At 38.9% G+C, this 72,089-nt stretch overlaps 4 protein-coding genes across 4 annotated transcripts; 3 read left to right on the plus strand and 1 right to left on the minus strand.

Annotated features, from left to right (window-relative positions):
• The first annotated feature begins 26,074 nt into the window (after positions 1-26,074).
• On the plus strand, positions 26,075-27,024 carry LOC138873750 (uncharacterized). Its single transcript, XM_070152227.1, has 2 exons — positions 26,075-26,491; positions 26,884-27,024. Exons 1-2 carry the CDS (start codon positions 26,075-26,077, stop codon positions 27,022-27,024), a joined length of 558 nt encoding a protein of 185 aa, XP_070008328.1.
• An 18-nt stretch (positions 27,025-27,042) lies between these two features.
• On the plus strand, positions 27,043-29,364 carry LOC138873751 (uncharacterized). The gene is made up of 3 exons (XM_070152228.1): positions 27,043-27,186; positions 28,874-29,028; positions 29,142-29,364. Exons 1-3 carry the CDS (start codon positions 27,043-27,045, stop codon positions 29,362-29,364), a joined length of 522 nt encoding a protein of 173 aa, XP_070008329.1.
• A 9,232-nt stretch (positions 29,365-38,596) lies between these two features.
• LOC104232639 (stress response protein nst1-like) lies at positions 38,597-45,999 on the plus strand. The gene is made up of 4 exons (XM_009785895.2): positions 38,597-38,736; positions 38,859-40,585; positions 40,919-41,961; positions 45,665-45,999. Exons 2-4 carry the CDS (start codon positions 39,089-39,091, stop codon positions 45,780-45,782), a joined length of 2,658 nt encoding a protein of 885 aa, XP_009784197.1. The 5' UTR covers positions 38,597-38,736; positions 38,859-39,088; the 3' UTR covers positions 45,783-45,999.
• A 2,098-nt stretch (positions 46,000-48,097) lies between these two features.
• Positions 48,098-50,613, minus strand: LOC104232638 (CBL-interacting protein kinase 2-like). Its single transcript, XM_009785894.2, has 2 exons — positions 50,425-50,613; positions 48,098-49,984 (listed from the first exon to the last, which is right to left on the minus strand). The coding sequence occupies exon 2, from the start codon at positions 49,657-49,659 to the stop codon at positions 48,286-48,288; it is 1,374 nt and encodes a 457-aa protein (XP_009784196.1). The 5' UTR covers positions 49,660-49,984; positions 50,425-50,613; the 3' UTR covers positions 48,098-48,285.
• Between the last annotated feature and the right edge of the window lie 21,476 nt (positions 50,614-72,089).

A 72,089-nucleotide genomic window follows, 5' to 3' on the forward strand; every position in this document is an offset into this window, starting at 1 on the left:
TGAGTTTTATGGGTTTAGAGATTCCTTGGAGGTTCTTGTCGAGCCCTTTGCCGGGTTCATACCTACTCCAACTTAGTATACTCTCGATTTTACTATCCCACAATATGTCTTTGTCGATAGCATTGACCTGTTCAATGTGGTGGTAAGTTTCTCCACCTAACTTCCTTCTTCCCTCGATTGCCGGAATGGTCTGGCAATTGTATATAGGGTTGGTACAGTCGTAGTGAATGATCACTTCCTGGTGATTCCATTCGAACTTTACTGCCTGATGCAGCATTGATGCTATGGCCCCAGTAGAATGAATCTATGGCCATCCTAGTAGCAAGTTGTAAGACGCTGGTATATCTATTACCTGGAAATCGACCTCGAACCAGCTTGGTCCCATCTGCAAGCATAGAATAATCTCACCAATGGTGGTCCTTTGAGAACCATTGAAGGCTTTCACATTGATTGCTCCAACCTTTATCTCATGTATCCCTTTACCCAACTTCTTGAGTGTTACCAGCGGACAAATGCTAAGACTGGAATCTCTATCGATCAGGATTCTGGTGATGAAATAATCTTCGCATTGCACAGTGATGTGCAGTGCTTTGTTGTGCCCCATCCCTTCAGGTGGCAGCTCGTCCTAATGAAAGGTGATCTTATGGCTTTTCATAACTTATCCTACCATATTAGCCACTTCCCCGCTATTGATGTTGCTTGGTACGTATGCTTTATTTAGCACCTTCAATAAAGCATTCTTGTGCGCCTCAAAACTTTGCAGCAAAGAGAGAATGGATACTTGTGTTGGCGTCTTGTTTAACTGGTCGATGACTGAATATTCCTTGGCCTGTATTTTCCTTCAAAGGTCATCCAGACCTGTCTCAATGAGGAGTGGCCGATTGGCAGCCTGCTTGCTCGATTCAGCTAGATGTTCAGGGGTATAGACTCTACCAGTTGTTGTCATACCATGTGCTGCGATAGTTTCTTCAATCCTAACCTTGCCTTTCCTTCTTGCCTTGGCTGTATAGTCCCATAGTATAGCATTTGTATAGAATGAGGGAATGGTTGACATCACCACTGGGATCGGCGCGGCTATCCTCACTTCGAGTGGACCATGTGCCTTGGGTGGCAAGACTGCAACCTCAAATGGTATGGGTGCATTTTCCGGAGACACGAATTCAACCTTAATTAGTGCAGGTGTCTTTGCGGGTGGCGCTGCTTCAAACTCAAGAGGTACAAACATATTCACCTCAGCGTCCTCAGACAGTTGGATCTGGACTATGATTGGATTGAGAGTAATTGTCGGTTTCTTTAGGTCATCACCTTCTGCGATCAACCCGATTGATCCCTCGGGATCCCAGCCATCTTCTATTTCAATCATGTGGATACCTCTACCCTTATGGTCTGGCAGAGGGTTGTTGCGGACGTTTGGAGCGGGTTCTTTTGCCATAATGATCTTGTTATCAATAAAAGACTATATTTTGTCTTTCAAGGAACGGCATTCGTCGATGGTGTGCCCTTTCATGCCGGAGTGGTATGCACAGGACTTGTTTGTGTTAACCCACTGAGAAGGATTCTCAGGGGCTGCAACAGGGATAGGGGTGACATAACCAGCAATTGTGAGCCTCTCATACAACTGGTCGATGGGTTCGGCGATGGTTGTATATTATTTTGGAGGTCTGCGATGAAAATTAGATTGGGGTCTAGGGAAATTTTGGCGTGTAGGGGGTGATTGATAGTGGAATGGCTGACCATTATAAGTTTGGTAGACATGAGCGGGTTGGGAGTATCTGGGTGAAGTAGGTTGATATGCAGGAGGTGGAGATGACTGATAAGTTGGTGGCGGAGCTTGGTATGAAGGTGAGGGTGTTTGGTAGTTTGGGGTTGGCTGGTATATGAGTGGAGGTGTTGGGCGAGTTTGGTATTTAGGGGGAGACTTGGTCCTCTATGCAACCATCACTACCCCTACGTCCCTTTTCTTGTATACTCTACCGGACTGTAAAGCCTTATTTGTAGCTTGCAAGGCCTCGAAGTTTGTAACCACACTGCTTTTGATACCTTCTTCAATTCGTTCACCCAGTTTGATAATGTCGGAAAACTTATGGTTCTCGATCATCATCAGCCGTTCATAGTACTGCGGGTCCTGAGTCCGGACAAAGAAATTATTCATTTTCTCCTCTTCTAAGGCGGGTCTGACCTTAGCAGCTTCGAACCTCCAACGAGTAGCATACTCGCGAAATGTCGTTGTGGGCTTCTTCTTCAAATTCTGGATATAGAACATGTCAGGTGCATTCTCTGTATTAAACCTGAATCTATCCATAAAGTCAGATGTCATGCCTAACCAGTATGACCACTTATTAGGATCTTGGCTGATGTACCAAGATAATGTATCTCCTTTCAAACTTCTCATGAAAAGCTTCATGCGGATCCTTTCATCCTTCCCTCACTACTAGAAAATGGGCCTATTGCAACGGACGTTTTTGCAACGGTTCAGAAACTGTTCCTATAGACCAGTTATTGGAACGGTTATAACCGTTGCAATATGACATTGATGATACCAGCACACTTTGGCTATAAAACCGTTGCCATTAATTAGAAACTGTTCCCATAGGATTGTAGTTTTTGCAACGCTTATTATGCTAACTGTGCCAATAAATATATCTATTGCCACGGATCTTGAAAAAAATTCAATGGGAACGGTTGTTATTTCCCCCCTCCCCTAAAATTTTGGCCCCCTAAATTTTCGTAAAACTCGCGCTAGAACCCCTATTTTTATATAATTTCTGTTTGTCTTAATTAATAGACTAGTATATTATTGTTTTATGAAATATAAGTTTCTATACCTAATTAAAAACACATTACAGAATTGAAAGGGACTTCACCCTTAGCCATCCCTCTCAAAAGGAACTTCACCTCAGAACCTCCATCAACCTCCGACTCTGCCATCGTCCCGCCGTCAACCTCCGCAGTAGAACCTCCAACTCTATAACAGCTACGGTCGTCAAAAACCACCTCCTTCTACAGCAGCCAACAACAACCACCATCCCACCGTCAACAAAATCATTCCAGCTCTTCGACTAGTTCTGAGATTTGATTTTCTTTTTTCTTCACCCATAAACTTTATCTCCACCACTAGAAACAACCACCTCTTTCTATTAATCCAAGCTCCGCATTTTCAAATAGTCCCAAAATTCTAGGATTTTTTCTCTACTAAGCTCGACTACCACTTCTTGTTCTCACAGAGCCCTAATTCTAGGTTTTTGCTTGACTCTCGCGAATTTTCTGATTTACATTCTTCTTTTATTTTTTTGCAATTTCTCAATAGTTGATCCATAATTTGCAAATTTCATTAGTGAGGAAGAAATTACAACTGGTAGTTGTAGGATAAATCGCAGTAAGTTTTTTTAAACTCTCTTTATTTAAATTTTAGATAACCACATTCGATAGTTGTGTTTTTGAATGAAGATTTTAGTATTAATGTTCGTTATTATCCGATTCAACTTATTTTTATTTTTGGGAGTATTTGAGCGACATAATGTGATTGAATGGAGATTAAACACACTGGTGCATGTCTTCTTATTATGATTGAAATTGTGGATTTCATTGAAATTATGCTTTGCATTGGTACAATTGATAGGTTTTGATTCTATATTTTGTTAGATATTTCACTGTTTGATGCAGTTGTCTTTATTTAAAAAAATTTCTTGTTCAACTTATTAAACTCACAGCTTTAAAGCTGTGAGTTTTTTCTTCTGAAGCTATTAATATAAGTTAGAGTTCAATTAGGATTTTGTCATACAATAATTCCTCCCTTTTTGTTCTTGATATTATGAGGAAAACAGGAAATTTCATCAATATTTATGTTCATATCCTTAAAATTCATTTCAGAAATAATACACAAATCATATTTTTTGTATTGTGCAGAGAACTGCTTTGGCAGACTTGCGAGTCCCGTAACTCAGCTATATTTTCTGTATAACCTTAGCTTTTGGTGGTTTATTGGAGCTTGAACATCCAAGTTTGTGCAGGTACAATTTGTTTTGCTATGTGAAAATAACTTAATTTTCGATAGTATGAAAATGGCTAGTGATATTTTATTTGTGGCCAATTTCTAATTAGATATTCCTCTGGGAATCTTCTTTTTGTGTCTATAGAGGTATGTTCTTTATTATTTCCTTGGTATTTAACAATCTTTGATATTTTGTGGAGCTTCTGTTTGTGTTCTTTATTTTATCCTTGTTGATTTTTCAATTAGGTCCAGTCCAATCGAATGGAGTTATTTGTTGTTTCATTGGTATTTAACAATCCTTGTTGTTTGTGTCTATAGAAGTAGTTATTTGTGTTTAAAAATTTCCATATGGAAATCAAATTGTAGCAGAATTGTCGCACGAAACTGCTATTCATAAGAGACAAAAAGTACATGTAAATATAAATAGAAAATCAATTGCATCAGACATATATGGATTCCACCATATTAATAGACCTAAAATAATATTTACAAACTTATTTTCAGTATGCATTTTCTCATAAAACTCCAGTACCTTATTACTTGTTTTTTCACAATGAATTGCGTCTTCCTGGTAGGGACAATTCCACTCAGTTCCTAGATGCATTTTCAAATTGCAAGTCAGATTCCACTAAGTTTTATCCTCAAGGCCTCAAAGTCAGAATTTCTTCTCCTCCTTCCTTGTGTTGTCGCCTCTACCACTTCTATCTTTCTCCCAAAGTCAGAATAGTCTAGTAATTTTTACACTTTGCCTATATTCAATTTTAAGAGAACTAGACTTGTTACTTATTCATAATTCAGACAAAATATTTATCCTGAGTAATGCTATAAAGACTCAACATTTCTTGTTTACATGAACTTAATTTCCTTCTCTTTTCCCCCCTAACCTGCTTTTATTGAAGTCTCAATAAACAAATCTCATAGCTCACATAGGCCAAATAGCTGAGCACAAGAACAGCTAGGAAAAGAGAGGCAAAATTCTGAAAATGATTGAAGTTCCATTTACACTTATACTGCTATTGTTATACAAGTAAAGAAAATCCTCAATAACCTTCTCAACATATACAGCTGTGTATATCCACAACATACTAATTGATACTAAATATTTATAGTGATATCACCAAATTCAACATGATTCACAAATCAGAAGTATGGGGACAACATCAAAAACTCTTAAATTATTAATTCTCTAATCTCCAAGAACTATTGACACGATATCTTAGACCGAATTCTCTTGAAGAGTAATGACTTTATTTATCTTATTTTGCAGGTGGAGTGGATCACGAAATGGAAGATGATGGCAATGAAGAACTAGACCTTACTTGAGATGAATTTTGAATTGCTATGATGAAAGTTCTAGGAATCTTTTGTTATCAACATTTTGAAACTTACTCTCTAGAAATGTATTAAACTTATGCACTTGGGGTAACGTTTGCTTTATGAATATTATTAGCTTGATGGATTATTTATATGATTAATAGTTTTATTTTGTGATTTATTTAAATTCTAGTGTTATTATAATTTATTAAATGTATAAATATTTATTTATAACAAGGGCTACAGTTTTGTTTTAACTGAACTGTTACAATAGCCTACCAGAACCGTTGCAATAGGACACAAATAACATTCCATTAGACAATACAAACCATTGCAGTAGGTCCTATAAACTGTTCCTAAATGATCGATAAACCGTTCCAATAGATAGTTAAAATTGTTGCCATACCTTTTTCCTCTATTGTCATAGTAAATCGTAGCAATACAAATAAAATAGTTACAATAGATTAAAGAAACCGTTGGTATATTCATACCTAACAGTAACAATAGATTACATAAGTGTTGTGTTAGATAATATGGTAACGGTTAGGAACCGTTGCATATATAATATAGTAATGGCTTTAAACCGTTCCAATTGGAGAGAATATTCATTCCAACAGAGAAAGGAAAAACCATTGCGATAGACGCGTCTGTAGCAACGGCGATGCAAACCGTTGCAATAACAGTTCCTATAGCTCTATTGGCACGCGGGCTGATGTAACGGGCTGTGAACCGTTCCAATACTCCTATGGCAACGGTTTATCTGTCTATAGGAACAGTTTTCCATGCGTTACCATAGACCAATTTTTCAGTAGTGCCTACTCCAACCAGCTTGTCACAATATATCCTCAGATGGACCCTTGGATCATCCGTACCATCAAACATTTCGAACTTAGGAGGTTTGTACCCCTCGAGTAGTTCGACATCAGGCTGTATGCAAAGATCCTCATAGTTCATCCCCTCAATTCCTTTGCTTCCCTCAACGCCCTGAATCCGGCTGGTCAGTTTCTTAAGTTCCTCGGCTAAGTTCCTGATAAGCAGATCCTTTTCATCGGACTCAGATATGCATGAGATAGGTAGGGTGAGTGTGGCATGGTCTCCACTTAGATAGGAGTGTTATGGTGGCTTGGTGTATGGGTGTGGAAATGGTCGTTTGTAGAGTTCTGAGGTTCTGGGATGAGTAGTGGAGTGTTATTTGGGTATGGCAGGTGTTACATTGGTTCTTCGGTGGAATAGCGTGATGGTGAGAAGCGGGATGATTCTGTTGTTTTGGGATATTTTGAGGAGGTGTAGGGTTTTGAGTGTTGGTGAAGTCAATATATGGGGTGTTGAGGGAAAATGACAAGTTTGCCACATTTCAAACCTGATGAGCTCTTCCTGGAATTTCAATAGTTTCTATTCAAGTTGTGACACATTCTCGTTAGGAACCCGAATACCATGGCCATCAGTAGCCTCTACCCGTTCAGTGGTGTTCTCCTTCCTGATGTTGTTCAAATATTCCATCTTGCCTTTAATGGGACTAAGAGGGGGAGTGGGTGGAAGACCCTTGGATCTTGTGAAATAAAATGATGATGCCAGAGTGCACCAACCAACCTTTGGAGAGGGTAATAATAAAAGAAATAAAACAAAACAAAAGGTAATCAAGTCAGTGAGGATTATGAAAAAGTATTGCAATATTTAAACATAAAGTGCGAGAATGTAAAGCGTGTCCTGGTTTGGGAACCTCTTTGTGCCCGAGGTAGGCCTAGCGACAAATAGACTTGGAGAACTTCGGATGACAATAAATGCTTTATTTCATAATATAAAAATAGATGAATCCCAAAACGATACTAAGATAATAATAAGTCACTACTGGCACTTGGCCTTATTACATTTGGAAAGCGAGTAAACCTAATCTATTTGGCCTCAGAAGGACCTTCCTCAGGTTGAATTCTCTCGTTGATCAAATCCTCCAGTTTGCGTAGATTCACCAGTAAAAATGCCCTTTCCAGGTGTTCTCCTTCATTTCCCTCAGTGTTCTGGCAGTCGGTGACTCTCTTCCTCACTTTTCCTTCAAATTCCAACAGACTGTATTCCAGATATTTCAACTTTCCGCTAGCTTTGGCGGCCCTCTGTTTCCACTAATTGATTTGATCATTCGATGGAAGACTCCTCCACCAGTCTAGCAGAGTGGGGCATGCTAACCATACCGAAACTGGGGACCTCGTGCCTCATTTTCTGCAAAACAAAGGGGTTAGACCCTACCCCCACCGGACTCGACTATTTATACATTTATGATCAGCACATCGACATTTAGTTCTCCAAATAACTACACGGAACGTGATGATGTTCGTTTGGGTTTAGGGAAACCCAATGGACTTTTGGACAAGGCTATCTTAAAGGATCATTACGTGGACAACATAACTGATCCGACTAGGTTTGACCATGATGCATGCACAATTTAACAGAGTAAGGTTTCTATGGGGTTTTAGACTATTATTCTTGAGCGGACAACTCAAGGGGGAAGGCACGAAACCATCGATTGCACCGCTGATCGACTAGTTTTAGCACAAATATGCCTTTCTGAATTTAGGGGGTAATGATATAGGAAGAGCGCAATCACTCACAAAGCATTGCTATAGTATTTGTTTGGCGCGAGTGGAGTATGATGTTGAGCATGATTATGCAATAATTAAAAGCATATTGACATGTATTTGCACGTTAAGAAAGCGATAAATACAACAGTTTCATAATTTAAAGTAGTTATAAAGGAAGGAAACAAAAAGATAGGTCAGTTTTGATTTCGAAGAAGAAATTAAATGCTTAAAGGAATTAAACAAATAATTGCACACAGGGAGGTACAAATGCACAATAACAATCTCAAATGGTAAAAGCCTAAAAATCCCCAGCAAAGTCGCCATGCTGTAGCGCCCCCTTTTTCCTCGCGGAATCGGGTTCATGACATTTGGTTGGGACAACTCTTTCCTTTTGGAAAGGGGTTCTTTCAATTTTGGAGAGTCGTCACCTAACGATTTTAAGGTGCGTTAGGGCTCCTATAAGGTTCATCTACAACTACCTTTTGGAAACCAGAGATAGGGTAAGGGCTTGAAATTATCCTAAGGGGAAGGTGTTAGGCACCTCTCAGGATCCACTAGTGTGGTTCCCGACCAAACAGTTTTTGTGAATTTGTGCAATTAGCAAATAAACAAGTATGGCTCAAATAGTAGGGGATTTGAGTTTAAATACACAAGTGTTTGAAAACAATTAGTAAAAGGAGAAATTTTGAAATGAGTTACAATCTAAAGCATGCTTATGAATGTAAAGGGGGTGTCCTAGGTTTGTTTATAATATGGATCACATCAATGCAATACCCGGTATGACACTCCTCGAAGAGGGGCTACATGTGGTATTAATTTACCGGTCATCATATCCATATCTACCCTTTCTCGCCCCGTAAAGATACTTAAAGCGAAGGTTGGTCTAGACACCAATTGTATGTCGTTACCCATCCCTTCCTATCAGTCTTGAAGGAATTTAGGACTCCTATCCTAAAAGAGGTGGCTCTAGGTAGACCCTCAGGTTTAACGGCAAAATACTAAGCGACAAACAAGAACATATAGGACTGTATTTAGGGGAAAAGACAGAAGCGAGTAGAAGGCTTATGTATACCTCCACAAATAATGCACATAGACAGCATGACTTATACACAATTAAGGTCTGAATTTAAATGCAAGGTATCTAAGTGATAGCATCAGAACCAGATTTATTACATGACTAAGAAAAGAAGTCCGAATCAGGCTTACCTACTGATTTTGACAGGTTGACAGTTAAACAAAGGCAATTCTGGTTTTATTTAAAGTTGATTACCTAAGGCTTGCCTAGGCGTAAAATAGTGTACAGTAGTTATTCAGGATTATTAAAAGACAGTTTGGAAATTATTTTACCCTAAGAGCATGTTGTTCTAGTTGATACGAATGCATAGATTATTACCAGTTATTTTAAATGGGATAATCAAGTGTGAAGCTGTTTTTACCTCTTTTATGATCAGCAGGTTACACTAAGTGTGAATGCAGGTACGAATAAGATCATAAAACATGGTATCTAAGATGCATGTATAAAACTCATGATACAGAATTCCTAGAGCAAGATTTCTGAATGCATATGGCAGGATTGCAAAATTTCCTAAGAGCAGAATTTCTAAATGCACGTGGCAGCGTAGAACATAATAGTAAAGTGCTAATTATTAGCAGATTTTAGCACATGATTTTGTAAAGGTGCACATGCTGAAACAAAAAACATGAGACATAAGGGAATAATTTCTAATGCATGTATGAACCCTAAGCATGGTTTCTATTGCGCAATTAGGAACATAAACCTAATAACATGTTTTCCACCCTTAACAACTATAGCATGCATATTTACCCCATCCCTTTTCATAGCCAATCCCAATACTGGTTTACAACAAATTATTATAGGCTAACATGAAATGAATTACATAAGTAGAAATGAAAATAGGAAGTTATACTATAGGAAGCCTGATTAGGACTTCCTCTCTGAGTTATATAATCAATTACCTCGAGTGCCAAGATTGTTCCATAGCCTTTCTCATATTAGGGTGTGTCAGAGTTCCCTAAGGACCTCAAGGGATCCCGGGTAGTGCTCACATCCAGATTGTATAACCAAGACAGAGTAAGTACTGTGTGGAAGGGCCAGATTTTGTGTGTCCAAGTTCAGAGGGAGCTCAAGGGTCCCAAATCAAGGCTCATACAAAAAGGGCAGAACCTAGTCATCTAAGAGTATATGTGAGAGTGCTTGACATAGATTTAAAAGAGTTGAGTTGGAAAACAGTTTGAACAACATGTTTGAAATAAGCTTGCAAAACAGCAGAAGAGTTTGCCTTAGGGAAAATCAGTTTTGAAAGGAAGAGGGAATAGGAGTAACAACAACTTAGAACAAACCAGCACACACAAGTCAAATTCAAAGAATAGGATCATTTCAACATTCACAAGTAGGGAAATAAGGGGTTGGGGACATATAGGTTTGAAACCACATAGATAGGGAAAACATTTGACACAACAAGCATACAGAACAACTTTAAGTCCATTAAGCAAATCAGTCATGATAACAGCTATTTAAAACATGGGAAAGAATGCAGCAGGATCATGTTGAAGATAAGAGTTTTGTTGAATAAAATTTGACATATTATTAGGGCCAATAGAATGCATCAGAAGACTAAGTGACTACATAGCTATACCAGTTAAAGAAAAGGGGGTTAGGGAACTAAGTGAGCATGCTGGACAAGTCTCAAGAAACTAAGTAAAATCTGATATGATGATTACACATAAGGTAGAATTTAGACATGCTTAGTAATAGCAAAACATAGGGACAAGTTGAAGAACTAGTACAGTAACAAGCAGGGATATGTAGGCATGGCACACATGAAGTTTGAGTTTCGGAATTGAACTAGGAACATACCAGTTAAGGAAGCAAAGTGCAGAAAAGTAAAGCAAGTAGAGTTCCATAGCTTAGCCTTGGCTTTCAGCCGGCTAGACAAGCAGTAGCACAAGTAGCAGAGAAAGAAGAGAAAGTCTGAGTGTGTGTGTGTGTTTTTGAACTAATTGTTCGTGTCCTGGATTGAGAGTAGAGGAGAGTATATATAGTAGTTTAGGAGTGGAGCAGAATAAGGTAAAGAATTCATAATTCAGCAATCAAGGAAATTACATATGAAATTAGCATAGTCTTCCTTCAATTAAGGACAAATACCCAACGGTTAAAGGACATGAGTCACTTAAGGAAAGAAAATCAAATCATACCCAAGTAAAGAGGTAAGCAAATAGAAGTTTAATTAAGGAAGTAATCGTAAAGAATCAGTGACATTACGGACAATAAGGTAATAAGAATAATCAGAGTTATAAACAAGGGAATGAATCGGTAATCAGTACATAATTTTAAACAAGCAAATCAGTCAATCGAGATTCAAAATAATGTTAATTTGAAGAGAGAGAAAATATCAGTTTTCCATAAATAGACAAATAGGCAAAAAATAGAATTTCATAAACATGCATAAACTTGCCAAAGGATCGACTCAGAAACCCTAGTAGAGATGAACTAGGGTAAAAATCACAAGATACTGAATTAGGCTAAAGGGAAAAATCATGAAAGTCAAAGCACAACACCAACAACGCAACAAGTAGCTCAGAAAGACTAAGAATCAAAACAAAAACATAAGAAAATTAGGGATTTAACACAAACTAGTTAGGGTCCAGACAATTTTAGCAAAAATCAGTCAATAATACCTAAGAACATATGATTAACACACGAAAATCATGAAAATTTTGAGAAGACGAGTTTCAGTAAACCCTAGTTTAGAAAAGAGTAACTAAAATTGAAATAGTTACTCAAAACAGGAGATTTTTTTAAGGAAAACATTTAATAACACTGAAATCATCTCAGAGATCTGAGAAGAATCGAACAGTAGTGAGTCTAGGGTTTCGAAAAATAGTAAAGATGAAGAAACAATCGGTTAAAAGCTCATGGATACACTTAGATCTAAGACAGATCTAAAGAAAAGTGGAAAATCTCAAGAGCTAGGGGTTCAGAGAACCCAAACAAGGTGAGAAAACATTAGATCGTTACCGGTTTTAGCCAGAAAGGTCGTGGATCTTACTCAAACAGCCATGGATGGCCGGAAAGTAGCATAAAAGACCATAGATAGAAGTTGAACAAGATATGGACTAGATCTCTTTGAGATCTTTCCACGAAATCACAAAAAAGGCAACCTGGAGACGTAGGAGACAAGTATACATCTCAAACAGCCATGGGAATCTATGGATTGAGTAAGGATCAAAGGGGATTGGGCTAGTTTTAGGTGGCGGCGGCTAGGGTTTGAGTTAGGTTTAAGAGAGAATTGGAGAGAAAAGGGGATTCAAGGGCAGCAGATTGTAACAAATGAGTTAGGTAGGGGGTCATTTGGGTTAAAAAAGGTAAAGGGAAATAGGGGATGTTGATCTTCGAGATCAACGGCCAGGATGAGACGGGTAGGTGGGGTTCCAGGTTTGGGCATGGCTAAAGAGGGTGTGGTTAGGTTTTTAATTAGAATTGGGTTGGGAAATTGGGGTCCAATTTTGGGCTACAATTGAAAGCCAATTTGGCTATATTTTAAATAGCCAATTTTTCCCTATTTAATTTATAAAAAATAGTAAATAGTTTCTGAAAACTAATTTAAAGGGCTAAAATTATTTATAAAACATAATTAACAATTTTAAAAAATAGATGATCCAATTTTATGCGTATAAAACATAATTAAATCTAAAAAAGGCTAGTATTGCAATTACATGCAATTTAGCTTTAAAAATACTAAATACAATTATAAAAATTAATTTAGCCATATTTTGGCATAAGTATAGAAATACAATAGATGAATTATCAAAACAATAATTTTGGAAATAATTATTGGGGATTTTATGGATAAAAGGGGAGAAAATAAATTAATTTAAACCTTTAAAATTATGGAAAAAATAATAAAACCTTTGGACATGCTTATATATGCATATATATGCTATTTTTAAGGTATTTTGCATATTGAAAATATATAGGAAAAAATTGGGTATCAACAATATGATCATTCGGAGAGTGGGCCAAGTAGCTTATGAGTTAGAATTGCCCTCGGAACTGGAGTTTGTCCATTCAGTTTTTCATGTATCTATGTTACAGAAGTGCATTGGCAATACCACTTGAATGGTGCCCACTGATGATATACAGATTACAGAGAACTTGTCATACGAGGAAATTTCGGTTGTCGTCCTAGACCGACAAATCCGCAAGCTACGGAATAAGGAGGTAGCATCCGTGAAAGTTCTTTAGAGAAACAACAATGTGGAGGAAATGACTTGGGAGGCTGAAGAATACATGAAGTCTAGATATCCTTACTTATTTTCTCCTCCAGAGAAGGGTCCGACTGAGACGTCATAACCTCAAGGTACGTGTACGGATTCTTGTGTTAGTTATTGGCATTGGTCGTGTGAGGCCATTGTCGTTATTAATGATTGTGGTCCTGTATGGAATTGGATTATTAAGCTTCTACAGGGAGAGTTGGTAGTACTGTTGTTACAAGGGCGACCCTGCCAAAAGTTATACAGATCCCGGGGAATTGAACATTCAATGACGAATGTTTCTAAGGGGGGAAGGATGTTACACCTCACGTTTTTGTACGTTAAAAGATTCGTCTTTAGTTAATCGACGTAGACTCGGGGATGATATTATCTTGAGGTTAACGTATTTACGCTATTTATAACAAGCGAGAAGTAAGCGTCATGAAGAATAAAAGGTACACGAATTAAAGAAAACAAGTTTTATTGAAAGTGGCCAATTTGGAATAAAATACGGGTTGAGCGATAATATCCGATAATTATGAACTAGTACCATGCATGGTACCATATGACCACGGTAGTATAATTATGAACTAGTACCATGCATGGTACCATATGACCACGGTAGTATAATGTATAAAGTATATTAAAAATAAGTAGAATTTTAAGTAATTTGAGGCAATTTTTAAATTATGCGGGTAATTAATTAATTACCGGGTAACAGGACATTACCCAGTTAACTAATAAGTGCATAAAAATTAATAAATTATACTCCCCCTCCCCCCAAAACGTGGCACAAAGCCACAAGACTAAGAATGACTCTTAGTCATTTACGCCTAGGTGGCTACCTAAGGTTAAATTGGAATTTAACAAAATAAGACTTGTGATAAGTCTTATCTCATTTTTCACTTGGACAAAGGGATCAGAACGTCCATTAGTCATTAGTAACAATCATATATCATCCTTTATTAGTTCAAAATACATTAGGAGCAGAAGCTAAATTCAATTCACAAAAGCTTCCAACGAGAATTTGTTGGAATCGTAGCAATGTAAACTTTTGTGGTTCTAAAGGAGTACGGTACAATCTTTTCCAAGAATATTATATGGAGTTTTCCCTACTCCGGGTATGTTAAGGCCATTCCTTCTTTCTTTTTGGCATGGTCCAAGTTATACAGAAGAAACGAGCAAATGCACAGTTTTCATAAACGACTCTATTCATAGAAATACTAGGAGTCTCTGTGTTCTTGATTCCCCATGTGACATATTATTATATCTTCTGTTATGGGTCTCAGAATAATACACAGTTAAAAAAGTTTATCGGAAAGGAATATTGAGATTATTACATATTTTTCATGCATTTCATTCACTTATACATGTACAGTGGCCCATGACTAGATGGCGTTATATACGCGTATTTATATATATATATATATATGTATATATATATATATGTATGTATGTATATATATATATGTATGTATATATATATATATATGTATGTATGTATGTATGTATATATGTATATATATATATATATGGGAAAAAGGTTACGGCGTTATATACGCACCACCACCTGGTCAATTGGTATATGTTGATGATGTTGCCCACAGTAGCCAAGATGATTTGATGGGATGCCCTCAGTGGCTTGATGATGTTATGTACACATATACTCATGCATGATAGGATATTTATATACACGTGCATAACATTATAAATGTTTCAGAATTTATAAAGTTATTCATATTTATAGATGAATTTCTTTATTCCATGTTCTATCTATGTCTTTTACGTATTGATTTTCACGCCTTACATACTCAGTAAATTTTTTGTACTAATGCCCTATTTCACGGGGCCTGCATTTCATGCTTGCAGGTGCAGGTAGGCAAGCTGACGGTCCCCCTTATTAGGATCCTTGATCAGCGAGAGTTGGCGTACTCCACTTGATCCGGAGCTGCTTTTGATTTTGGTACGATATGATTGTACATATATATGGGTATGATGTGTCTCAGTCCCGTTTTTGTACAGTTGCATTTCTATTAGAGGTCTGTAGATGTTATGCACAGTTGGATAGTATGTGGTCTTGCCGGCCTTCAGTTTTGGGTATATAGTTGTCTATCGCGGCCATGTCGGCTCGCCCACTGTAATCTGCACGTATATGTATATATATCTTTTGGATAAGTTTTCTTCATGAATGTTATTCTCGTAATTCAATAGATTTTAATCAATTTTATAGCTTAGACGCATGCTTAGGGGTGTTTGACAGGTAGGACTCAGGCACCCGTCGCGGCCCTTTGATTTGGGTCGCGACAAATATTTGAGGCGATTTTCACCATATGAATTGGGGTAAGTGTTCTCTACTTGATTTTGGTTATATTTAGTGAATTTATCTTCATTTTTGGTAATTGGATTGTAAATTTTAAAGAGGAAATTAGGGGGGTTTTGCCAAAAGTTTCATAATGCGAATTTTTGAGTTTTGAAAATCGATTCGGAGTCGGATTTGAGTGAAACTAATATGGTTGGACTCGTAATTGAATGAGTTATTGGATTTTATATGTTTTGTTAGGTTCTGAGGTGTGATCCCCAGTTTGACGTTTTGGTCGATTTGGGAATATTGATTAAAGATTCGACATTTATCGATTGGGTTTGTTTCTTTTGGCATTATTTGATGTACTTGAGTTACTTTTGGCTAGTTTTGAGCAGTTCAGAGGTTGATACGCACAGGATGGCAATTTTGGAGCATCATTTGTCTTGTTGGGTATTGGATTTGGCTTGTTCGAGGTAAGTAACACTCTAAACTTGGTGCTGAGGGTATGAAACCTCGAATTCGATGCTATGTGATTGGTGTTGAGGTAACGCACATGCTAGGTGACGGGCGTGTGGGTGTGCACCGTGTAAATTGTGACTCTGTTATTTCTATGGTACTATGTAGTTACCTGATCTTACCTGTAACCATGAAATTTCTACATACTTGAGCTATTAAGCTGTGATCCATGTTAGAAACCATGTCTAGGCTACATGTTTATCATGTTGGGACCCACTGAGGTCATTTCTGTTGTTGAGTTATCTACTTTCATTGCTTTGTATACTCAGTCATACGCATTCATATGCATATCATATCTCAGTCTCTATTACCATTTATTGACACATCATATCATCATTTTGGGCTAGTTTCATGGCATTATGAGCCCGAGAGACTTGAGAGATTGATGACTAAGTGAGGCCGAGGGCCTGATTATGAGTGACATTTATAGGATCGGGTTGCACACCGCAACAGTTATACTAATTTATGATAGTGCTTGGGCTAAATGAGCCCCTCCAGAGTCTGCACACTCCCCAAGTGAGTGCAGTTGATTATATTGAGGGATGGATCTTTCCTAGACATGGATCTTGTCCGAAGCATTTGTATACCTGGGGATGGATCTTCCCCATGGGCTGGATTTGGCCCTACTCATACTAAGTGATTGATGGTCAATTAATGTATATATTCCAGGATGGATCTTCCCTGGACCGGATTGGCCATATACAATACTGAGTGATTAAGCATGATGAGTGTGATGACTTAAAGGGTCATCTTCTATTTTAGAACTCGAATTCGTGTTCCGAGGCCTTAAAAACTCATTTTATCTCTCCTCGATTTGCGTGCAAAAGCCCTTATGTGGAAAATTTATGGAATGATAATTTTTGACCTAAAAAGTTGATTTTTGTTGACTTCGGTCAACATTTTGGGTAAACAGACCCGGACCCATATTCTGACGGTTCCGGAGGGTCCGTAGAAAAACATGGGACCTGGGCGCATGCCCAGAATCGAATTCCGAGGTCCCTAGCTAGAGAAATAAATATTTTAACAAAATTGATAAGACTGGAAATGTAATAATTTAAAGGATTTAATCTTGTTGGTATCGGGCCCGTGTTTTGGTTCCGAAGTCACGTATAAGTATGTTATGATATTTAAACCTTATCTGTGAAATTTGGTGAAAACAGAATTGATTTGACGTGATTCGGACCTTTGGTTGAAAAGTTTGAAGTTTTGAAACAACCTTGAAAATTTCATGTTTTTGGTGTTAAATCTGTAGTTTTAGATGTTGTTTTGGCTATTTGATCGCACAAGCAAGTTCGTATGATGTTTTAAGACTTGTGTGCATGTTTGGTTTGGAGCCCCAAGGGCTCGCGTGAGTTTCGGATAGGCTACGAAGTGATTTAAGACTTAGAGGATATTGCTAGTATGCTTCAGCTTGTTGTAGGCCCCTGATCTCGCAATTGTAAGATCAGGCATCATAATTGCGAGCCCAGCAGGGTTCGCATTTGTGAGCCTTTCATCGCACTTGTAATTAGAAGGCTGGGCCAGCAGAGTTCGCAAATGCGAACAAACCTTTGCTAATGCGAAGGGAGTCCAGGAGGGTTATGGATCGCAAATGCGATCTTTTGTTTGCATTTGCGAGGTCAGTAATCGCAATTGCGACACTTTCCTCGCATTTGCGAAGACAACAGGAATTGTGAAGGCTTCGCAATTGCGATAGCCCCTTCGCAATTGCGAGCTTCACATTTGCGTAGCTCAGGTCGCAAATACGACATCTGCAGCTGATAACCTTGGACTTAGACGGGATTTTTCATTCATTCTCCCATTTTTCAAAATCTAAAATTCAAGAGGCGATTTTCCTAAGACCATTTCTTCCCCCAAATCATAGGTAAATGATTCTTAACTCATTCCTTTCAATCTATTACATCTTTTTACAAGATTTCATCCTAGAATCTAGGGGTTTTTGGGTAGAATGGGTAATCAGGTTTTGACCAAGCGGGCCCGGAGTTAATTTTTGACCTTTTGGGGAAAATGTTGGGGAATCTATAATTATGTGTTGGAATTGATTTCTTTAGCGATAATTGATGTTATTAAGTTAATTATGACTAGATACGAGTGGAGTGGAGGTGGAATCGAGAGGTAAAGCAGTAATTGAGCTTTGAATTGCCCGTTGGCTTGAGATAAGTGTTTGGTCTAACTTTGACTTGAGGGATTAGGGATCCGCGACTTAATTGCTATGTGAAATTCCATGTGTGTGGCATATTGGTGTGGTAACGAGTACCTATGCACCGCCAAATTACCTGTTTAGACTATTCCCTTCCCCGTTCCTAGTATATTATTTTCCTGTCTTAGCTGCTACTTGCTTATTGATGCTTCCATGTCTAATTGCTTCTTGTTAAATGTTGTTTTCTCTACTGAATGCATTAATTATTTCGTAGTTTCATCATATTATATTGTTGGTTTAAGTTGGTTTATTGGTACTTCATGGTAACCTTTGGTTGGTCTCGTTGTGTAGTATTAACTAATGAAGTTTCATAACAGTATAGATTTCCCGTTGTTTTGGTTTGAGGTATAAATGTTGTGGAGGGTTTTGAGCTAAATTGTGAAATACTTGTTCTTATTTTATGATTGGTACTGATATGGTGGGATCGGGTTGCACGCCGCAACAGGAGGAAAAAGGGTGAAATGTGATTGTTTGGTGGGATGGGGTTGTGTGCCACAACAAGGAGTAATAAGGGTGGACAAGTGGGATTGGATTGCATGCCACAACAGGAGGAATAAGGGTGATATATTGAGGAGTAATAAGGGTGGACTGGTAGGATCAGGGTGCACGCCGCAACAAGGAGGTCAGCCTGTTGAGGCAGCTACCTGGGAGGAGCCGGTAGCTATTCTAGACTAGCAGGTTCGATAGTTGAGATCAAAGAGTCATTCTTTGGTTCGAGTGTAGTAGAGAGGTCAGCTTGTTAAGGCAGCTACCTGGGAGTCCAATTCCGATATGCGGAGCAGATATCCCCATTTTTTCACCGGCTCAGGTACTTTTCTATGTCCGTTCGAGGACGAACGGTTGTTATAGAGGTGGAGAATGTGATGACCCAAAGGGTCATCTTCTATTTTAGAACTCGAATTCGTATTCCAAGGCCTTAAAACCTCATTTTATCTCTCCTTGATTTTTGTGCATAGTCTGAACATGTATCCAGAAAGCCCTTATGTGAAAAATTTATGAAATGATAATATTTGGCCTAAATAACTGATTTTTGTTGACTTCGGTCAACGTTTTGGGTAAATGAACCCGGACCCATGTTCCGACGGTCCCGGAGGGTTCGTAGAAAAATATGGGACCTGGGCGTATGCTCGGAATCAAATTCCAAGGTCCCTAGCCCGAGAAATAAATTTTTGAAGGAAATTGATAAGACTGAAAATGTAATAATTTAAAGGATTTGATCTTGTTGGTATTGGGCCCGTATTTTGGTTTCGAAGCCCAGTATAGGACTGTTATGATATTTAAACCTTATCTGTGAAATTTGGTGAAAAATGAAATTGATTTGACGTGATTCGGACCTTTGGTTGAAAAGTTAGAAGATTTGAAACTATCATGAAAATTTCATGTGTTTTGGTGTTAATTCCGTACTTTTAGATGTTATTTTTTCAATTTGATCGCACAAACAAGTTTGTATGATGTTTTAAGACTTGTGTACATGTTTGGTTTAGAGCTTTGAGGGCTCGGGTGAGTTTCGGATAGGCTACGGAGGGATTTGGGACTTAGAGGATATTGTTGGTATGCTTCAGCTTGTTGCAGGCCCCTGATCTCGCAATTACGAGATCAGGCATCGCAATTGCAAGCCCAGCACGGTCTGCATTTGAGAGCCTTTCATCGCAATTGCAATTAGAAGGCTGGGCCAGCAGAGTTCCCAAATGCGAACAAACCTTCACAAATGTGAAAGGAGTCTAGGAGGGGTATGGTCGCAAATGCGATCTTTTGTTCGCATTTGCGAGGTCAGCGATCGCAATTGTGACACTTTCCTCGCATTTGCGAAAGCAGAAGGAATTGTGAAGGCTTCACAATTGCGATAGCTTATCGAAGCCTACCTTGCTCTACTATTGAGTAGCGAGAGAGGGTCGAAGCAGCTTTTACCCGATTTATGATCGGGATCGATTTCCATAGAGAGCTAGATGTTGGAGTCGGGTATCTATCTAATTTAGAGTTGGGTATGTGTTTCAAATTACACTTCTAAACATTTTTGCCTTTTTGTTTTACTTCTACTTTTATCAAACTACAATGGTAAATTAAACTAGAATAAGCTAAGAGTAAAATGTTGCAGGTTGTTCAAATGGTTTAAAAGGCACTAGGGTAGTGACTTTCGCCTAGGTGGTCAATTGACGAATACTTAAGTCGAAGGCATAATTGACATATTTGGGGAGTATGATATAACCGTTGCACGAGTTTACCCACTCTGCACCTCTCGATGGTTCAAGTGATTTTGCCCGAATTGACTTTCTCAAGACCAATTGGGTATACAAATTTGCACAAGCAATCAAGGTTCAAGTCGGGTATTACTCTCTCGAGGTTTAACCCTTTAATTGGGGATATCAATCTCTTGAGTACGCCCCAATTCTTTGTTGGATAAATTTCAGAGACTCAAGCTCTCTTTCTCAAGAAGAGCTCAAGTCAATTAAACACAAACTAGTGTTTGCAACCACTAATTCAGCAGTTAAACATGAAATTAGCCCAAATATCAAACACTCATAGTCAATATAGCGCTAAAACACATGACCCATCAATTAACACTAGGATTGAGCCACAACCCTAGCTTATGGGTTTAGCTACTCATAATTAAAGAAGAAAAGCAAGAAATAGATGAAGAATAACTCATATTAATTAATTACTAAGATAAATAAGAAGCTTCAATGTTGAAATGTAGATAAAATTGCCCAAAATAGCTAAAATATTCAAACCCATGAGTGCAACTCTTCGCTAAAACTATCTGATGACCTAAAAATGGGAAAAGAAGCTATTTATACTAAGCTGAAAAATCTAGACAAAAATACCCCTGCGGGGCTAGTGCGACCGCACTAAGGCTCTTAACATAAAAATCCATCTCTCTGAACTCAGGCAATGCAAACCTCACAGAATGTAGTGCGACCGCGGAGGCTTCTAGTGCGGTCCGCATGAAATGGAGCGCGGACTGCATTGGCTTGAAACTCAGAAATGGCAACTCTCTGATCCTTCTTACTGCGGACCACACTAAATCGAGTGCGGCCACATTGATCCCAGTGTGGACCGCATAAAACCTAGTGTGGCTGCATTGCCCTTTTTGCCTGAATATCATACTCTCTGAACCTCGCTTGTGCGGACCGCACAGAATGGTATGCGGCCGCACTGACCTTTTCTTTGTCTGAGCTTTGTCTTGTCTTGATACTTGTGCAAGTTTCACTCCTTTTGAGCTGATTTTTGACATCATGTCACCTTGTTGATCAAACCTGCAATCAAGCAAAACTTGTGAGCCTTTGGGACTCATTCAATCAATTTACAACTGATAACCTTGGACTTAGACGGGATTTTTCATTCATTCTCCCATTTTTCAAAACTTAAACTTCAAGAGGCGATTTTCCAAAGACTATTTCTTCCCCAAATCATAGGTAAATGATTCTTAACTCATTCCTTTCAACAGGAGGAATAAGGGTGATATATTGAGGAGTAATAAGGGTGGACTGGTGGAATCGGGTTGCACGCCGCAACAAAGAGAAATAAGGGTGAATGTTCATATTCTTACTTGTTATATGGTGGGATCGGGATGTACGTCGCATCATTTTGTTGATTATGTATTCTTCCTCTGTTGTGATTTTATTCCGTAGTATTGAAACTCTCATAAGGATTGGTTATAGCTGAATACTGGAAAATTATTTGGGTTCTGTATTTATTTGTTGCAAGTTACTATTCCATTTCATTCTATATTTCCTTTTTGCTTTATTATATACTATTACAGGTTATATTGTATATGCCCTGCCGTAGCCTTGTCACTACCTCGCCGAGATTAGGCTCGACACTTACCAATTCATAGGGTCAGTTGTACTGATACTACACTCTGCACTTTCTGTACAGATTTAAGAGCTGGTAGTGGCTGATCGAGAGATCGGTTGTTGATACTTCATTCAGGAGACCCAAAGTAGTCCTATTGGCATCCGCAGGTCCTGGCGTCCCCTTTTTATGTTTTTCCTTATTTCTGTTTATTTCTTTCCGAGATAGATGTATTTTCTTCTTTCAAACCCATACTTGTAGTTATTCATAGAATGTTCGTGAGTTGTGACACCTGTTTCTGGGTGGTAACAATTTTGGAGTTGTTAATAGCATATATAAAATTGGTTTAATATGTACTTCCGCCTTTATTTCTTTCGAATTAGTTTTTTTAATTTTATATTATGAAAATGTAAAGAAAAAATGAATATAACTCTAACGTTGGCTTGTCTAGCGAGTGCGATGTTAGGCGTCATCACGGTCCCGACGGTGGGAAATCCGAGTCGTGATAGTGTGAGATAGGAAGATTGAGTACTCTGAAAGTGTGAGTACATGAGTTCATCTTTAAGATACATTGCATTGACATGCACACATGACATACAGGCATAGAGATGCATTTACCTCACGTTGTATGGTATTACGTCATTTATGACTTCTTACACATATTGACATATGGGCATAGAGAGGTATTTTACACTTGCTATCTGGAAAAAAAATGAAACATCTTATTCATTGTTGAAAGGATTTTTGGAAAAAATTACAGTTTTCAAATTACTTGTATTTTCGACGATTTAGGTAAAGGATTTGGGTTTTCACTGATATATTTGAAAAGTGGAACTATTTTTCAGGAAATTATGAGAAAGCTGAGCATTTTATCTCTGAGTTACTTCTTTCATTACTTGCCTTACGTTGTTATGAACTGTTGTTGGCTATTGGTGTTGGACCCGACCTTTGTTCCAGCTCGTCACTACTTTCGACCTAAGGTTAGGTTTGTTACTTATTGAGTACATGGGGTTAGTTGTACTCATACTACACTCCTGCACCTTGCATGCAGATGTTGGCTGTTGATATTGCTGTGATCGACGGGAGCTGGAATTGAAGACGTACCTGTGTTTCGGTTGTAGCTGCATCTTGTTCATGGTAGCCTTAGATCATAAAAATTTGTTTATGTACTTTTCGAACAGATGATGTATTTATTTCATACCAGCTTTATAAATTCTAATCTTAGAAGCTCATGATTTGTACTACTAGTCATTGGGAAATATAAAAGATTTAGATAATTTCTTCTATTTAATTATTTTATTAATATCATTCGAATTGGATAGTTGGTAATTAGCTTACCTGGCGGATTGGGTTAGGTGTCATCACAACTATTTGGTTTTTAGGTCGTTACAAAAATTGAGTATAGAGCTCAACTTTGATAGTCCAAAAAGAACTATGAAGCATATTCCTTAAGGAGTCATGCCTGGATTTGAACATGAATAACCATTGCTTTCCAATCTTTTATAGCATATCTTGTAACTCTGCATGTCTAATTCTGGGCATAAACCTTTGCAATCCTGAGTATATGGTAGGTCCAGCTGATACCTAAAATAATACTCTTCCACACTTGACAAAGCAATCAAGGCATTGGTGATGTAGTTGCGACTTTGCCTAAGTGTTTTGCACTTGTATCTGTCCTCTCTCATTACATACCTGCCAAACCGATCATCCTCATGTGTGATACGTGAATAATGTACCTACATTTTCTCCAAATGATGCTCAAATGGCCCGTAACATGCGGGAAACTCCCATGGTTTAAATTGTCCCGCCTTGACATTAACACAGTAATGCATGATAACTAGGGATTTTGATGCACTTTATACTCCTTTTTGCTTATGTTTTGATTAGAAATTCATACAAAATAGTCCCAAAAGGCTCACAAGTTATGCTTGATTGCAGCTTTGATCACAAAGTGAACAAGATGTCAAAGATCAGCTCAAAAGAAGTGAAACTTGCACAAGTACCAAGACAAGACAAAGCTTAGGCAAAACAGGCCCAAAACGGCCGCACACCATTCTGTGCGGTCCGCACAAGGAGGTTCAGAGAGGTGGCATTTAAGCAAAAAGGGCAATACGGCCGCACTAGGTTTTGTGCGGTCTGCACTAGGATCAATACGGTCGCACTCGATTTAGTGCAGTTCGTAGTAAGAAGGATCAGAGAGTTGCCAACTTCCGAGTTTCAAGCCAATGTGGTCCGCGCTCCATTTCATGCAGACCGCACAAGAAGCCTCCGCGGCTGCAGTCCATTCTCTGCGGTCCGCAGTGCCTGAGTTCAGAGAGATGGGTTTTCAAGTGCAGAGCCTTAGTACGGCGGTCCACCATTTTGTGCGGTCCGCACTAGCCCCGCAGGGGAATTTTTGTCCAGATTTTTTAGCTTAGTATAAATAGCTTCTTTTCCCATTTTTAGGGTATCACATAGTTTTTAGCTGTATCTGCGCTCGTGAGTTCGAAGTCTTTAGCTATTTTGGGCAATTTTATCTATATTTCAACACTGAATCTTATTGTTTATCTTAGTAATTAATTAATATGAGTTGTTCTTCATCTATTTCTTGTTTTTCTTCTTCAATTATGAGTAGCTAAACCCATAAGCTAGGGTTATGGCTCAACCCTAGTGTGGGTAATTGATGGGTCTTGTGTTTTAGGGCTAGATTGACTATGGGTGTTTGATATTTGGGCTAATTTCATGTTTAATTGTTGAATTAGTGGTTGCAAACACTAATTTGAGTTTAGTTGACTTGAGCTCTTCTTGAGAAAGAGAGCTTGAGTCTCTGAAATTGGTCCAACAAGGAATTGGGGCGTACTCAAGAGATTGATAGCTCCAATTAAAGGGTTAAACCTCGAGAGAGTAATACCTGACTTGAACCTTGATTGCTTGCGCAAATTTGCATACCCAATTGTCTTGAGAAAGTCAATTCAGGCAAAATCACTCAAACCACCGAGAGGTGTAGAGTGGGTAAAATCGTGCAACGGTTATATCATACTCCCCAAATATGTCAATTATGCCTTAGACTCAAGTATTCGTTAATTGACCACCTAGGTGGAAGTCACTACCCTAGTGCCTTTTAAACCATTTGAGCAACCCACAACATTTTACTCTTAGCTTATTCTTGTTTAATTCACCATTGTAGTTTGATAAAATTAGAAGTAAAACAAAAACCCAAAAATGTTTAGAAGTGTAATTTGGAACACGTACACAACCCTAAATTAGATAGATACCCAACTCCAACTTCTAGCTCTCTGTGGAAATCGATCCTGACCCTAAATCGGGTAAAAGCTGCTTCGATCCTCTCTCGCTACTCAATAGTAGTGCAAGGTAGGCTTCGATCAACTTTTTGGCACCTTTGCCGGGGTGCTAACGGTTTTGGCTATCTATTTAATTAGTTTTGTTTATTGTTCTTCTTTCCTTCTTTGTTACTAACTTGTTTGTGTCATAACTCAGGTACCAAATGGTAGCGAACAATGCTAATGACCCTCTTGGAAATGTGATTGCGGGGGAGGAGGTAGATAATATCGGAGATGATGAGGTGCCTCTTGTACCTCAAGGACAACGTAGAGGCCGCCAGGCCAATGCGAATAATAATAACAATATTCCAGACCCTCCTCCAGCACCTCCAAGAGTGGCTCCTAGAGTGCTTCTGAACCAAGGCTATGCAAGTGATATTGTCCCACCCCGAATCTGGGCGAGCAATTTTAAAATAACCAATGTAATGTTGACTTTTACTAGAGCAGCGTGGGTATTTCACGGGCGCTGCAAATCAAAATGCTTACAAACATCTTAAGGGGTTCGTGGATACATGTTGGGGGAGCAAGCAAACTAATGTGTCCAAGGATGTTCTCCGGTTAAGACTCTTTCCATTCTCACTTAGGGGGAAGGCATTGGATTGGCTCGAGCGACTTCCCAACCATTCCATCACTACTTGGGATGAGTTGGCGGATAAAAAGTTCATTGACATGATGAAGAGCTTGTCCATTAATGTGCATTTGGTGGAGGATCTTGAACAAATGGCGGGCTATGCAAAATTCATGTAAGACTTGGTCACAAAGAAGCATTCTATCTATTGTGAAACTATAAAGATGACTCACCAAGTTAGTGCTATAGTGCATTCAATGGCCCCGAAGCTTGAAGATCTCGGTGCTTTCACCATTCGTTGCACCACTGGGAGTGTGGATTTTGCTAAAGCTCTATGTGATTTGGGGGCTAGTATCAATTTGATGCCCTATTCCGTTTTCAAGACTTTGGGTATCAGGCAGCCGAGGCCGACGTCTATGAGATTACAAATGGCAGATAGAACAATGAAGAGACCATTGGGTATTATTGATGATGTGCTTGTCCGGGTGGACAAATTTATCTTGCCAGCTGACTTTGTGATCTTGGATTGCGAGGTGGACTATGAAGTTCCTATCATATTGGAAAGACCTTTCCTAGATACGGGGAAGACATTGGTTGATGTGGAAGCAGGGGAACTCACCTTCCGGGTGGGTGATGAAAAGGTGGTCTTTCATGTGTGCAAATCAATGAAGCAGCCCAACAGTACCGAGGTGTGCTCTTTTGTTGACCTCGTCACAGCAGTGATAATTGATGACACCAGTGCAATGATCAATGTGGAGGACCCATTGGAGGCCGTACTATTGAATCTTGATGTCAATGAGGATGCAAGCCGGGTGGAGTGCATGAATGCTTTACATGGAAGGGCTCTTATTCTTATGAGTCTAGGAAATTATCTTTGGACCTTGAGAATAGAAAGACTCCACCAACAAAACCTTCAATTGAGGAGCCTCCGGTGTTGGAGTTGAAACCACTGCCTCCACACCTTAGGTATGAGTTCTTAGGCTCAAATTCTACTTTGTCAGTTATTCTTTCTTCTTGTCTTACTAAACTGCAGGTTGATGCCACATTGGCGGTGCTTCAAAAGTGGAAAAAGGCAATTGGATGGACTTTAGTTGATATTCGGAGGATAAGCCCTGCATTCTGTATACACAAGATTATTCTGGAAGATGATGCAAAGCCTTCCTTGGAGCATTAAAGGAGGTTGAACAAGGCAATGCAAGAAGTTGTGAAAAAGGAGGTGATCAAGTGGTTGGATGTCGGGGTTGTGTACCCCATCTTTGATAGCTCTTGGACTTCACCGGTGAAATGTGTACTGAAGAAGGGTGGCATGACCGTGGTTGCAAATTCACAAAATGAGGTGATTCCTACCAGAACCGTCACCGATTGGAGGGTATGCATGGATTACCGCAAGTTGAACAAAGTGACCCGCAAGGATCACTTTCCTTTGGCTTTTCTTGATCAGATGTTAGATCGACTTGCGTGCCTTCTACTGTTTCTTGGATGGGTATTCTGGGTACAACCAAATCTTGATTGCTCCGGATGATCAGGATAAGACCACATTCACTTGTCCATATGGCACTTTTGCCTTCTTTAGGATGCCTTTTGGGTTGTGTAACGCACTGGCTACATTTCAGCGGTGTATGATGGCCATTTTCACCAATATGGTGGAAGACATTTTGGAGGTGTTCATGGACGACTTTACTATTGTGGGGGATTCATTTGATGAGTGCTTGAAGAATCTTGATAGAGTTTTGGCCCATTGTGAAGAAACCAATCTTGTCCTCAATTGGGAGAAATGCCACTTTATGGTGGAAGAAGGAATTGTTCTTGGGCATAAAATTTTGAAACATGGCATTGAGGTGGATAAAACAAAGATCAAAGTGATTTCAAGGCTCCCTCCCCCTACATCTATCAAGGAAGTTTGAAGTTTTCTTGGTCATGCGGGGTTCTACCGGAAATTTATCAAAGACTTTTCGAAGGTAGTGAATCCCTTGTGCAAGTTGTTGGAAAAAGATGCTAAGTTCGTGTTTGATGAAAAATGTATGCAAGCCTTTGAACTTCTCAAGCATAAGTTGACCAACACTCCTATCATTACCGCGCCTAATTGGAGCTTACCCTTTGAGCTTATGTGTGATGCGAGCGATGTTGCGGTTGGGGTGGTTTTGGGTCAAAGAGTGAACAAAATGTTTCATCTGGTGTACTATGCGAGCAAGACAATGAATGATGCTCAAATGAACTACACAGTGACCGAGAAAGAACTTTTGGCTATTGTGTTCGCAATGGAAAAATTCCAGCCGTATATTATGGGTGCTAAGGTTATTATTCATACCGACCATGCCGCACTCCGGTACTTGATGACAAAGAAGGATTCCAAAGCTAGACTGATGCGATGGGTCTTGTTACTTCAAGAGTTTGATTTGGAGATTGTGGACCAGAAGGGTAGTGAGAACCAAGTGGCGGACCACTTGTCCCGCTTGGAGGAGGAGGGGAGGCCTCGTGATGGCCCAGAGATCAATGATTCATTTCCCAACGAACAACTCATTTCGGTGTCGATGAATGATATGACATGGTTTGCCGATGTTGCTAATTTCCTTGTGACTGGTATAATCCCGTATAGGCTCTCTTCTAACCAAAGGAAGAAGCTCAAGCGGGATAGTTTGGATTTCTATTGAGATGAGTCGTACTTGTTTAAGATTTGCACGGATAGTGTGATCCGAAGGTGTGTCCCAGAGGAAGAGCAATTGAGTATCTTGGAGGCTTGTCATTCTTCTCCCTATGGTGGCCATCACGGCGGGGTAAGGACGGCTTCTAAAGTTCTTAGTTGTGGGTTTTATTGGCCAACTTTGTTCAAAGATGCGGGCGATTTTGTAAAGAGATGTGATGAATGCCAAAGAGCGGGTGGAATTTCGAAGAAAGATGAGATGCCTCTCAATACAATTCTTGAAGTGGATATCTTTGATGTATGGGGCATTGATTTCATGGGCCCATTTGTTAGCTCTTGTGGGAACACTTACATTCTTGTGGTGGTGGACTATGTTTCAAAGTGGGTTGAAGCCGTGGATTTGCCCAATAATGAGGCCCGGAGTGTTGTTGCATTTCTCAAGAAACGAATTTTTACAAAGTTTGGTACTCCTCATGCAATCATAAGTGATGGGGGGTCTTATTTTTGCAATAGAGCTTTCGACACTTTGCTTTCAAAGTATGGTGTCAATCACAAAGTTTTACTCCCTATCATCCTTAAGCAAGTGGTCAAGTTGAAGTCTCCAACAGGGAAATCAAAAGCATATTGTCAAAAACGGTCAATTCAAATAGGACCGATTGGTCAAAGAAGTTGGATGACGCTCTATGGGCTTATAAGACTGCTTACAAGGCTCCGATTGGTATGTCTCAGTATCGGTTGGTGTTTGGGAAAGCTTGTCATCTACCGGTCGAGTTAGAGCACAAGGCCATGTGGGCTTTGAGGAAGCTAAATCTTGAGTGGGATGTTGCAGCCAACCTTCGTTTAGAGCAGCTTAATGAACTTGATGAATTCTGATTCCATGCCTACTCCAGTTCGTCCTTATACAAGGACAAGATGAAGTACCTTCATGATAAATATACTCGTAGAAAGGAGTTTAAAATAGGTGTTTTGGTTCTCTTGTTCAATTCTCGGTTACATCTGTTTCCGGGAAAGCTTAAATCAAAATGGAGTGGACCTTTTGAAGTGGTGTGTGTGATCCCTTTTGGTGATCTTGATTTGAAAAACAAAAATGGAGAGGTCTTCAGAGTTAATGGGCACCGGGTCGAGCATTATCTTGGAAAATAGATGACAGCCACGTAGTGGCACTTCTTCATCTCAAATGATGTGATGATAACCTGCGTCGTGCCGCAACGTTAAATCAGGCGCTTCTTGGGAGGCAATCCATGTGTTTTTCTTCTTGTTTTATTTGATTTTCATTGTAGTGTAGGATTGATTTTTGGGCTAACTGGTTGTGAGATATTACAGGATTGTGTTGGTGCAGTGCAGGACATAGTGAAAAAAGTCTTCAGGCCTCTGAACTTTGCAATGCGGCCGCACTATATTTAGTGCGGACCGCACTAGTGAAGGAGGAAATGTCCAACTCTCTAAAGTTTGCCACCGTGGCCGCAGTACATTTTGTGCGGTCTGCGGTGGACCACTTCGGCCGCATGGCATTTTGTGCGGACTGCAGTGGGTTGCCTGTGTAAACTTGAAAAAGGCTAATAGTGCGGACTGTGGTCCATTTTGTGCGGTCCGCACTGGGGTAGGTAAGCTGGGCCCCAGGACTTTTTCTATAAATAGTACCTGAGGCCCAACGGTTACACTTTTCGATCTCTTTGCTCTCAAACATTATAAAAACACTGTTCATACTCCATATTGCTCGTAATTCATTGTTTGGACTTGTTAAGCTTCATTTTATCTCACATCTGGTAACTTAACTTCATTCTAATTGCTTTAATTTTGTTATTTTCCTTTATTTTATTTTATTTTTGTTTTTCTTGCCTTTCATTTTGTTCCTCCCATAGTTTCTGCATTAGGGTTGTTAAATTCTTGATTAAAGTAGACTTAGATAGTTAAAAGCACTGGGCAATCACTTAGGGACCCTACTTAGGTGAAAAATTGGGCTTAGAATCAAAATTCATAAAACCCTAACTTAGTACCACAACTGGGCACTCAATGCGGACCGCGGTCGTTTCTGTGTGGTCCATAGTAACATTTTGTGCGTACCGCATTGATGAAAGTCCTGAAAATTGAACCTTGGGGCTGCGGCTGCACTACATTTTGTGCGGTCCGCATTGGTCCCTATGCGGCCGCACTACATTTTGTGTGGTCCGTACTACCTGGATACAGAGAGTGGGTAGTCTGAACCCCACCAATGCGGCCACACACCATTCTGTGCGGTCCGCACAAGGAGGTTTAGAGAGGTGGCATTCAGGCAAAAAGGGCAATGCGACCGCACTAGGTTTTGTGCGGTCCACACTAGGATCAATGCGGCTGCACTTGATTTAGTGCGGTCCGCAGTAAGAAGGATCAGAGAGTTGCCAACTTTCGAGTTTCAAGCCAATGCGGTCCGCGCTCCATTTCATGTGGACCGCACTAGAAGCCTCCGCGGCCGCAGTCCATTCTCTACGGTCCGTAGTGCCTGAGTTCAGAGAGATAGGTTTTCAAGTGCAGAGCCTTAGTGTGGTTGCACACCATTTTGTGCGGTCCGCACTAGCCCCACTTTTTGTCCAGATTTTTTTAGTTTAGTATAAATATCTTATTTTCCCATTTTTAGGGTATCACATAGCTTTTAGCTGTAGCTGCGTTCGTGGGTTCGAAGTCTTTAGCTATTTTGGGAAATTTTATCTACATTTCAACATTGAATCTTATTGTTTATCTTAGTAATTAATTATTATGAGTTGTTCTTCATCTATTTCTTGTTTTTCTTCTTCAATTATGAGTAGCTAAACCCATAAGCTAGGGTTGAGCTCAACTCTAGTGTGGGTAATTGATGGGTCTTGTGTTTTAGGGCTAGATTGACTATGGGTGTTTGATATTTGGGCTAATTTCATGTTTAATTATTGAATTAGTGGTTTCAAACACTAGTTTGTGTTTAGTTGACTTGAGCTCTTCTTGAAAAAGAGAGCTTGAGTCTCTGAAATTGGTCCAATAAGGAATTGGGGCGTACTCAAGAGATTGATAGCTCCAATTAAAGGGTTAAACCTTGAGAGAGTAATACCCGACTTGAACCTTGATTACTTGCGCAAATTTGCATACCCAATTGGTCTTGAGAAAGTCAATTCGGGCAAAATCACTCGAACCACCGAGAGGTGTAGAGTGGGTAAAATCGTGCAACAATTATATCATGCTCCCCAAATATGTCAATCATGCCTTAGACTCAAGTATTCGTTAATTGACCACCTAGGCAGAAGTTACCCTAGTGCCTTTTAAACTATTTGAGCAACCCGCAACATTTTACTCTTAGCTTATTCTAGTTTAATTCATCATTGTAGTTTGATAAAAGTAGAAGTAAAACAAAAACTCAAAAATGTTTAGAAGTGTAATTTGAAACACATACACAACCCTAAATTAGATAGATATCCGACTTCAACTTCTAGCTCTCTGTGGAAATGGATCCCGACCCTAAATCTGATAAAAACTGCTTCGATCCTCTCTCGCTACTCAATAGTAGTGCAGGGTAGGCTTCGATCAATGCACATGTCCACAACCTTTGTGTTGTCATGGGGCCTGCTAGTATTAACTTGTGTGACGCCCAGGAAGTTGCATCTTCTAGTACGGTATTTCACATCTACATCAAACTATAATTCTATAATGCTCCAGTTTGGTTGACTCATGTGCAGTCTTCTCCCTACCTTGTTAAGTAAGTATTTGGGCTGGTCTATGTAGTGACTACACCTACAGGGAATGAGTATCAAAGATACTAATACCACCCTAATAGGCTTGTCCATCACATAGAACCAAGCACCCTCTAAAGTACCTGCAAAACAAGAAACCATGTTAGCGAAAAAAAAAATTTCTACTCTCCTCACAATAGATTCGAGTAGAAAGTGCAGTGAGATCTCCTTCCCCTATGACCTTACCATAGTCTCCGGTATATATCCTCATCAACCACCTTATTACCAAGGAACACCTCATCGACTTCAGTTCATTGGAATGCATGATCATTTGGAGTTTGGCTTGGCAGTTCTTACCCTAATGTAGGGTATTTGTAGCTTGTCACTGTTCAATATCTTCCTCCATTCTGTGTCTAGTTCCTCAAATGAATGTACCTGTACCAAGGCTTGTTGTTCGAGTATTAAGTTAGCTAAATGATCTGCTAACTTATTTCCTTCCCTTGGTACATGCACTACCTAAAGCACTCCTCTAGACAATATTATTTTCATTTCCTCCGCTTAATTGACTATGCTCCAAAGTGATTCCCAGACTTCCTCCAGTATTCTCTTCATCAAACTAACATATTTGATGGCTTGAAAATAATTTTTTTTACCTTAATAAAGATATCCCATTTTTTTGAATTACCAACTATAATTCTTCCTTCACCATATTGAAAGCCTAATACATTTTGACTTTTAAATAAAGCTATAGTTCTATAATCTCTCTTTTACGCTTTAAGTTTAGAAATGATATGTGGAATAGATTTTAATCAACTGCTAGGATGGATTCTCTATAAATGATGCACTAATTTCATCAAATATCTATTCTTGAAGGTTCCATTATCAGTTCTTCAATCTTTAGTACATGAATCTTTTAAACTATCAATAAAACTGCGTTCTTCTTCTAATGTTCATCTTCTTTGGCACTGAGGTATTGATCTCCTTGACATTTAGACACTTGGTCAGAAGGGGTTGCGTGATTACTCATTTATGATCTTGTGGGAAAGTTGATCAAGTAAAAAAATAAAAAGAAGTGAACTTAATAGTTTTCCAAATTCATATAGCAAGCTAGCAAAATACATGTGTTTATAGTAGTAACTACAAAATATATAATCTATCTAAAATCAAAAAATTAAAAATATAAACAAAAAGAAAGAGAAAGAAAAGGTTTTTGTTAAAAAGTTTCCGATCCAAAGTTTTGGAGAAGCCTTCACAAGTTAGCAAATGAGGAAGTTTAGCATGTCCCTTATTTGTGTTAGTTACCCAAATTGGGTCTCCTCCCTATTCTCTTCATTTTAGTATATACACCTATAAATCTTCTAAAGAATCTATTTGGCATAATATAACTTAAAATAACACAAAAGAGTATAATATAACAGAAATATATGTCACAGAGATTAACTTAAATAAAAGAATTTTTGTTGATTAAAGTAAAGTTTGCTTCTTCTTTTTTTTTAATCATGTAGAGTAAAGTTAGCTATTAAGACCACGGGATAGGAATCTGGTAGGATTTGTATGCGTTAAATCAAATTAGTTTGGTTTTTCACTTGAAATTAACTTCCTAGAATCTAAATCTATTTCAAATCTAGTGGTAATTTCGATTTCGGGTTATCACTTAATTTTTTCACCTACATTTATTGCCGCGTAGCGCAACTTGGGTGTGATGAGGTTGAAACTGGTCAAAATCTTTAATATCTCACTGAAATTCCATTTGCAATGTAAGATAATACTAATAATTTTCGAGTTTCAGCAAATAAAAAAAGTACAAACCAAAATCTAAACCCTAACAATTATTAATCAACAAACAGAAATAGAAAATTTAAAAGCCCTCTCGATATCTTATTGGAGTTTTGTAACTAGTGACCAGTCTTCCGTCACGTCAGCCTTTTCCCAGTGCACGAAGCTCCGACGAGGAAAGTGTTAGTGCTTAATCATTGGGTCAACAATGCTAATCCCTCTTTTCGTACTACTCCTTGAGGGGGGGGGGGAAGAAGATAAGAAAATGCGGAGCGTTCTCTTACTTTCTCAACCTATTGTTTCTAAAGACTTCTCTCTATTGGCTAGATCTTGGGGAATATATACTTTGGTCAAAGAGAAGTAACAAAAATAGAAGAGATTTCCTTTAGCAAAAGGATTTCATGTATAATAGAGAATGAGACCGAGGAAGTAACAAGAGAAGGAAAGAAAAGAAATTAATAAAAACTTATAGAAAAAGAGAAGCATCTAATGATTCTCTCTCGTGATATCAGGGAGCCATGTTTGATATGCCAAGCTCGTTCGGTTGTATCGCTGGAGAAAAAAAGGATTTGTGGAAAAGTGATTAAAATAGATGTACTAATGCGGTGAAAAAGGATTTTTGAGGGGTAATTTGTTTTATGAAATTTTTATCCAAGGGATTATAATTTTGGTATTATTATTCCACCCCTAATATGGGATAAGTTTATACTACTATTTAGTATAAAATTATACTAGTATTATTTTAATACTAGTAATTAAATATGAAATAAATTTAATCTTAATTTCTATATTGAGATATCCCACGTAACCAAACGACGCCTAAAAGTTAATAAGATAACATGCGTTTGACAATGTATTAGTAGAATATGACATACTAATAGACCAAAAGTACAACAACAACAACAACCCAGCGTAATTCCACAAGTGGGGTCTGGGGAGGGTAATATGTACGCAGACCTTACCTCTACCCCAAGGGGCAGAGAGGCTGTTTCCAGGAGACCCTCGGCTCGAAGAGGCAACAAGAGACACTATATTAGTACTATCAATATACTCATAATAAAACAACATAAAATACCATAAAACCCATAACATAACATAAATACCATAAAAAACAAAGTAACAGCAATATAAGAGATATAGGAAATACGAGAAAGATGTAAGGTATTAATACACAGAAGATAAAGCACATCATTAGTAGTTGATCAATAGCATTCTAAGACTAATTTCTAACTGGCTAGTCTCACTCTAGTGCGCTGTAAAAAAGACATCACAATTTCCCTAACCTACAACCTTAATGCTCGATCTCCACAATTCCCTGTTTAGGGTCATGTCCTCAGTAACCCTAAGTCGCGCCATATCCTGTCTGATCACCTCTCCCCAATATTTCTTAGGTCTCCCTCTACCTCTCCTCGTACCCACCACCGCCAGTCGTTCACACCTTCTCACCGGTGCATCAGTGTTCCTCCTCTGAATGTGCCCGAACCATCTGAGTCTTGCTTCCCGCATCTTGTCCTCCATGGGGGCCACCCCCACCTTCTCTCGAATATCTTCATTTCTAATCTTATCCTTCCTTGTATGCCCGCACATCCACCTCAACATCCTCATCTCTGCAACTTTCATCCTCTGGATGTGTGAGATCTTCACCGGCCAACACTCGGTCCCATACAACATAGCAGGCCTAACCACTGCCCTATAAAATTTACCTTTCAGTAACAGTGGCACTTTCTTGTCACACAGGACTCCCGTCGCTAACCTCCATTTCATCCACCCCACCCCTATACGGTGTGTGACATCCTCGTCGATCTCCCCGGACCCCTGAATAAACGACCCCAGGTACTTGAAACTACCCCTCTTAGGGATGACTTGAGAATCAAGCCTCACTTCCACTCCCGCTTCCGTCGGCTCTGCCCCAAATTTGCACTCAAGGTATTCCGTCTTCGTCCTGCTCAACCTGAAACCTTTGGACTCAAGGGTATGTCTCCAAACCTCTAACCTCTCGCTGACGTCGCGTCGTGTCTCGTCGATTAGGACTATGTCATCAGCAAATAGCATGCACCATGGCACCTCCCCCTGAATATGATGCGTTATAGCATCCATCACCAGGGCAAATAGGAAAGGGCTGAATGCAGACCCTTGGTGCAACCCCGTAATAACCGGAAAATAATCTGAATCGCCTCCTGCTGTCCTAACCCGAGTCTTAGCTCCATCATACATGTCCTTAATCGCCCTAATGTAGGCAACCAGGACCCCTTTAGCCTCTAAGCATCTCCATAAGACCTCCCTAAGAACCCTGTCGTACGCTTTCTCTAGATCGATAAACACCATGTGGAGATCCTTCTTCTTATCCCTGTATTGTTCCACCATCCTCCTAATAAGGTGGATAGCTTCTGTGGTAGATCGCCCCGGCATGAACCCGAACTGGTTGTCTGAAATAGACACCGTCCTTCGCACTCTCATTTCTACCACTCTCTCCCAGACTTTCATGGTATGACTTAGTAATTTAATACCCCTATAGTTGTTACAGATCTGGATATCGCCTTTGTTCTTATACAACGGGACCATTGTACTCCACCTCCACTCTTCGGGCATCCTATTAGTCTTGGATATAACATTAAGCAACTTAGTAAGCCATTCCAAGCTTGCTCTACCCACACACCTCCAAAGCTCAACCGGAATTTCATCTGGTCCGGTAGCTCTGCCCCTACTCATCTTACGCATTGCCTCCATGACCTCATCGACCTTAATGTCCCGACAATCACTTAGTACATGGGGGCTTTCGGCGTTCCTCAATTCATCTAGTACAATATCCTGATCCTCTTCCTCACTTAGAAGTTTATGAAAGTAGGTCTGCCATCTCCTCTTTATCTGGTCATCCCCCAACAAAACTTTGCCGTCCTCATCTTTTATGCACCTCACTTGGTCAAAATCCCGAGCCGTCCTCTCTCTCACCTTAGCGAGTCGGAGTAACTTCTTCTCCCCGCCTTTGTTCCCTAGTTCCTCATACAAACGAGCAAAAGCTGCCGTCTTTGCCTCTGTCACTGCCATCTTTGTCTCCTTCCTAGCTACCTTATATCTCGCAATGTTTGCTCTCTTCTCCTCCTCTCTAGTGCTCCCCACTAACCGCAGGTAAGCCACCTTCTTCGCTTCCACTCTACCTTGTACAACTGCATTCCACCACCAGTCTCCTTTGTGGCCACCGGTGCGGCCTGAAGATACCCCTAACACCTCTCTCGCCGCCTTCCTTATATAGTCCGCCGTTGTCGACCACATAGTGTTTGCGTCCCCACTACTTCTCCAAGCTCCCATTGCCGACAACCTTCCTTCCAACTCCTGGGCTTTAACCTTAGTCAAGGCGCCCCACCTAATCCTCGGGCGGCCTCGTACTGACCTCTGTTTCCTTCTTATCATAATACTAACGTCCATCACCAAGAGCCTATGTTGCGTTGCAAGGGTCTCACCTGGGATAACTTTGCAATCCTCGCACAACCTTCTGTCGCATCTCCTGAGGAGGAGATAGTCAATTTGAGTCTTCGCCACCGAACTTTGGTAAGTAACCAAATGCTCCTCTCGCTTCGGAAAACTCGAGTTTGCAATCACTAGATCGAATGCCTTGGCAAAATCCAGCAGTGAGATGCCCCTCCGTTCCGTTCCCCGAAACCAAAGCCGCCATGCACCTCAGTATAACCACTTGCAGACGACCCAATATGGCCATTGAAATCCCCTCCTATGAATAACCTCTCGGAAGGTGGAATACTACGAACAATGTCATCCAACCCTTCCCAAAAACGCCTTTTAATCTCCTCGTCACAACCTACTTGCGGTGCGTACGCGCTAACGACGTTTAAAGTACACTCACCCACTAATAAACCAAAAGTAACATTAGAAAAGTTAAGTTGACTTGTATCATATACATAAATAGAAGAAAATGATATATAGACCTTTTTCTTTATCGCAAGTTAAAAGAGAAAATCAAAAAATAATGATCTCAATCTTTTATTTAGAAAATGCTTAAAATAATTTTTTTTTTATAAATGAAACAAAAGAGGTGTTGATAACATTAATTATTGTGTTTCCATTTTTCGAGTATAAACTTATGCTTCTCACAAAAATTTTACTTCTTAAAAGCAAATACAAATCTAATCTCGCATCTATTATTTTTGACCGAAGAAACGCACATATTTAATACGCCTAGTAAAAAATGTGTGTGTTATGTTATCCTTATACATATATAGTAAGAAATTTAAATCTATTCACTCTACAGTTTAAATCTACCTTAATATAAATGACTAATTAACACAATTATAAAGAAATTGGGGAACAAAATGCACGTTCATTGATGGCCTGACCTATACACAAGTATGATAGAATTCCACTCAACAAATTTTCAATTACTAAGAATAAATGAGCAACAATATCTAAAAAAAAGAGTGTAATAAATGCAATTGTCTTTAAGGAACATCTGATGGGGATCTAAAATAAATTGGGGGCATTAATTAGGAACTTATCAACTGTAATTAGATTACAATCTTCAGATTATATTATTATTACTACTCCACTAATCACTGCCAACAGCAACCCGTACCGGTCTGGTTTAATTAATAACTCCGGTTCAATCAATGCCTATACAAAGAAACCAAACTTATTTTTCTCTCTTTATCTCCTTTAAAAATATTTTCTCTTTCATCAATCCAACAATCTTCACAAAATATTTCGCCGGAAAATTGCATCCGAAGAGACCGTCACTGTCTCCGGTCGCCGATTATTTTCCAATGAATCTCCGATGGGCATCGAATTAGTAAGCACCTCGATTTTTAGCCATTTTCGTAAAATTTTTAAAAATTATTCTTTCCGTGTCATTTAGGTTATTGAGCTAAAATAAAACTTTGAAACCCTAACCTATTTGTTCCCGCTTCATAGGTGCTTTCTATCACGATTCGCTTTGTTAGGGTTTTGAAGGATTGAAAAAATTGGGGGGAAAGGGGGAAGTTTCAAAGCTAGGGTTTTGCATTGGATTGGTGAACCTGTGGTTATTGTTGTTGTTGTTACAGAAGGGAAGATTTGAGATATTAATTGATTTTATTAGTAATATTTTTGGGGAGTTAAGAAAAAAATTTGATTTTTGATAGGTTGTGGGGTTGAAAAGGATAATGTGTATACTGTGTTCCATCCAAAAGTGGTCACGAAGAGTTGCAACCATGTTACCTTGGTTAGTGATTCCATTGATTGGTTTATGGGCATTATCACAGTTATTTCCACCTGCATTTAGGTTTGAAATCACATCACCAAGGTTAGCATGTGTGATTGTGCTTGTGGTTACTCTTGGCTGGTATGAGGTTTTGATGCCTAAGTTGTCTGCTTGGCGGGCAAGAAGAAATGCTAGGCTTAGGGAAAGGAAGAGGTTTGAGGCTATTGAAATGCAGAAATTGAGGAAGACCGCAACAAGGAGGTGTAGGAATTGTTTGACTCCGTATAGGGATCAGAATCCTGGTGCGGGCAAGTTCATGTGTTCATATTGTGGGCATATTTCTAAGAGACCCATTTTAGACTTGCCTGTGCCGCCAGGGTTGGGGCTTTCAAATTCGGGGATTTTGAAAGATTTGGTTGGGAAAGGTGGGAAAATGTTAAATGGTGGAAAGGTTTGGTCGGACAACAGGTGGATGTGTGGGGGGCAGGATTGGTTAGAGAATGGGAATTGGGTTGGTGGTGGTGGGTCTTTTGTTAGCAAGTCGGATTCTTGGAGCAACAATGGTGGCGGTGGATACTTTGGGGTGGAGCACTGTTTAGCAGAGAAGTCATATTCTCGTGTTTTTACTTTTGCCTGCAAGGCACTGACTGCTTTTTTCTTAAGTATCATGTGGCTCTGTAGAAAGGTTTTTAGGATTAGTTCCTCTAGAGGTGATGCTTCAATGGATGCAGAACGGAGGGCAATGATGGATAAGAGAGGTGATAATGGGGGGAATTGTCAGGAGAGTAGAGGGGAGAAAGCTAGGAGAAAAGCTGAGGAGAAGAGGTTGGCTAGGTTGGAGAAAGAGCTAGCGGAGGAGGAGGAGCGAAAGCAAAGAGAGGAGGTCGCTAGGCTGGTGGAAGAACGTAGGAGATTGCGGGATGAAAAAATGGAGGCAGAGAAAGAGTGGGGGAAGGGGTCTCCCTCTGCTAAAGTACGGGACAGTAAAAAGGAAGCCGAAAAGAAGCGGCAAGAGAAGAAGAAAGATAGGGACAGGGGATCTAGCAAAAGCAACTCAGATGCAGAAGAGCTGGATAAAAGACAAGGCAAGGAGAGTGCGCGAAATAAGCGAAGTGATGGTGATAGAAGGCAGCAACAAAAAAATGGGCTCGAAAGTATTAAGACACATAATGTAGAAGTTGTACACGGTTTTAAGGGTGTTTCTTCTAGCAATACTAACCATGGAAATGTTGGTACTCGGTACTTGGATCGTATGAGGGGTACTTTCTTATCATCTTCTAGAGCATTTACTGGAGGTGGTTTTTTTGGCAAGAGTAATACTACTCCAGTTCCAAGAGAGCAGAAATCTAATACTTCAGTAGACCCTGTTCATTATGCCTCTAGGAGGGAACTATTTCAGCCAGATCGGGTACCTGGAAAGCTGAATCCAATTGGAGATGACAGGAGTATGAATAGGCCTGTAAGTTTTTCGTCATCTTCTATTTCAATTGCTTATAACAAAGTGCTCCTTCTCATCAAGTGTTTTTGAAAATGTTTTGTTCTGTATCACAGTAGTGTAGTATTTTTCCTTCTCATCAAGTGTCTTGCTTGGTACTTATTAAAGAATTCTGCTTAATCTTGCAGCTGATAACTTTGTTTACCATTTTTTGTTTTTCAAATTTTGGCCTGTTCATCTTGTTGAGTTGACGTGAACCTACAGATAGATTCATATCATATCGAGATATAATTTTGGCTGTTGTTCAATGAGATATTGGACTCCTGTTAAGCTGTCAGTTTAATCTGTTCTTTACAGGTGCTTATTGAACCTCAACCATGTACAGCTCCTAAAAAATCTTGGCAACAACTATTCACTCGATCATCCACTGTTTCTTCCCCCTCTTCCAATGTAATCAGCAGACCAAGTGTTAAGCCCCAAGCAGAAATTGTGAGCCCTCCCTGTCAGCCTCCAGCTACTCAAACTTTCGACAACCCCATTAGCTTTGGTCTCCCATCGCCTTTCACTTTAACTTCTTTTCCTTGTGGACCCACAAGTTGTAGTACAACTGTTCCATCATCACCGGGAGCGCCACATTCTCGAATTGGAGAAGGACCAGGTCAGTTATTGGCAGAAGAGTTGGAGAATTTTGAAGATCCTTGTTATGTTCCAGACCCTGTGTCATTGCTTGGTCCAGTTTGTGAGTCCCTTGATGACTTTCAACTGGAGGTGGACCTTGGCTTTGTGTCAGATACAGGAATTGACAACCCAGGTGTGGTAAGAAGTGTGAAGGCATCTTCCCAACTGACCAGGCCTTCACCAATTGAGTCTCCAATATCACGGATGCGTGTTCCAGAGGAAAGGCATGCTGGGTCTTTTCTTTTCAACAATCCTAATGCTCAGGACATGCGCACTGTGCCAATGAATGTTTCAAATAATGCAAATGATACGGGAACATGGCAGATGTGGAATAGCTCTCCGCTTGGTCAAGCTGGTCTAAGTTTGATAGGTTCTCCAACCAACTGGTGTTTGAATACAGATTTGAATACATCAAACGTGCCTCCTGCACCTCCAAGGACAATGGCTTCACTGTTTAAAAATGATGAACAACTCTCCGTCTGTCATTCTTCCCAAACAGTTTATACAGGAAGTTGCCAGAATGGTGGGACACTGAGTACTGTTTTGCCTGGTAGTGCTGAAAGCAGGTATCCAAAGGCTCCTTTTGGTACATATTCAGGAGGTGAAAGTCAATTTTCTCTCAAGTTTGAGGATGCTGCTCAAAGTGAAATGATGTATGGGAGTCCTAATGCTACTGCTACTAACCATCCATTTGCGTCGTCTCCGCCTAATTGTTGGGCCAAGTAAGCAAAAGAAAACCACTAATTTCTCTTGCCAATTGGAACAAAAGTAAAGTAAATGTGTTTGCCTCTGTTTGAAAGTTTGAAGCAATTTGAGGTAGCCTATTTGCTGTACTTTTGCGTCAATATTATCTGAATCTTCTCTTTTCTCCTAGTCGCTGTTGAGAGTTTCTTCTGTGTTTTCATAATGGTTGGCCATTTGTTGTGAATTTCATTTATTCATCCAAAAGAGTGCTGGTATGTACTTAAAAAATATCTCTAATTCCTTCAATTATAAAGGATTCCAGAGACTCGACAAAAGTATTTACATCATGGTTGGCTACTGTTATCTCTTGTCTGAATAAGGTCTAGAGGTGCTTGCTTACATGTGTCTTATCCATTCATATGCATCTGATAGCCATATGTACATGTTGGCTTCCTTTTGACTATAGATAGTGCCGTTACTTTTACCCATAGAGGAGTAGGACATTTCAACATGTTTGTAACTATGAGAGTGTGTGCCTAAGGGAGAGCTCTTGTGTGCTTACAGAAAGTTGCAAATATATTTGAAGTAGTGTTATCAAAGGCGAAAAGCGCAAAAAAACTCTAAGGTCTGTTGGGACTTTAAGCGCAAATAAAGCGTGAGCTTTAATAAAGCAAGGCGCAAATGGAGAAAAGTGATAAATATGTACGTGTAGTCCAAGACTAATATATATAAGCATAAATAACAAATATATGGACAACGAAATTGAAGAAAATTTATGATAAAGTGAAATACCAATTGTTTAGTGTCGCCTCTTCAGGATTACGCTCATTGTCAAGGAAAAGTATGCCTTAGAGCCTTGATGACAACACTAAAGCACCCGCTAAGCAAGGTGAAGCGCTCAACATGTTTCGAGCCTTGCTTCAGGGCTTAAGCGCACTTTTGATAACACTGATTTGAAGTTAGATAGAACCTGAACTAGATACATCTTGGGACTATTTTGTCTTGGACAATTGAATCCAAAATTAAGATCAGGCTATGAATCCTTTAATATTCATACCGCATCATTTGGACGTGTGTTTACACATAAATAGTGTGAGAAATAATACAAGGTAGAAGATATTGAGAGAACTCAACTTGATTATTCCTTCAAGCTATTGGGGTTTAACTAGCTGAGTATACATGTCCTAAGAAAGGAAAGAGAATAAAAAACGTAGTCACAGGGAGTAAATCATGCTATATTCACAACATCCTAGACTCCTAGATTATCTACAAGATTCTGACACTTTCTCTTAAGCTGGTGCATATAAATCATATGTACCAAGCTTGTTAAAAATATAGTTGATACGAGAGTGAGGGACTTAGTGGAATTATCTGCAAGCTTATTTTTGACATTACGAATTTCGTAAAAATATCTCCTGTGAGTATCTTTTCACTAATGAACTAACTGTCAATATCAATATATTTTGTTCTCATGAAATACCGGATGAAGAGCAGTTTGGTTATTGCGCACAAGTTCCATCTAGCTGATTTCTCCAAAACTTCAATTCTCTCAGCAACTGTTTAGTCCAAATTAGTTTGTAAGTTGCCACAAGTATTGCTCAGTATTCTGCTTTTGCACTAGATAGAGGGACCAAATTTTGTTTTTTGCTTTTCCGAGATACTAAATTACCTCATACTAGGACACAATATCCATACGTAGACCACATACCAGAAGGTGATCCCACCTGATCAATGTCTGTGTATCCAACAAATTGCTCATGACTTTGATCCTCAAAAAACAATCCTTTGCCCGAGCTTGATTTTAAATGGGGCTGATATTTATATGTCGAAGAATACGGACAACTGCATCCCGGTGACTGGTCCATGCTTCGGGCATCATTGTCAATTACATAACCAAGTGTTAACGAGTTAGGGGTCCCTTCTCTGCTGTTGTTCCTTTCATATTCATTTTAGAGAAAAATTGTCCTAATTCAACTAGTCACTGTTGAAGTAGATATGGAACCTAAATGATTGTCTTTAAGTTGACTAATGACACCACTATTAGGTGCATGGACAATTCAGAGCCATGTTTCTGCACTTGCTAGGCAGCGAAACCAGCAGTTTGGATGAGCGGCTGACGGACCTATTGGTGTAACTTAGCATTATATTTGGGTAAAGCTTAATAGCTCTTCTGCCCCCAGCTTGAACTTATAAACGTCAATACTACGTTTGATTGGGGTGAGAAGAGGAGGAATGCAGGGGCACTAGTAAAAAAAGTGGTGTAAAGGCATCTTCCTCGTGTGGTAAAGAATTAAAATTAGAATGGCAGGTAAACATATGAAGTCAATCTTTTCGTTTGGATGGCGACCTAGAGTGCTATATATAACGGGCTGAGAATTTAATGAGGCATCACTTATCAGTTGGGGCTTCATGAGCAAAGAAATGGGGGAGGATGTATCTTTCTGTACTTTGCAAACTTTTGGTATAACTGTGGAATAGAATGCTGAAGTTCTTTTGGTGTAAGCTGAAAATACCTGAAACAGTTAAGGAATTATTTTGTATTCCTCAGACAGTATGATGACAACATCGCTAGAAAGAGGTCATAGAGCTGTAGACGGAGTCCTTCTCTTAGGTGCAGATGGTGCCATGGTGGTTTCACTTTTTTGTATATACATCCACTCCAACTTGGATTGATGATTGTACTTGTTGAAAGGATTTTCTGTATGTACCTTACCCCCCCCCCCCCCCCCCAAAAAAAAAAATCCTATATGTAGGTAGACTTGATGTATTCTTCTTGAATTTGAGGTTGGCTCTTTTTTTTTCCTATAAAATTTATTTAAAAAGCATTAATAATTCTACATTAGTTTTCAATCCCGGCAAAGTTGGAGGCAGAATGTAGATGCCAGTTTACATCCTTCCTGCTATGGTAAACAAATGGAGGGAAAGAACAAATCTGTTCATAATGGAAGTAAATCAACAGTCATCTTCCCGCTCCCTAATCCCTCCCCTTCCTTGAGCAAAACATTTTGTGAATGAGAATCTTTTTTTAAACAAAATATTGGAACCTCCACTTATGGCTATTTAACATTTAGTACTAGCTCAAAGCTACTTATAAGGTCTGGTGAAAACTAACTAGTGGCTTATATGAATTGTTTTTTGAACTATGGCCATTAGCTTTATTGAGCACCTGTAAGCAGATACTAAGCTGTGCCAAGTAATTTAATGGTGGCATATTGACAAAAGTTCATATCGATTTGCAATGTTTTCCCCGCAGTATGTTAGAACGTGCGCACGAAGCACGTGTTTACACAGGTTGAGATGAGTCCAAGTGGATCGAATTGGATATTGAGGATTCATATAGCTGACATAACTAGCTAAATGAGGCGTATTTGCTATAGTTAATGAAATCAAGCATTATATTTAAGTTTTTCAATGTTGACTTGGATTGCAAAATAGGTTATGGATATGAATGGTCTTGTTCCTTTCTATTCCTATCATTGGTGCCTTCTTGGTTTTTCTTGATAAGCATTTTTAAGCTTTGGTTATGGATTTGTAACTTGGTGATGCTGGTGTTTTTCTGGGATGATAAGTTGCTTTTGACATGTTTTTCTTATGGGAGTGTCTTGGAAATAGATTGTTGAACTCTTTGTTCTGGTGATCTTGGTTACTATTTCTTTCTATTTTGTAAAAGGTTCTCTTTTCCCTCTCCTCTTTTTTTCAACACCATCTTACTCGTGATTTACTCATCTATTTTTTTTCCAGAAAGGACTGGACTCCGCAGCATACGGGTGAAGCTTTTGGAAGCTCACCGATGGCTAGGTCCTCTGTTGGTGGCTTATATTCCACACCAAATGTACAGTCTTTTTGGTCTTCTGAATAAAAAAAAAGAAAGAAAAAGGAAAAAATGGGATAGAGTACAAGGGACTTGAACACACCCTCCTGTTACTGAGGAGGAAAGTACCCTCTTTTTGGGAGGACAGTTTAGAATGCTGCACTCATTGTATCTTCTTTTCTCTAAAAAGGAAGAGTTACATTAGATGATAGCGATGTATGTTTCCACGTATGCGCTTCTAATCAAGTAAAAATCAATTATGATACGGCTGAGTACTTCTCTTTTGATCTTTTTGACACAGAGGGGCAATCGCTGATATAGATGAATAGAGCTGTTTCCACTTACATGTTACATAGTTTTGGATACAACTCATATAGATGTCCTATTAAGGCATAGACAGTACTTCCATTTATACTGCATTTCTCTGCAAGGTTCAGCGAAGTTTTTGAAGGACTAAGCAGTGAAGGAAGCCTTTTATTTTTCGTTTTTGGTTGAGGTTCGTGCATTTGTTATGATGCATTTTTCAAGCGAGAAAGAGGAAATATGGGGGCTTGCTTGCACCTATACAGGTTTTGATCTGTTGTCCTTACAGTTAAAACAGGGAACTGTTTAGTGTATATAGCTCTTACTCAGCTGTTTGACATCTAACTTATCCTTGTCTTCTATCTGCTACATTTTCCCTTCTCTTTTTTCCTGCTGTTTCTGTTTCATGTGCTTTCGCGTATGAGTTCTAGCAAAAGGCAGTATGTGGCATGTTCCCTGGTGAAATTTTGGGTTCAGATCGCAATAATGGCTTGATATCCATAAATTAGAATCTAGGTGGAAGAACCTGTACAATAGAATGGGAACCACATGTTCTTAACATATCACTTATCAGCAAAAAGTATTTTCTCCATTTAGATGCCCAGCTATGAAGGGGAAAAGGAATGAAAAATGCGTGTTTCAAAATTTAGCGTATATTATGGAGTATCATATGGAAAAACTGTGATATATTCCAGGTGGATATTGAGTCTCTTTGTCCAAGTGCCCCTTGTATGTAAAAAGATATATGATACTATTTCTTACTAAAAGCGCCTTTTTTGCAAGCTACTTTTTTAGTAACAAGTTCGAACTATATACAGAAGTTCATAATTAGTTTCAATATATTTCTTTTCCTCCCGATGTCAGCTATTGTTAATAGTTTGATCAATTGCAAAATACATAAAGAGACACTTAAAGTTGGCCTCAAATATCTATCACATTCCAGTTTACTCAATGATCAAATAGACATTTCTTGTTGGCCAAATTGTGCCTTTTGAACACTTGTGTTTGTAAGTCTACCCGCGTGAAATACAGTATGTGCTGACATGTCAAGTCAACAAATGAAAATGTGTAATTTCAAAATAAAATAATTATCACCTTAATGATAACTTAGTTTAAAAAACTCAAAAAGAATAATTTTTCCTACCCCTCCAGGTCCCTACCCCAACTTCTTCTTCATTTTGAAAATCTAAACCAGACCCCTTCCATCCTCCATCTTCTTCTCTGGCACTCCCCTCACCCCAAAACCAACGACCCTTTTTCAAAATTTTTACTCTAAAGCCCTTTAATAGTTCCTTAATGAATCTGCAAACCGAGAAGCCATCTACACCCCATCACAGAACCTCATCGGAAAAGCTCACCTCCGGCGAGCGGCGACCTCTCTCTTCATCTCCTTCCCACCTGGGTTTCCTAGTCTCTTTCCCTTATCCCTTCTTTTTTCAATCTCATATTTTTTTTTTCTCCATGAGTTTTTTTATTTGCAGTACAAAATGCCCAAACAAAGAAACAAATTGCGTATCTTTTTTTAATTTTCTATTCGTTCTACTTCCTTGCTTAATTTTTCACTTTAATTTGAATTTTAGTGGGATTTTTTTTATAACTTTTACAAACTGCATCTCCTTGTTGAGGTGGTGAGGTGAGGGTGATGTTGAGGTTGTGGCTTGATTGTGATGGTGGCTATGACTTAATTGCGGATGAAGAAAGTGGGTCCACATGGAAAACATTAAAGCAAAAATATAATTTTATGCATCTTCACGCACTCAAATTTGAGTGAAAGACTCATTTTGCCATGTCACCAGTGTTTACGAGATATATCTGTGTCAAGTTGAAGTGTCTACTTGATCATTGAACAAGTTAGAGGGCCAACTTTAAGTGTCTTTTTATTGTATTTTGCCTTGATTAATTTACAATACAAGTGATTGACAGCTGAGGAAGAAAAAGGTAGATACACTGAGAATGGTTCATCGGTACAATGTTCTCAATTTAGAACAAGTTTAACTTTTATATACCGGCAATTAAGGTCACTAAAAGATGGTCAATATTAAACCAACGGTTCATAAAAGTGGATGAAAAGTTAGTCAATATACCTACCAAATACAATGATAATATAACAACTTCTTACACTGCTAGCGTGAACCAAGTCAAAGGTAAAAGTAAACTCGAGCTTGGATCAAGAACATAAAGAAAATACAGAATGGAGTTGATCTTCTAGCATTAAAACATAACTACATTGGCAATGTAATTGTAGTTCCTAAAGTGCATTCTGAGGTGAATCAGTGTCAAATTCTTCCTCTTCTGGCAGCAGAGTCCGTGGCTCATCACCTTGCCAAGTCCACACAATATCTTTCAATGCTGGTCTTATATCCTTCTTCATCATCTTCTTATACTCTATAGTATCTCCACTATTTTTCTTCACCTCAACAAAGTGAAAATTTGGAGTTACTTCAAAGATTTCTGTATCAATAGATAACACTCCTTTTCTTCCTTCTTTAGATCCTTCTAACTTCAATAACCCTCCATCCTTTTTCGTCACCTTCAACTTTAAACGCTTAGCTACATCCTCTAGCTTTGAGATGATTGTTTTCGCCGGTTGCCTTGATGTAAATCTAACTTCCCTCTTTTTGTTTCTTTCTTCAAACAAACCAGACAAGTCAAAACCAGTTGACAATGATATAATATCAAATGCATTCAAGTGTGCAGGCTTCACCATTTCGGGCTTTGGCTCTGTTTTCTCACAAACACTAAAAACAGCATCATCATTTTCAAGTGCTGCCTCCTTTGGCTCTGCATCTTTAAGCATTGATTTCAGTTGCAAGCCTTTCTTGAACCAAGAGTTCTCCATTATCTTGGAAATGGAAATTCTTGTGCTTGGATTTGGATCTAATATTTTCGATATAAGCCTGCGAGCATCAGGAGGGAACCAGTTAGGACATCTGAACTCAGCCTTACCAATCTTTTTGTACATCTCCATTAAATTTGAATCATGGAATGGTAGATATCCAGCCAAAAGGACATATAATATCACCCCGCATGACCAAATATCAGCTTTAGCACCATCATATCCTCTTCTGTTTATCACTTCTGGTGCAACATAAGCTGGTGTCCCACATGTAGTATGAAGCAAACCATCTTGTCTCTTAGATTCAGCAAAGGCACTCAATCCAAAATCTGAAATCTTTAAATTTCCATTTTCGTCAACCAATAGATTCTCCGGTTTCAGATCTCTGTGATAAACTCCTCTACTATGACAGAAATCAATAGCACTAATCAACTGCTGAAAATACTTTCTTGCAACATCTTCTTTTAACTTCCCTTTAGCCACCTTATTAAATAGCTCTCCGCCTTTCACATATTCCATCACAAAATAGATCTTCTTTTTGCTCGCCATAACCTCATACAGCTGCACAATATTAGAGTGTCTAACCAATTTCATGACCGAAATTTCGCGTTTGATTTGATCAATCATCCCAACTTTCACAATCTTCTCCTTATCAATCATCTTTATCGCCACATTCAATCCAGTCTTGACGTCTCTTGCGTGATGGACCTTAGCAAAAGTACCTTGTCCTAACAATTTCCCTAACTCATACCTTTCCATTAGTACACTACTCCCCTTACTCTCCATATCAACTTCAACAAACCAGAGCAATTAAACTCAATATTTATATACAAGATGCAAGATTTATCAAGAATTGAACAACTCAGCCATCTTCACTAATATCGTGATACGATACTATTTGACCCTGAAAATATCTAGCAGGATTTGGCATTTGATGCGAGAATCTGGATGAAACTAGAGGTGCAATGTCATCAAGTATAAAGGAAAGCTTAAATAGAGCTTCAATCTCACTTAAGCACATCTTTCAGCATTCCCTGGTCTTTTTAATGGACTAGAGAATACTAAAGAGGATGAACCCTAATTTTCCACACTGAGCAAATGATTTGTTTACCTGAATAAATCAAAAAGGGTAACTAAGAATATAGTTTAACATAATTGGTTTTGCGGGATTAACTAATATATGGTCACTTAAAAGCCAATTAAGTGCTGAATATATTAACTTCATTATAAAAATAAGATAGCTGCAAACAAATCCACGAGTCCCTGAATCAGAGGCTGTCAAGATCAAATAATTTAAAAGAAAAAAAAAACAAAAGCAGAAATACATTAAAGATCAATTCTTTGATTTAGGAAAACAAAAAAAAAAGTGTTGTATTAGCATAAATTTTGAACAAGTACTATTGAATCTTGATTTAATTGTCACTCTGCTTTACATCCTGAAGAAATGGAAAATGGATGAAGGCATAAAATCCATAAATAAAACTGCAGAAGATTTTGAAGAGCAACATAACAAGCCTATGCGAAAACTTAGACAAATTGTAATATGGTTACCTTCAAACTGAAGAATTACTCAACCCCTGCAGCCGCCTTCAAAAAGATTAATGTTTAATTATGTGTTAATATTTGTGAAAATATTTAGACAGACACAGAATGTGGGAAAAGGCATGGGCTTTTTATACAAGCTCTTTGTCTACTATTGCTAGTTGTTTATAATAATACACCCTCCTACCTAAATTGTAGCTTACTCTTTAGCTTTTCTAATTTTGATTAGTATAGACATCTTAAAAGCCAATACTAACTTCTATACACTTTAAGGGCTCTTTCGGTTTGAATACGGTCTATGCTAGGATAAGTTATGTTGGGATAAGTTATGCTGTGATTAGTTATCCCGGTATTATTTTTTATCCACTGTTTGGTATATTGTATAAAAAATGACAATTGCATAATTTCTAAGAAGAAGATATAAGTTATCCTGTCACTAATTACCCCACCCCCTACAAGGTATAAATTATTCCGGTATTAAGTATAATACCGGAATAACTTATACCAGATTTGCTAACCAAACAAAGTATTAAGGTGGTATTAAACTTTTATACCAGCACTATATCTACTTATACCTCATACCAAACAACCCCTAAGTGGGGAATAAATTCTTATACTGTCAGGTCACCTAAGCATAGGGTCTATTGGAAATAACCTCTCTATCCTCACAAGGTAGGGTAAGGTGTGCGTATACATTACCCTCCCCAGACCTCACGGTGTGGGATAATACTGTGTATGTTATTGTTGTTGTTGTTGTCAGGTCACCTAAATGAAAATTAAAAGTATTGTCCATGAAAAGTGAGATTAGTAAGTGCTCCAATAGGTTAAGGGAGTCTTCAAAAATATTTTCAGGTAAATATGTATCTATAATAAATTGTGTGCATAAATGGGTTGTGGATTCGGTGGCAAGGGAGGAGTCAACGGAGTCCATAAACTACAAATCAGCATACGAGTTCAAATACAACAACAACAATAAAAAATTCAATAGTTTTTCACAAGTGGGGTTTGAGGAGGGTAAAATATACATAACCTTATCCCTACCTTGGAAAGGCAGAGAGGCTGTTTCCGACATTATGAGTCCAAATAATATAAATTAAATTACACTGATAATATAAAAAATATTTTATGCAAAATAATGTATATAAGTTAAATCCAATTTGTAACGTGTGATATTCCTTGAGTAGTTTCTGAAATCATCTCTATTAAAGAATTTATCGTCTATACTTGATCAAATTAGCTGTAAATTACGGAAAATGAAACAATTTAAAACAGAAATGTTTTCAGAGTTGGCAATCTCTGAATGGTTAAATAGAATGGGACTGTAATTGCCATCTGTATTCATAATGCAGGCGAAGCCATATAGGTACATAAAATTAATATGTCAGAATATTCATTATATTTGATTACCATATTGCTTTTGTCCCCTATAGCAAGATAATATTATGACATGCATGAACATAGGACAATTCTTAGCAAAAAAGAAACAATCATTGTGATTTGTGATAATAATATTTAATAAAGTTGGTGACAGCAACTGAGGTAGATCTTATCTTAGGCCACTGTTTCCTCTTTTATTTATTTTTACTTTTAACACTATACATATTGCAAATAAGCTTGTCACTTGTCAGTTAGTTCGAAATCTAGGCATAATTATTGTTGTTAAAGTTTTCGTATGAATTAATCATAATATCTATTAAATTTTGATTACCGATAAGAGCAACTATATTCCCCATTATAGCGTTAGAAAAAAAAATCTTAGAAAAGAAAAGGCATGAACGGATAGATAACATAATTCGTCCATTTAAAAGCCAACAAAAAAACTCCACTTATATATGTGATAACGTTGAGGTATATATCATCTTTGTTGAGGTAATTGCAGGTTTATTTTATTAATTTTGTGAATTGGGTAGTGGTAGAGCTACTACATTGACTTGGTCCGTCCCCAAAAAATAAATTGAAGGAACTTTTTAACTTTATAATTGTTTAAATTTAATATAAACCTAATTTAAGAGTAGATGTCAAATTTAAAATTCAAGGATTATCTCAACTTTTAGTTCTTATTTTTTTTTTTCAAATAATTTAAATTTTAAACTTTTATTGATATATATATATATATTGTGTTACTATTAATAAGTCAATTATAGAGTTTAAATTGAATTTATAACCAGAAAGAAAAAATAAATTGGAAGTTGGAGGACTTATTTATAGGAAAGCAGCTCCCATCAAATGGTCCTACAACAAAAAGTAGGCAGGTGGTAGCCAATGCAACAATGGCAGTTGAGAATTAATTAGAATAAGGTCTTCTTATGCTTTTGATTGGTTGGTAGAGTGGACTAAAAGACTAGAATGATCCACGAAGAAGACTTGCGTCAACTTTTTTTATTTTATGCGAAAAAAGGCACAAATTGCTGCCTTTAAACTATCCGAACTAGGTTATTTTTACCCTTCGTCAAATTATGGTAAGTGTGAAGTCCTAAGACATGATTTTTAAGTGTAGTAGCAGATAATCAAATGAGTTAGCACAAAATAGGTCCTATAAACATGATTTCTAAATGACATCGCAAATTACATAGACAGTGTTTGATTACCATTATTTAGGATCCTAAACTCATAATTTCTAAGTGAAGCAGAAAAAAAGAAGATCCTATAAGCATGAAAACTAGTATCAAGCAATATGCAGGAACTAGAGCACAATTTACAAGTAGCAGGCAAGGCTAGTTGGACCTATAGGTATGTTATCTACCCAGTTATGCAAGAATTAAACTACCCTAGGTCCTTTTTAACTAATTTTCCCCATTATCAATTTTACAAATTATTATGTGGAAATGGTGTGGGGTAACCACTGTTTAAGCTGATATTTACTTTTTATCCAACATTTTTAATGCTTAGCAATAGTAGCCACTAGTCTATTAAAAATAATATGAAAAGACAGTGCTACCCTTTCCTCTCCAAACGGAAATACACTGATGCATTCAAAACATAAAGACTTCGTTTTAATTTGTGCTTGTTCACTACTGTTATGATTGACAACGATGCTTTTGGTTTTGAAAACAGCTGCTAATACATGTGAGCACGTGATTTTTGCCTCATACGAATTACTCCAAAATAACTCCCGAAATTAGGTCTTTTTTTTAATTATGTGTTATTTTTAGGAAATATTGTACGGATTTCCTGTTTGTTTGCATAGGTATATGTGCGTGTGTAATTTTATTAATGTATTTAAAAATAATATAATGTAATATGTGTTGCATGTGCATTTAGGATTTAGTTTTTCAATTTAGGAATTAACAGGTTTGTTTTACAAAAAGAAAAATCACAAAAAATATGTAATTGTTGTAATTTTGTCATTTAAATGTGCCCTTATGTGATTTCATTGATTTGCGTGTTAATTATTGTAAGTATTAATTAATATTTGTAGTTGTATTTAGCTTTTATAATTAATTAGGAATTGTATTTAAATCCGAACATTAAAGAAGAAAAAGGAAAAGAATTCAAAAAATGAAGAAAGAATCGGATTGGGCCAGTTTTAAGCCCAAAGAGTTGCACTTCCTACCCAGCCCATACCCGTCCCAAATCCAGTCCACCTATATCTAAATTAAACGACGTCGTTTCATCATGCTCAATCTGGTTCGTTGATTTCACTTGATCAACGCTCCAGATCAATTCTTCCACACCCGACCCGTGCCCGTCCAAAACTGATTCGGTCTTGAGGATAAACAAAACGACGTCGTTCCACTTACTCGATTAATCCAGATCATTGATCTCATCAGATCGAACGGTCTGGATCCAACCCTCACGTGCATATATAAAGGGTCCAAACTAACCCCGCCCCCCAAACCAGGCCCCCTCCTCTCATTTCTCATCAAACCTCGTCTCTTTCAGAGACGAGGAACCCTAATAGCCGCCACCCCGTTCCCTCGCCGTAAACCCGGCGGAGCCGGCTCCAATGGCCGTGAAATTCACACCACTAGAGCACCTAACTGCCCTCTTCACGAATCCCTTAACCATTTTGCTCGAATCAGGCCGAAGCTCCTCGAATCTTCAATCGAAGATTCGAGCAAAACCCAACACTACCCCAACTTACCTGAAACTCACACCTGATATCCGCTAGGTTTCCCCCATAACATAAAAGATCTTGGTTCTGTTCGAATATGTCTAGAAATGCTCGAATTTTAGATCGAAAAATCAGGAACCCTAAAAAATCCAAATCGTGGAATTTGTCCAAATTAAATGAGAGATTGGGGTCTAATAGACTTTAATCGAGGTATTCTCAATTGAGAATACTTCGAGTAAAGTCTGTTCAACCTCAAAATCTCCGAATCCTAGTTTGAGCCTGTGTCTGTATAAGTTCTGAAGGTTTGAGGTATTTTTCTTTTTTCTTTTTCTGTATTTATGATTTTTGTTTATCTGTGTATTTGTGTATTTTAGTTTTGATTAATTTTCCACACTTTTTCAATTCATCTTTTCATTCCCAGTGACCCTTTTATTTGGTCGATTTCTCTTCCGTAATTAAGTTGTATATGTTATAAACTACGTAGTCGATTTGATTAATGTCGTCGAATAGTTAGCTTCATAAACCCCCTGTGTTGAACAAAACCATGAATTACCCTGTTAGTATGCTTAATTCTGTTTGTGTTGTGTATATGTAATTGATTAATTAGATGTCAATGTTCAGTTTGTTCATATAAGTTTGAATCATTTTTGGCATTCTGTTTGGTTTTAATTTCGATGGTTGATGGTCTGATTAGTTAAAGTTCTGTTTGATTGTACACAATGTTCTGAATCCTGGGAATCTTAGTATTTAAGGTATTCTTTGCCTTAAAACCTTTGAATTGGTTATAGCTGTTGTAGTTAATTGAATTCAGATAGTGGTTGGATTTGAGTAGATTGGAGAGGTTCAATGCAGGTTGAAAGGGAGTGGGTAGGCCAGTAATTTTATAACTTTCAGGGCAGTAATAGTAAGGGAATTTCAGGGGTGTTTGGGGAATAAAACAGTTAGTATGATACTTTATTGCTAGTGCTTTATCAATGGGGTATTAATTAATCCTAATGGGGAACCAAAGGAAGTGGAGGGGCTGAAATTAAGGGAAAGTTTTCCTTAGTGACTGATTAATTAGAAAAGCAGTTTTAGTGTTATTTGAGTGGAAAAACTGATTTGAAAAGAAAAGGGGGGGTCCGGGCAATAGGCTGGAAAGGGGGGAAACAAGTTATATAAAAGGGTGTGTTGGAACTGATTTCAAGAGAACACACACAGAAAGAGAGACACACACGGACAAAAAGAAAAATAGAGAAGAAAGAGAGAAAAGTCAGAAGAAAAAAAAAAGAATCTTACATTATAAGTTAGAGTGTTAAGGTTGATTTTTTAGATTGAGAGTTTCAGGTTACATCTTCCTGAGTTTTAAAAATCAGAAATATTGTTTCCTCGTATCTGTCCGGGTTCGTTTGGTGATATTGTTTGGATTGAATCTGGAGTTTCTTGAGGTTACTGCTTTGTTTGGTTTTTCACGGATTTTTTTTTGGGGCTGTTTAATCTGCTGAACTGTTGTGTGCGTGCTGCTGTAAATTTTGCTGACCTTCATATTTCTCTATTGCTGGTTTTTGGATGCTGCTACTGCTGAATTTTACCTCTTTTACCCTTATTTCCAGGTATATATATTTAGACTCATGTTATTGCAAAGTTTCAATGTTGCAAAGAAATGAAATCTGGAATTCTAAATACGTCCGCTATCCATTTAAATTCATTAGTTGAGTTTCAATTATTTTTAGTTAACTAATATAGCTTATGCTCGGCATGGGAGCTATTAGTCCATCAGACCTCTTTTTGAAGTTAGTATAAGCTTTGCAATAATTCTATTTATTTCAGAATCTCATTAAGTATAGTTATATTCGAACTGTCGAGACAGGGGACTTGGTAGAAAGTTGACTATTCCTTAAACTTTGTATTTAGACCATGTTAACTAAGCGCTTGGTAACATGAAAATATCGAGGAACCACGCTAGTAAACTTCGTCAAGCTTGATATTGTTTAATTCTAGTTGACATAAGTATTCTCGTTTATACAAAATAGGGCCTAATAATGGGGATAACTATAAGTGAGAGGTGAATCGATATAATTCGTTACGATAAAGATATTGGAATATTCCGGATGGTTCAGATGTGTATTTGCGGTATATGTAATGTCATTTTATTAAATCAATTTGTAGATTAGTTCTCTTTCTTAACAACCAATGGTCCATTTATCTTAGGAATGCGATTAACTCATTTCTTATAAAAATAGTATATAAAAAATAATGTCGATAATTTTACAAAGTACAGATTTAGTATTTGTAAATAGCTTGCATAAGCCAAGATAAAAATTAGTTTGATTTTATCTATCCCAAATTCAATCATCGTAAGCAAATTAACCAAATAATTAGAACTTTGGACTAAAAACAAGTTGTGTAGAAGAATGGATTTATGAATACTGATTGCAACATTTTAGTCAAAGATATACAAAGTAGAGTTCGCTACGAGTAGAATAATGAAAATTCTTCGAAAACTATTGGTTTGCTTATCAATTAATTTTTTTAGTTTTACATGTAATTCGCTTGGTAAGTTTGTAAACAACATACACTTAGTCCTAAACCTAGGAAAATAATAAATAACTTGTGCATATAATCATCAAGTACTAAAAGTACATAACCAAATTACGGATACTGTATTCACGATAAAATGGTAATTTTAGCTGCACGTTATTTATTTATCTTTCATCTCATTAACTCTTCCAATTTGAATAGTTTTGAGGTATATAATTTACACGTTTAAAATATAACCTGTGGTCAACACCTAATAAATCTTGATTTTTCAAGAAATCTCGAGGTATCCCATTCGGTGATTTTCCATGACTTTCATATCTAAAATAGATGGACATAATAAACATTTGTAGAAAATTTATATTACCATTAAGAATATTTTGTGTAATTGGGGTCACGTTCGCGTGACATGATTACATTTCTAAAAATAATTCGGAGTATGCGTTCGCGCAACTTCGAGCAAACTTTCTTAAAAAAGGGGTTTTTCGGAGGTTATTAAATTAATTTATTTCATATAACCCGAGATGTGCAGTTCACCATTTAATCATACAAGAGTAACGAATGTTCGTAATTTTATTTTAAGCACGCGCAATTTCAGCCATAAATTCATTTTTTATAATAAAAAATATAAAAAATACTATCAATCTTATTGTGTACACGTATGCGTGACACGATTCTTTATATTTATATAAAAAATACGAATATACGTACGCGTGATTCGTTTCAAGGTAGGTCTATAATTGTAAACAATCTAACCAAAAGCGGTAACAAAATCATGCAACAAAGAAAAAAATGTATTTAATAAATCAAGATAATTAAGCCAAGTATAAAATGGTTAAGCGACCGTGCTAGAACCACGGAATTCGGGAATGACTAACACCTTCTCCCGGATTAACAGAATTCCTTACTCGGATTTCTGGTTCGCAGAACGACAAACAGAGTCATATTTTCCTCGATTCGGGATTAAAACCGGTGACTTAGGACGCCATAAAATTCCCAGGTGGCGACTCTGAAATTAATAAAAAATCTCGTTTCGATTGTCCTTTAATCGGAAAAACTCCCTTTACACTTACGCCCTCCTCCGAAATGTTATGTAAAGGAGAGGTGTGACAGCTCTGGCGACTCTGCTGGGGATTGAGAAACCCAGAACCACTGATTCAGGGTTCAAGAATTCGAGCTTAAAATAACTGTTATAGTTGTCTTTGTTTGTTATCTGATTTTTTCACATATTTATGCTTAATGTACTAAATGTTGCTTTTTACCGCTTTAATATTACCTGAATTGTGTATATAAAACTGCTACGAAACCCTTCTTCTTTCTGAGTCTTCTGAATTTATGGTGCACACGTGCGCGTGGCCCACCTTTCTGTTAGAAGTCATACCAAATAAGACGAAGTTGGGACAAGTAACTAGGTCGGGTAGACTTTCATGCTCCCGGTACGTTGCCCCCATTTCGGCTCAAGCTGTCCGTTTGGGTAAGCCAGGTCTAGAACAATATGCCTCAGGTTTTTCACTTAGAATAACTCAGCCTCGTACCGGATCCCTAGTAGGAACGTCTGTTTGCATCATGTACATTTGACCTTGGAGACTCAACACAGGGATTGGGTCTGTCTAGGACAGATGCACCCGAAATGAAAAGACCATCCTGATGCATCCTACTTGCTACTTGTGCATTCATTTGCCTCGGATTTGCATGTTGACCAGCTTAATTGGGAAAAGAAAAAAAAATCATTGTGAGAACCGAGAAATAAAATGGGCTGTTTTAGAAAATTCCCAAAATAGTTTTAAATTTTGAAAAAAAAGAGAAGAAGAAGTGTTACATAAATAAAAAAAATGATTTTCTTTTTATGAGTCTCTGTTTTCAAAAGGAGTCTTGATTTTGTTAAAATTAATCGCAGATACAAAATGAGCACCACCCAAAACCCACCATTCGCAAATGTAGATGAGTTTCTATTTCGGCTTCAGATATGGTAGCATGAGTTAGGAGAAGATGGTCAGAAATGGGTCATTAAGCATTTGGGAACTCTCACAGATATTATGAAAGTTAAACCACGTGATGATTTGATTGCGACGTTAGTGACTTTTTGGGACCCTGTTCACAATGTCTTTCGCTTCTCTGATTTCGAGCTTACTCCTACATTAGAAGAGATAACTGGATATGCCGGTTTTGACAGAGATTTAAGAAACCAAAATCTTATATTCCCAAAGGCTCCCTCAGTGCATCGATTCTTTGGTCTTCTGAACATCAGTAATCAAATCAGAAAAAGCAACGTTGTCAAAGGGTGTTGTTCTTTCAACTTCCTGTATTCAAGGTTCGGAAAGCTGGACGGATTTGAAATTCATGAAAAGGGCCTTACTAACAAACAGAGCAAAGACACCTGGCAGATTCACCGTCGCTTCGCTTTCATGGTGGCTTTTCTGGGAATCATGGTCTTCCCAAACAAAGAACGAACAATTGATATTCGCACAGTGAAAGTCGTACAGGTCCTCACTACCAAGGAAAATCACACCCTTGCCCCGATCATTCTCTCAGACATTTATCGGGCGTTGACTTTATGTAAATCAGGGGCAAAAGTCTTCGAAGGGTGCAAAATTTTGTTGCAAATGTGGATGATCGAACATCATCCCAAGTTCATGCAGTATGGTCCAAGTAGTGACAATTTCATCGAAAGTTATGAAGAAAGAATAAAAGATTATAAATCTCCAGAAGGGGTGAAAGCCTGGATATCTCATCTAAGATCTTTAACGGCAAGTCAAATTGAGTGGACTTTGGGATGGCTCCCAGTAAGAGAAGTGATACACATGTCAACCTTTAATAGTTATTTGCTGCTATTGGGATTGAGAAGCGTCCAGCCATATACACCACAGAGAGTTCTAAGACAACTAGGGAGATACCAAGTGGTGCCTGATGATGAGGATTTAAGTATGCAAGTGATCGAGTTACACCCCGAAGCCACTCTTCCCGAGGCTTTAATTCAGTAGATGTGGAATGGATGTCGATACTTGAAAGATGATACTCAAGTTCCCGATCCTGCAAAGGGCGAGATGAATCCAGAATATGCAAGGTGGTTTGAGAAATGATCCCGCGTGGATGATGCACCAGAACCCGATCTTAGAAGGCCTATAAAAAGACCACATGTTCAAACATTTGACGATAAAATTCGAGAACGATTGGTTTGGGGAGAAAAGGAAAAGGGATACAAAGCGACTATTCATGCCTTAAAGGAAAGTCTGAGGAACCTCAATTTGGAGAAAGACTTACAAGCACAAGAAGCAGAAGGTGAAAAGAAGAGTCTGACTTGTGAAAATAAAAATCTCCACGCTCAATTTCAAAAAATGAAGAAAGCTTCTGAAGCACCAATGATAAGTTGGAAAGATCAAAAAATCATCGCCAATCTTTTGGAAAAAATGCAAGATTATGACTCTATTTTGGCAAAGACTGAAAAGGCGTTAGGCAAAGCTAAGGAAAGAATCATACAATTAAACGAGGAGGCCAAATCTAATAAGGAACGCCAAGTAATGCAATCCGAAGAAGACAGGGCACAATTCAAGAAAGAGAAAGACCGTTGGATACATTCAGAAGCTCAACTCCATGCACAATTGGAAGAAGCGAGAAGGTACAATATAAAACATCAGCACGCAGACATCGACAGAGAAAGAGCACAAGCAAGACTCGATCAGGCCAGACTTCGAGCTCAATTAGAGTCAGCTTTAGATCGCAAAGACCGTATAAGAGATGTAGCTACCACTCGCCAACAGCAACTGCAAAACCAAGACCAACGTCTCCAAAATTTCAGGGCACAAATCCATGATTTGGCGGTTTACACCTCTCAAAGTTATGTGAAATGCCAAGGGATGGATTATGAAAGGTTTATAGAGCATGCACCTGTTTTTTCCCGTCATCTGGCAATGGAGTTAGAAAGAATGTATCGTACACTAGGAGGTCAGCCGGGTCAAGCCCCACCGTGAGCAGATGATCCAACGATTGAAAATAAAAGTGGGGAGTGGAGCATGTTCACAGCTGTTAAAGAGTTATGTCTTTTGTTTGATTTGGGTTTGTGTCGAGTTTTAAAACCATTTTCTTATAATGTTTTCCAAATGTAATGTCCGTTCCATCTTTGTATTATTTCAAGAATAAATAAAAGTGTTGACAATTGCCTTCCGCCGGAACTACGCACGGTCTGATTCATGCGGGGACATGATACGTAGGCAATCTCTATAAGATTCGACCACAATCAGAAGAAGGAATAAAATAAAGAGTGAGTGACAATAAAAAGAAAGATCAAGAAAAGCTGGGATGACACAAGCAACCGAGCAAATACATGATAGAAAATGGTTATTTGTCTAGGAACATTGCATCTCAATGTGTAATTGTATATGTGTTAAACTCTCAAAACTAACAAGTTTGCTCATTTCCAGAATTCAAGCAGTTAGTTTATCTAGAGTATACTGGCACATTATCATTATCAAACCAGATCAAAAGGACCGATACCCGAAAGCATGTCTATCCCGGATGTCGACACAGGTATTGAGATAGAGGAGATGGACGTCGGTAAAATGAAAGAAGAGATGCTTAAACTTAAGCAACAAATGGCCGAAATGTATCGGGCTTGGTCTACAGGACAATCACCCCCATCTTACCCAGCTAAACCTGCCTCCACCCCACCACTAGCTCAAACTCAGGATAATTCTGCCACTGAACTATCCCCGAGTTTCCCCATCTACCAGCACTACCGAGGCACCACCTCTCATACACCACAGTCTCCACCCCCTAAACCAGTTCCATACCCTCCTCCACCCATAACTCCTGTCTTCGTAGCACCTCCCCCAGCTACATTCCACAAATCTCCTAGTGAGCCTATGTTCCAGGCCCAGGACAACCAATACTACCCCCCAGAGCCCACTTTCAAAGCTTCCAAAACCCATTCATTTACTCCCCATTTTGACCTCCCAACAGAAATTGACAAGCCAGTCAAAAATAACGAACAAGAAGAGATGTTCAGGAAGGTCAAAAGCTTAGAACAATCGTTCCGAGACATGCGAGGGTTAGGAGGGCAGGTCAGTGTGGCCTACAAGGACCTATGTTTGTTCCCAAATGTGCAATTACCAGCTGGTTTCAAGATGCCCAAGTTTGACCTATACAACGGGCACGACGATCCAGTAGCCCACTTGAGGGGTTTTTGCAGCAAGATGAGGGGAGCTGGGGGAAGAGACGAATTATTAATGGCTTACTTCAGTCAAAGTTTGAGCGGATCAGCTTTGGAGTGGTATACCCACCAAGACCATGGGAGATGGTACACCTGGGATGACCTGGCACAGGCATTTGCTTGTCACTTCCAATACAATCTGAAAATCATCCCAGATCGACTATCCTTGACAAAATTTGAGAAAAAGCACAGTGAAAGCTTTAGAGAGTACGGTTTCCGGTGGAGGGAACAGGCAGCAAGGGTAGATCCCCCAATGAAGGAAAGTGAGATGGTAGATTACTTCCTACAAGCCTTGGAACCCACTTATTATGCCCATTTGGTTTCAGCGATAGGAAAATAATTCAACGAAGTAGTGAAGATGGGAGGTATGGTGGAAGAAGACCTCAAGTCGAATAAAATCATGAGCTATTCGGCTATTAAAGCAACTACTCAAGCTATTCAAGGTGGAGTAGGAGGGATTGGAAAGAAGAAAAGAGAGGAAGCGGCAATGGTTGATTCAGGAACTTGGTCGGGATCCAAAGGTTCACCTCATTACTACAATCAACATCGATCCCACCAACCAACTTATCACCACAATTCACCCCAACACTACTATCACCCGTCGGAACCTCATTTTTCCGTCAACCATGCGCAAGCATACAATCAGCCACCTGCCCACGCTCATTGGCGTGCTCCTGTCATACCAAGTACCTACCCTTATCCGCGAACCTATCCCGGACCAGGTTTCAGGCCTAATCAAGAACTCAAGGGTGAAAGGTTGCAGAAAAAGAAAACCTTTACTCCATTGGGAGAATCCTACACTAGTCTGTTCCACAGGCTAAGACAGCTAGATATGCTAAGGCCGATACAATCCAAGCTGCCAAATCCTCCTCCAAAGAATCTGGACTACACTGTTAGCTGTGAGTATTGTTCTCGTACACCAGGCCATGATACAGAAAAGTGCTGGCATTTAAAAAATGCAATACAAGAGCTGATTGATACTAATAAAATTGAAGTTCAAACCCCCGAAGCTCCCAATATCAACAGAAATCCAATGCCAGCCCATCAGGAGGCCAATATGATAGAAATAGTACGGGCTGATGGGGAAACAAAGAAGCCGTCACAAACCGTCATGATGATTCGGTCTCATGAAGCCAAGACAGATGAACAGTTAGCAGAGGAGAAGCCGGTACCTAAGTAGAACAAAAACGGTGTTGAGCCATCTGTGGTAGTTGAGAAGGGATCTTCGAGCAAAGTTGCCACGACGCAGGAAGGGTTAAAGGTGATTGTACCAGGGGTGGCCAGCAAACCCATCATAGTCGTGGAAGGAGCCCGTGTAGATTGGGTTATTATCAAGCCAGTAACCCAGTTACTAGTGATCAACAACAAGGCTGTTCCATGGAACTACGAACGGGTGACGGTAATGTACAAAGGAAAAGAAGTCAAGGGAGAAGTCTGTGAAGTGCAAGGCTTGACTCGCTCGGGAAGATGTTTTACTCCCGAAGAGTTAAGAAAAACTAAAAATAATCCAACACCAATGAAGAAAGCCGTGACTGAAGAAGAAGCGGAAGAATTCTTGAGAAAGATGAAGCTGCATGACTATTCTATCGTGGAACAATTGAAAAAGACACCCGCTCAAATTTCATTATTGTCATTGCTGATCCATTCGGACGAGCACCGTCAAGCTTTATTGAAGATCTTGAATGAGGCACACGTTCCTGATAAGATCTCCGTGAATCACTTGGAAACAATAGCCAACAAAATCTTTGAGGCAAATAGAATCACATTTTCTGATGATGAATTGCTTGTGGAAGGTATTGAGCACAACAAAGCTCTTTACCTCACATTGAAATGTGAAAACTCCGTAGTGACCAGGAGAATTGGTTGACAATGGGTCAAGCGCAAACATCTGCCCTCTCTCCACTCTGAGCAAGTTGAAAATAAAAGAGGAGAGGATCCACAATAATAGTATTTGCGTACGAGGATTTGACGGTGGAAGCAGAGATTCATTTGGTGACATAGTGCTGGAGCTGACAATAGGGCTAGTTGAATTCACAATGGAGTTTCAGGTGTTGGATATAGCTGTTTCCTATAATTTACTGTTGGGTCCACCATGGATCCATACCGCTAAAGCAGTTCCATCAACACTACACCAGGTAGTGAAGTTTGAATGGGATAAACAAGAAATAGTTGTGCATGGGGAAGACAGTTTAAATGCTCACAGTAGTGCCATTGTACCGGTCGAGGGAATAAAGAATGACCAGGGACCATGGGTTTACTAGGTTTCTGACACAATATTGGTAGAGAAAATTCCGGAGGGGAAATACATTCCGAATCCAAAGATAACCGCTGCATCAGTCATGGTAGCCTATGAAATGTTGAAGAATGGTTTTGTACTCGGCAAAGGTTTGGGCTCATCTTTGCAAGGCATTATACAACCAGTATCTCTTCCCGAGAACTGGGGAACATTTGGTTTGGGATTCATACCCACTGTCACAGACGTGAGAAAGGCCAGAAAGCCAAAACAGAAGGCATGGGTCCTTCCAAAGCCAGTCCCACATCTATCAAAGTCTTTTGTCAAGTCTGGTACCAGAAATCACCCGATCACAACAATTCCTAAATCCATGATTAATCCTGAGGAGGAATTAATTGAAAGATTTGAAAAGTTGTTTGACGATGTGAACATGGTGGAAAGCGGTGAAGGTTCTAGCAACGCAGAAGTTCAATTCGTGGGGCTAGAGACAAAGCTTAATAACTGGAAAGCCACTCCTCTCCCCATTCGAAAGGAGTCTTGGTAGTTTATTTTGATTTTCCTTCAGTTTGTTTGGGTTACTTCAGGGTTGTAATCCAAATTTTTATCTTACAATTTATTTGAAGTGTGCAAACCTTGTTATCTTTCATCATCCAATGAAATACAGTTTCCTTTTCATTATCATTCCTGATAGTTTTCTTTTGTTTTTCTTCTTTTTTCTGTACAGTCCTTTTTACGCTGGCTCTAGTGATATGGCATGCATAAGGAATCCTCAGCCCAGTCTTAAAAATCAATTTGATTCCGAAATAATAATTCAAGAAGTATATTGTGATTATGAATCAGAATATGATGAGGATGAGGCTTTCGAAGAGATTAGTAAAGAGTTAATTCATTTTGAAGAAAAAACCAAACCTAACCTGAGTGATACCGAAGACATCAATCTAGGAGACACAAATAATATCCGAGAAACTAAAATAAGTGTCCACCTCGAACCAAAGATCCGGGAAGAGTTAATTAAAGCACTCATCGAATTCAAAGATGTTTTTGCATGGTCATATGACGACATGCCAGGCTTGAGCACTGATTTAGTGGTTCACAAATTGCCCACTGATCCAATGGTGCCTCCTGTCAAGCAAAAGTTGAGGAAGTTCAAGACTGACATGAGTGTGAAAATTAAAGAAGAAATCACCAAACAGTTGGATGCAAAGGTCATTCGGGTCACTCGATATCCTGTTTGGTTGGCTAATGTCGTTTCTGTGCCAAAGAAAGACGACAAGATTAGAGTATGCGTCGATTACCGCAATCTCAACAAAGCAAGTCCAAACGATAACTTCCCATTACCCAATATCCATATTTTGATCGATAATTGTGCCAAGCATGAAATAGGACCTTTTGTGGATTGTTATGCCGGGTATCATCAAATTCTAATGGATGAAGAAGATGCAGAAAAAACGGCATTCATCACACCATAGGGAACCTATTGCTACCGGGTAATGCCATTTGGTTTGAAGAACGTCTGGGCAACTTACATGAGAGAAATGACTACGGTGTTTCATGATATGATACATAAGGAGATTGAGGTATACGTGGACGATGTGATCATAAAATCAAAGCATCAGGCCGACCACATTGGGGATTTGAGGAAATTCTTCCTGAGACTTCGCAGGTACAACCTCAAGCTTAACCCTGCCAAGTGCGCATTTGGTGTTCCATCTAGAAAGCTATTGGGATTCATAGTCAGTCGGCGAGGCATCGAGTTAGACCCATCAAAGATCAAAGCCATCCAAGAATTGCCACCTCCAAGGAACAAGACTGAAGTAATGAGTTTGTTAGGGAAGTTGAATTACATCAGCAGGTTTATTGCTCAGCTCACGACAACTTGTGAGCCTATTTTCAAATTGTTGAAGAAGGATGTTGCGGTCAAATGGACTGATAAGTGTCAAGAGGCGTTTGATAAGATAAAAGGATACTTGTCAAATCCACCCATGATGGTTCCGCCAGAACCAGGAAGTCCTTTGATTCTTTACTTGACAGTCTTTAAAAATTCATTTGGTTGTGTACTAGGGCAACATGACATCACCGGCAGAAAGGAACATGCCATCTATTACCTTAGCAAGAAGTTCACAGCTTATGAGGTTAAGTACACTCATCTGGAAAGGACATGTTGCGCCCTAACTTGGGTAGCTTAGAAATTGAAACACTATTTGTCATCCTACACTACTTACCTCATTTCGCATCTGGATCCGTTGAAATATATTTTTCAAAAGCCTATGCCAACAGTGAGACTTGCAAAGTGGCAGATATTGCTCACAAAATTTGAAATCATCTATGTGACTCGGACTGCAATAAAATCCCAAGCATTGGCCGATCATTTAGCCGAAAACCCGGTCGACGAAGAGTACGAGCCATTGAGGACTTATTTTCCCGATGAAGAAGTAATGCATATCAGTGAGATGGAGCAAATTGAAAAACCTGGCTGGAAACTTTTCTTTGATGGGGCTGCTAACATGAAAGGAGTCGGGATAGGAGCTGTGATTATTTCTGAAACCGGACATCACTATCCTGTTACGGCTCAACTTCGATTTTATTACACCAATAATATGGCTGAGTATGAAGCTTTTATTTTGGGGTTAAGGCTAGCTGCAGACATGGATATCCAGGAAATCTTGGTCTTGGAAGATTCGGATCTTCTGGTACATCAAATTCAAGGAGAATGGGAAACACGAGACTTGAAGCTCATACTATACCGACAATGTTTACATGATCTTTGTCAACGGTTTCGATCAGTGGAGTTCAGGCATATTCCAAGGATCCATAACGAGGTTGCCGATGCATTGGCTACCCTGGCATCAATGTTGCACCATCCGGACAAAGCTTATGTGGATCCACTGCATATTCAAGTCCATGATCAGCACGCTTACTGCAACATGATTGAAGAAGAATTTGATGGTGAACCATGGTTCCACGACATCAAGGAATATATCAGAATGGGGATATATCCAGCACAAGCCACAGGGGATCAAAAGAGAACCATTAGACGGTTGGCAAATGGATTCTTCTTAAGTGGAGGAGTTTTGTATAAAAGAACACCAGACCTTGGATTATTAAGATGCATAGATGCTAGACAAGCTACGATTGTCATGTTTGAAGTACATTCGGGAGTTTGCGGACCCCACATGAGCGGATATGTGTTGGAAAAGAAAATTCTCCGAGCTGGTTACTATTGGCTTACCATGGAGAGAGATTGTATCAGTTTTGTGCGCAAATGTCATCAATGCCAGATACACGGAGATTTGATTCATTCTCCACCATCCGAGTTACACACAATGTCGGCACCATGGCCCTTCGTCGCTTGGGGCATGGATATTATTGGACCAATTGAGCCGGCAGCATCCAATGGGCACAGGTTCATTCTGGTAGCCATTGATTATTTCACCAAATGGGTTGAGGCCAAAACATTCAAATCGGTGACCAAGAAAGCTGTGGTCGATTTTGTTCACTCAAATATCATATGTCGATTCGGAATCCCAAAGGTGATCATCACAGATAACGGTGCTAATCTTAACAGTAACTTAATGAGAGAGGTATGTCAATAGTTCAAGATTATACATCGCAATTCTACCCCATATCGGCCCAAGGCGAATGGAGCAGTCGAGACAGCTAACAAAAACATAAAGAAGATACTTCGGAAAATGGTAGAAGGTTCAAGACAATGGCACGAAAAATTACCATTTGCGTTGTTGGGATATCGCACTACTGTTCGCACTTCGGTAGGAGCAACTCCTTATTTGTTGGTATATGGCACTGAGGCGGTAATTCCTGCAGAAGTTGAAATTCCTTCCCTTCGGATCGTCGCCGAAGCTAAGATTGATGATGATGAATGGGTCAAAACCCGTTTGGAGCAGTTAAACTTGATTGATGAAAAATGATTGGCAGCAGTATGTCATGGCCAATTGTATCAAAGAAGAATAGCAAGCGCATACAACAAAAAGGTGCGTCCCCGAAAGTTTGAAGTGGGTCAACAGGTGCTGAAACGTATTCTTCCACATCAGGTTGAAGCAAAGGGCAAGTTTGCCCCGAATTGGAAAGGACCGTTCATTGTGACCAAAGTATTGTCCAATGGTGCATTATGTTTAACAGATATTGAAGGAAAATACATAGACATGGCTATCAATTCTGATGCAGTAAAGAGATATTATGCATGATTTTTCTTTGGTATAATTATTGAATGTTTGTACTTGGCATTATTTCGAAGATTGGAATGACGAAGGCAATTTATTTTGCTATCTAAACACTTTACCCTTTGTTCCCCCTTTGAGCCACATTTGTTTCTTTCCTACCCTCTTTTGGAATCAAAAATGAAAAAAAAAGAAAAATTATTGGAGTGAACTACGTTTGACCTGATTCCTCAAAGAGGATACGTAGGCGCCTCACGGCTCGGTCATAGGGTGCATAATATGCATAATGTGCATAATATAACATAGCAAAATAAAACATCAAAAGACCCCCAAACAAGAAACTGGGGAAGGAATTGTATTGGCAATAAGAAAAATGATTCCAAGAGTTGTAATTCTAAACCCATATCAAATTGTTTTGGCTGTTGATACCCTTTCATTCCAACCACATCCCAAAAGACCTTTCGATCCATCTTAGAAAAATGCCGAGTCGAGCAAATGGAGGTGATTCATAACACTCTGGTCCAAACAGGAAAAAACGATGAAAATGAGAGAGTCTTATAGGTGAAAACCCTCACGGGCACCATGAGACGACGGAAGATGAGAGAGTCTTATAGGTGAAAACCCTCACGGGCACCATGAGACGACGGAAGAGGAGAGAAAGTAAAATGAGAGAGTCTTATTGGTGAAAACCTTCGCAGGCACCACAAGGCGAAAAGGAATTAAGAAATAAACAAATGAGGGAGGTTTGTCGGTGAAAACTCTTTAAGACACTGCAAGTCGAACAAGGTCCGTAAGTTGGCAAAAAGTAAAATTGGGTTGTGGAAATTTTGGAAAGCAAAGTGAAACAATTGAAAAAGAGATTGGTTAAATAGACTGGGCTGATTAATCCAAAATGCATACCCTGATCATTGGTGCCAGTGACTCCAATCAGATAAGTTCCTTATTCCTATCTCCAACAGTCATCCAAATTTGGATTTTTCTTTTCATTCTTAATTGTCAAAAATCGTCATGTTCGTCGCTAATAGTCTTACTCATCTAAAGCTTTTGAGGAAACTTTCGTTCCAGCAAATAAAAAGGAATGTCAAGGTATACTACCAAGATTCAAAACTGCACAATACGGCCATGATAGGCGGGAGGTAATGGGATGAAAATAAGATATGGGTGTGAGAAAAAGTTGAATAAGAGAAGTGGTTCAGTAATGTCATGAGAGACATATGGTTACGATTGAAAGGGTTTGAAGTGAAAACAACAGCTGGGGATACTACGGTTAAGGATCAATTATAAGGATAAAACAGTCTTTTCAACCGCTTCAAGGCAGTAAAACAGGACAGAGAAACCTCACCCCCAGCAAGAATGCCACAAATAACCACCACGCCCTAAACTAACAAGATTTTCATTGATTTGAAACAGGGGCAAAAACAATATTTGTTTCAGGAAACACCCGGTGAGGGAAGCAAGCAGGCATCCACCTGGAAAACAAGGAAGAGCAATGAAGTATCGACAAGCAGGCGTCCACCTGGAGAACAAGGAAGAACAATTGAAATATCAGCAAGCAGGCGTCCACCTGGAGAACAAGGAAGAGCAATGAAGTATCAGCAAGCAGGCATCCACCTGGAGAACAAGGAAGAACAATTGAAATATCATAAAACAGGCGTCCACCTAGAGAACAAGGAAGAGCAATGAAGTATCGGGAAGCAGGCGTCCACCTGGAGAACAAGGAAGAACAGTTGAAATATCAGCAAGCAGGCGTCCACCTGGAGAACAAGGAAGAGCAATGAAGTATCGGCAAGCAGGCGTCCACTTGGAGAACAAGGAAGAACAGTTGAAATATCAGCAAGCAGGCGTCCACCTGGAGAATAAGGAAAGAGCAATGAAGTATCGGCAAGCAGGCGTCCACATGCTTGCTTGGAAGAACAATTGAAATATCAGCAAGCAGGCGTCCACCTGGAGAACAAGGAAGAGCAATGGAAACATCAGCAGTCAGGCGTCCACCTGGAGAACAAGGAAGAACAGTTGAAATATCAGCAAGCAGGCGTCCACCTGGAGAACAAGGAAGAGCAATGAAGTATTGGCAAGCAGGCGTCCACCCGGAGAACAAGGAAGAACAGTTGAAGTATCAGCAAGCAGGCGTCCACCTGGAGAACAAGGAAGAGCAATGGAAACATCAGCAGTCAGGCGTCCACCTGGAGAACAAGGAAGAACAGTTGAAATATCAGCAAGCAGGCGTCCACCTGGAGAACAAGGAAAGAGCAATGAAGTATCGGCAAGCAGGCGTCCACATGCTTGCTTGGAAGAACAGTTGAAATATCAGCAAGCAGGCGTCCACCTGGAGAACAAGGAAAAGCAATGGAAACATCAGCAGTCAGGCGTCTACCTGGAGAACAAGGAAGAACAGTTGAAAATATCAGCAATCAGGCGTCCACCTGGAGAATAAGGAAGAACAGTTGAAGTATCAGCAATCAGGCGTCCACCTGGAGAACAAGGGAATATACTTCAAATTTCGAGGTCAGGAGCCCCCGTGAAGAATAGAATGGCGATTTATTTTTGACATTGTTGGTTGAAGTCAGGAGCCCACCCATATAATGGAGGAATACACTTAGAATCAATAAAGCATAGGAATCCGATCGGAATCCCCAGCGGGAAACAACAAAGAATCCGAAGCAGAGGAATGAAGTACAAGACTCGATGAAAAACAATACAAAAAGGAAACAAGCAGTTCAAGATCGGTAGTCCGAAGAGAATACGAGACAAATCGGAAGCAAAAGATACCAAAGGAGTCACCAAGACATCAAAGCAACAAGAGACACAAGGGCATGATCTAGATAAGATTTTGTAATTCATATACCATAGTCTAGTCTAGCTTTTTGTTTTTCTTTAAGCAGTGTGTAATAAGGAGGTCAGCAAGCAGTAAAAGCAGCATGCAACAGCAGTGACATCACAGTCCCATGGTATTCCCAGCTACCAAAACTTTCCGAACTACATTGACCTGATTCCTTTATAGCCAAGGATATGTAGGAAACCTTTGAAGTAGAGGTTCGGTCAAATCTTTCAAAAAATGCTTCCCACGGAGTATTCAAAACAGGCAAAAATCGCTCGTATCCGCTCACTTTATCTTTGCACGAAAACTCTTCGTGTTTCCGGACAAAGAAGGGCAGCTGTGAGCACGTGATTTTTTCCACATACGAATTACTCCAAAATAACTCCCGAAATTAGGGCAGCTGTTTGTTTGCATAGGTATATGTGCGTGTGTAATTTTATTAATGCATTTAAAAATAATATAATGTAATATGTGTTGCATGTGCATTTAGGATTTAGTTTTTCAATTTAGGAATTAACAGGTTTGTTTTACAAAAAGAAAAATCACAAAAATATGTAATTATTGTAATTTTGTCATTTAAATGTGCCCTTATGTGATTTCATTGATTTGCGTGTTAATTATTATAAGTATTAATTAATATTTGTAGTTGTATTTAGATTTTACAATTAATT

The sequence above is a fragment of the Nicotiana sylvestris genome, chromosome 7 (assembly GCF_000393655.2).
Source record: "Nicotiana sylvestris chromosome 7, ASM39365v2, whole genome shotgun sequence".
Lineage (NCBI taxonomy): Eukaryota > Viridiplantae > Streptophyta > Magnoliopsida > Solanales > Solanaceae > Nicotiana > Nicotiana sylvestris.

What these genes read in the sequence shown, in the direction of transcription:
- LOC104232638 (XM_009785894.2), bottom strand. Translation starts at nt 49,659, where the DNA reads ATGGAGAGTAAGGGGAGTAGTGTACTAATGGAAAGGTATGAGTTAGGG.
- LOC104232639 (XM_009785895.2), top strand. Translation starts at nt 39,089, where the DNA reads ATGTGTATACTGTGTTCCATCCAAAAGTGGTCACGAAGAGTTGCAACC. An exon ending in ACAGGAGTATGAATAGGCCT is followed by an intron (nt 40,586 to 40,918) that starts GTAAGTTTTTCG and finishes TGTTCTTTACAG; the next exon opens with GTGCTTATTGAACCTCAACC. An exon ending in CCGCCTAATTGTTGGGCCAA is followed by an intron (nt 41,962 to 45,664) that starts GTAAGCAAAAGA and finishes TTTTTTTTCCAG; the next exon opens with AAAGGACTGGACTCCGCAGC.
- LOC138873751 (XM_070152228.1), top strand. Translation starts at nt 27,043, where the DNA reads ATGCAAGAAGTTGTGAAAAAGGAGGTGATCAAGTGGTTGGATGTCGGG. An exon ending in TTGCAAATTCACAAAATGAG is followed by an intron (nt 27,187 to 28,873) that starts GTGATTCCTACC and finishes TATGTTTCAAAG; the next exon opens with TGGGTTGAAGCCGTGGATTT. An exon ending in TTCGACACTTTGCTTTCAAA is followed by an intron (nt 29,029 to 29,141) that starts GTATGGTGTCAA and finishes CAATTCAAATAG; the next exon opens with GACCGATTGGTCAAAGAAGT.
- LOC138873750 (XM_070152227.1), top strand. Translation starts at nt 26,075, where the DNA reads ATGACTCACCAAGTTAGTGCTATAGTGCATTCAATGGCCCCGAAGCTT. An exon ending in TCCGGGTGGGTGATGAAAAG is followed by an intron (nt 26,492 to 26,883) that starts GTGGTCTTTCAT and finishes ACTAAACTGCAG; the next exon opens with GTTGATGCCACATTGGCGGT.